The following is a 63,669-nucleotide window of genomic DNA, read 5'->3' as shown; positions in this document are numbered from 1 at the left end:
AATGCCCAAAGATAAATAAATATTAGGTGGGATTAGAGTTCAAAGTGGAAGTTAGATTTCAGCCAGGGGAGAATGAATTCCAAGCAAAGTGTGAATACATGAACAGAGATGAGAATGTCACAGATGTGTTTAAGGTATGGGAGTAATCCATTTGTGGACTGTGGAAAAATAGGTGAGTTGAGAGAGCGAGTGTATGGAGGAGGGGAAAGGGAGTGAAGAGGATTTATAGCTCCCTTGCGATTAATTTCTGCTGTTGTCCTTGAAATTCCTGCTTGGGTGGTGGTGTTACAAATGTCCGAAGTGTCCTTGCTCTGTAATGAGATGCTCAGCTGGAGGTACCTTGAGCTGAGGCTAATAAAACTTTGATAAAGAAGTGTCTGAGAAGGCGCTGGGTAGTGGTATCTGTGGGTTTCTAGACTAGACTCAACATTTTGGGAGGCTGTCAGACCTTTACTTACTTTGTCGAAAGGTGGGGTTGAAGAGAAGTTTGAACCTTCCTAGCGAGATACAAAAACAGTTATCTCTGAGGTAATATGTTGTGACCCTGCAGTGTGTTCACCAAGTAGGCGAAGCAACAGCCTTCTGTTTGGGGGTTGGGGTGGGGTCTTCCCTGGGGTCAGGGAAGAGTAATTCCTGTCCTGAAAGACTGGAGGTCTGGATTTCATTTTGTGTGGACCACGATATACTGTGCCCCACCTTCACCTGAAGGTATTAACAGCATGGCCTTGTGAAGAAACTGACTTTGGAGTGAGGCAGACAAATTCAAAGCCAGCTATGCCTTGTTCTTGCTGTATACCATTAGTAAAACTATAACCTGTCTGAGCCTTAGTTTCTTCCTCTCTAAAGTTGAGTTGATGATATCTACCTTGCAGAGTTGTTGTGAGCATTAACAAATAACAGTGTAAACCTCCTGGGTTTATAAGCAGAATCAGGATAGTTGTTATTCCATTTAGCGCCTAGTGAAGATTTTTGGGTGTTTCCTGTTAGCTGTGGATCTGAAAGGCCTGTTCTCTAATCTGTCTCATTTTCACTGACTGTAGCTAGATTTTGTTTTGGAGGTGGGAGAGAGAAGTTTCTTCTACCCTGTTTGCTCCCTGCATTCAGTTTCTATGGTGTAGGATGCAAGATTAATTGAGAGCATTGTGATTCAGATGGAGTTAGGTCCGAATCTGGCTTACCTGCTGGATGATTGAGTGCATTACTTAAACTTCCTCAGCCTTGCTTTCTCCTCTTTGATAAACAAGGGATCATAACAATACCTACCTTGGGGTTGTTAGGATTAAACAGATAGTGTTTGTAAAGCACTCAGCACGGGAACTGGCAATTAGTAGGTGCTTGATAAGCGATAGTGGCCATTGTTATTATTTTACTGAGTACCTTATTGCTTGTTTTCACTTTCATGTGAGTCCCTAACAGAGGGGCTGGAAGGACTTTTTTTTTTTTTTTTTTTTTTTTTCACGTAGCTGCTTGACTTGTGCTTGATCCATGAATGGAGGACCGGCAGGCCCCGTCTGCCTTCCCTGCTTTGCGGTCAGTTCCCAAGAGTTGAAGGGCTCCAGCCTGGAGCTCTCCAGCTCTCCCTGGGCCGGAGAGTTTCTCTTCTATCCATCTGTTTAAGCGTAAACATCTATGGTGCCAAATATGTGGAGGATATGGAAGGAGAAAGGGAGACCAAAATTCAATATTTAAAATTTTTCTAAGATTTAAAAAATTTTAAATTAGAGTATATTTGATTTGCAATGTTGTATTAGTCTTGGGCACACAGTAAACTGAATCCATTATGCACATACATTATCCATTCTCTTTCAGATTCTTCTCCCATATAGGCCACCTACAGAATATGGAGTATGGAGTAGAGTTCCTTGTGCTATATAGTAGGTCCTTAAGACTCTACACATGGACATCACCAGATGGTCAACAGCGAAATCACATTGATTATATTCTTTGCAGCCAAAGATGGAAAAGCTCTATACAGTCAGCAAAAACAAGACTGGGAGCTGACTGTGGCTCAGATCATGAACTCCTTATTGCCAAATTCAGACTTAAATTGAAGAAAGTAGGGAAAACCACTAGACCATTCAGGCATGACCTAAATCAAATTCCTTATGATTCTACAGTGGAAGTGAGAAATAGATTTAAGGGACTAGATCTGATAGATAGAGTGCCTGATGAACTATGGACGGAGGTTCACGACATTTTACAGGAGACAGGGATCAAGACCATCCCATGGAAAAGAAATGCAAAAAAGCAAAATGGCTGTCTGGGGAGGCCTTACAAATAGCTGTGAAAAGGAGAAAAGGAAAGATATAAGCATCTGAATGCAGAGTTCCAAAGAATAGCAAGAAGAGATAAGAAAGCCTTCCTCAGTGATCAATGCAAAGAAATAGAGGAAAACAACAGAATGGGAAAGACTAGAGATCTTTTCAAGAAAATTAGAGATACCAAGGGAACGTTTCATGCAAAGATGGGCTCGATAAAGGACAGAAATTGTATGGACCTAACAAAAGCAGAAGATATTAAGAAGAGGTGGCAAGGATACGCAGAAGAACTATACAAAAAAGATCTTCACACGACCAAGATAATCACGGTGGTGTGATCACTGACCTAGAGCCAGACATCCTGGAATGTGAAGTCAAGTGGGCCTTAGAAAGCATCACTATGAACAAAGCTAGTGGAGGTGATGGAATTCCAGTGGAGCTATTTCAAATCCTGAAAGATGATGCTGTGAAAGTGCTGCACTCAATATGCCAGCAAATTTGGAAAACTCAGCAGTGGCCACAGGACTGGAAAAGGTCAGTTTTCATTCCAAAGAAATGCCTAAAGAAAGGCAATGCCAAAGAATGGTCAAACTACCGCACAATTGCACTCATCTCACACACTAGTAAAGTAATGCTCAAAATTCTCCAAGCCAGGCTTCAGCAATACCTGAACCCTGAACTTCAAGATGTTCAAGCTGGTTTTAGAAAAGGCAGAGGAACCAAAGATCAAATTGCCAACATCTTCTGAATCATGGAAAAAGCAAGAGAGTTCCAGAAAAACATCTATTTCTGCTTTATTGACTATGCCAAAGCCTTTGACTGTGTGGATCACAATAATCTGTGGAAAATTCTGAAAGAGATGGGAATACCAGACCACCTGACCTGCCTCTTGAGAAATCTGTATGCAGGTCAGGAAGCAACAGTTAAACTGGACATGGAACAACAGACTGGTTCCAAATAGGAAAAGGAGTACGTCAAGGCTGTATATTGTCACCCTGTTTATTTAACTTATATGCAGAGTACATTATGAGAAATGCTGGGCTGGAAGAAGCACAAGCTGGAATCAAGATTGCCAGGAGAAATATCAATAACCTCAGATATGCAGATGACACCACCCTTATGGCAGAAAGTGAAGAACTAAAGAGCCTCTTGATGAAAGTGAAAGAGGAGAGTGAAAAGTTGGCTTAAAGCTCAACATTCAGAAAACGAAGATCATGGCATCCAGTCCATCATTTCATGGCAAATAGATGGGGAAACAGTGGAAACAGTGTCAGACTTTATTTTTTGGGGCTCCAAAATCACTGCAGATGGTGACTGCAGCCATGAAATTAAAAGACACTTACTCCTTGGAAGGAAAGTTATGACCAACCTAGATAGCATATTGAAAAGCAGAGACATTACTTTGCCAACAAAGGTCCATCTAGTCAAGGCTATGGTTTTTCCAGTGGTCATGTATGGATGTGAGAGTTGGACTGTGAAGAAGGCTGAGTGCTGAAGAATTGATGCTTTTGAAGTGTGTTGGAGAAGACTCTTGAGAGCCCCTTGGACTGCAAGGAGATCCAACCAGTTCATTCTGAAGGAGATCAGCCCTGGGATTTCTTTGGAAGGAATGATGCTAAAGCTGAAACTCCAGTACTTTGGCCACCTCATGTGAAGAGTTGACTCATTGGAAAAGACTCTGATGCTGGGAGGGGTTGGGGGCAGAAGGAGAAGGGGACGACAGAGAATGAGGTGGCTGGATGGCATCACTGACTCGATGGAGGTGAGTCTGAGTGAACTCCGGGAGTTGGTGATGGACAGGGAGGCCTGGCGTGCTGTGATTCATGGGGTCGCAAAGAGTCGGACACGACTGAGTGACTGAACTGAACTGAACTGATTATCTATTTTGTGTTTAGTAGTGTGTATATGTCAATTCCAATCTTCCAATTTATCCCTCCCCCGTCTAAGATTTTTTAATTATTATAAATCTATGCTTTGATTATTTAGCATCTCTGTGCTTCGTTTTTTCTTTTATACAATGGGGTTAAACTACACCTGCGACTTCCTTGGTGGTCCAACGGTTAGATTCTGTGTTTCTGCTGCAGGAGGCATGGGTTTGATTCCTAGTGGGGAGCTAAGATCCCACATACCTTGTGGTGCAGCCAAAAACAAAAGGGCAAACAAACAAAAAAAATACCCCTACTACCTACTTCATAGGGCTGTTTGAGGACTCAAAGAGCACATTTATACAAAGTAGAGTAATGCCCAGAAGATTACAAATGTCAAATAAATAGCACATTTTATTATAAAAATAATATGCTTCTAGTTTTAAGGAAAATCAACCATAAGAAAGGAAGAAAGTGAAAAGTAAAATTCCCCTTAAAACCTGGCCCATTCACTTGACTGTGCTTTTCTAAATATATCCACTATTCAGTGGTTGCTTATGTAAACGTCTAGACATTTTTAAGCATCTGTATGTGAGTCTGTCCTTTTTGTTTTAAACACAAACTGAAATATACTATATGAACAGTTTTTGACTTATTTTTAAATGAAATACTCTATTCAAATATCCCTTATCAGTATATGTAAATCTACTTCATTTCTCATGGTAGGATATTATTCCACCAAGTACTTCTCATTACCTTCTGATGGAAATGTAGGTTTTTCCAGCTTTTCAGTGTTACAAATGATACTGCAACGAACATCATCCTACAGAACATCTTTGTGCACTGATATCAATATACTCATAGCATAAATTCCTAGAAATGACACAATAAAACTGTACCTAGCAACATCCTCTTCTCCAACCTCCTCAATCAATTCTGGCTATTCTCGTCCCATAGTTTTTTTAAACCTGATTTTATTTTTTCATGGAAGAGCATTTCATTTTAAACATAGCAGTGTGTAATGTCAATCCCAAACTCATAGTCTTATCCCCCACTGCCAGTAACCATAAGCTAGTTCTCTATTTGTTTTGTAGATAAGTTCATTTGTATCTTTTTAAAGACTGCATATAAGCGATATTGTATGATATTTGTCTTTCTCTGTCGGACTTACTTTACTCAGTATGATAATCTCCAGGTCTACACATGTTGCTGCAAATGGCATTATTTCATTCTTTTTAATGGCGGAATAATATTCCATTGCATATATGCACTACATCTCCTTTATTTTCCTTCCTGTAGTTTTGGTCTTTGCCTCTGTGGTGTGGTGGATGAAAATGGCATGATGGCCAACACTGAATAAGAGTCCATGCCCTCAAGGAGCTTACTGTAGAGTGAAGAGGACAAATATGTAAATCAAGAGTTATCAGGCAGTGTGAAAAGTGCTTAATCACAAAGGACTATACCAAGGGCTGCTGGAATGCACAGGAAGGAGTGACTGGCCAACTGCCAACATAAATGAGGGAAGGTGAGATTTGGATGAAAGTTGCCAGGTGAAGTGGGGGCAGGGCATTTTAAATGTTGGGAGTTCAGACCTGGGTCCTGTGCCTAATATCCATACTCCATGATCTGGAATTTAGATCTCTAACCCAAACTTCTGTGTTCCAAATGCAGATAGCCAATTGCATCCTGTTACATCCCCCTATTGATGTCCCAGAGACCCATCAAACTCACCATGTCCCCAGTAGAACTCACACTTGCAGTGCTGCTTCAGGGCTCAGATGACTTGAGAAACTAACTCCTTCAATTAGACCCAGGCTTGCTCCAGCACTTGAGAGCATCATGTGCCAGCAACACTTAAGGAGGAATCCACTTCCAGGGCCAGGCTGCTTGTTTGCCTCACTCTAGTCCAGGGGTGCTGTTAGCATTCCTACAGAAGGCACCCTTCCTGGGGTCAGTGGGCAGGGACAAAGGGGGTCAGTGTGGGGCTGATGTGCCCAATGACTTGGCCCCAACACTTAGTCTGACAGTCGCTTATGAAAAGTCCCTAGAAGTGTCCCCAAGATACTTGAAGGGAAATTTGTAGGGGGAACAACAGGAACTTGGAATGATTAGTGTTCGTATGGCTTTGTTTGAGTTCACAGGGTTATGAGGCCTGTGTAATATTTGGATTATAATAATTTTTTATGCCTGTCCCCCTTGTGTGCAGGAACTATTTCTGTCTTTATATATAGACAGAGGCTGGAACAAAACAGGCATTTGCTAAACGTGTCTTGCTAAACTCTCTTTCTCCCCGTTGCTTTCACCACCAGCCTGCTTCTCCTCCCAAGTTCCCTGTCTTAGGGACTAGCACCCCCAAACTCACCACAAAGCCAGGAATCTGAGAGTCATCTTTAACTTCTCTCTATTGCCTCACTGCTCTATGCCCACCCTATGAAATCCATGCCTGAACCTTTTTGTTGTTTACTTCATAAATATTGCCTCTCTGTGTTTCTCTGTCTCCACTACCTGTGTCTCCATCTTAGGTGCCATAATACCTCACCTGAACTTCTGCAACCTCTGAACTGGTCCCCAACTTCTCCTTTTGCTCCTACCCCTCTTCTCTATTTCTCTACCCAGAAGCCAGCGTAGTGTTTTCCAGATGTAAATCTGATCATGTCTGTCTATCTCACACACATACAAACATCCTTAGTTAAACCTCTTCAGTGGCTTGCCACTGTCCTTAGAATAAAGACCAGAACCCTCACCACGTCTGATCCAGCCCTGCCTGCATGGTGAGCCCTGCCTGGCTTTCCTGCTTCATTTCATGCCATTCTTCTCCTCAGTTCCTGTGCTTGGCAACCCAGCTCTTTTTCAGTTCCTCAAGCAAGCCAGACTAAGGCCTCCCCCAGACTGCACACTTTCTGGTTCCTTTGCCTAAACTCCAAATATGTCTTTCCTCCCCTCAGTCAAGTTCCCCTGCCTCTGCCTCTTTTCATTGTTGTTGTTGTTTAGTCGCTAAGTTGTGTCCAATTCTTTGTGACCCCAAGGGCTATAGCCTGCCAGGCTCCTCTGTCCATAGGATTTCCTAGGCAAGAATACTGGAATGGGTTGCCATTTCCTTCTCCAGGAGATCTTCCTGACCCAGGGATTAAACCTGTGGCTCCTGCTTGGCAGGAGGATTCTTGACCCCTGAGCCACCAGGGAAGCTAATTCTTATCTATCCTTCAGACTTATGAAGAATGTCATTTCTTCAGAGAAGCCTTTCCAGATCCCCAGGGCCAATCAGGCTAGCTTTCACTGTTACATGTTCTCAGGGCTTCATTCCTAACACTTACCACATTTTAAATTTACTTCTTCATGTGATTGTTTGAGGAACATCTACCTCTGCCAGTTGAATGTAAGGCCTATTCAGGCAGGAGATTTATCTGTGGGGCTTACACTTATGTCCCCAGCAACCGGCACATACTGGATTGGCTGAGTTGGCTGATCAACAAAGAGTGGTTGGCTCAGTGACTAAAGAAATAGGAACAGCACATACAGAGATATGAAAGCATTACAAAGCTTGGCATGGGGCCCTGGCAAGTCACATGGTATGATCTAGACTGGGGTCTAGGGAGGTGCATGGAAAATAGCAGGAGATGTTGTAGGCCCCGAAGTTAGTCCATGTTTTGATGCTCAAGTAAGGAAATAGAAGGTTCATGGGGAGCATCAGGGTCAGAGCATCAAAGATGAAGAGCAGAGAAGAAAACCATTGGCTCACAAGCCATATTTGGCCTGTGCATATGTTTTAATTGGCTTGCCTAACTTAAAAATAGCAAATAGAAGGGGGAAAAGTAGAAGCAATGACAAATTTGATTTTCTTGGGCTCCAAAGCCACTGCGGACAGTGACTGCAGCTGTGAGATTAAAAGGCACTTGCTCCTTGAAAGGAAAGCTATGACAAACCTAGACAGTACATTAAGAGGCAGAGACATCAATTTGTCAGTGAAGGTTTGTATAGTCCAAGCTATGGTTTTCCAGTAGTCATATACAGATGTGAGACTTAGACCGTAAAGAAGGCTGAGAGCCCAAGAACTGATGCTTTCAAATTGTGGTGTTGGAGAAGACTCTCAAGAGTCCCTTGGACTGCAAGGTGATCAAACAAGTCAATTCTAAAAGAAATGAACCCTGAATATTCATTGGAAGGACTGATGCTAAAGCTCTAATACTTTGGCCATCTGATGCAAAGAGCTGAATCATTGGAAAAGACCCTGGTGCTGGGAAGGATTGAAGACAAAAGGAAAAGAAGACAGCATAGGATGAGATGGTTAGATAGCATCCTTGACTCAATGCACATGAATTTGAGCAAACTCCAGGAGATAGTGGAGGACAGAGAAGCCTGGCATGCTACAACCCATGGGGGTCACAAAGAGTCAGATGTGGCTTAAAGACTGAATGACAACAACTTAAAAAAATTTCTCAAAACATCAGCTGTTCTAGGAACAATGGGTTTGTACTCCTGCAAGCAGTAATTAGTTTCCACCTTTAAAGGGCATTGCCTCTAACTCCCTGGGCCTTTTCCTACCAGCCTGACTCTCTAAGCATTTAAGTTGTGACCCAGTTTTAGAGGGATCATTCCAGTAGGGGAATGGAAGAGGAGGGTGGAGAGTGGATAGGGGAGGGCAATGGCAGTGGGAGGAACCCAGGGAGTGGAGGGAGTTCATGTTAAACTTGGAGACACTGAAGCCAAAGGGACCCTACATCTGGACTCAGTCAGTTGAGCTCAGGCTTAGGGTTGGGGAGGAGAATAAGCTTTAGATGCTAGGGCTCTCCTTCCGCCATTAGAGGCTTTGTTTGGATTAAGTGTGCATTAGTGTTAGTCACTCCATCATGTCTGACTCTGTGATCCCATGAACAGTATCCTACCAGGCTTCTCTGTCCATGGAATTCTTCAGGCAAGAATACCGGAGGGGGTTGCCATTCCCTTCTCCAGGTAATCTTCCTAACCCAGGGATCAAACCCAGGTCTCTGCATTGCAGACAGGTTCTTTACCAACTGAGCCAGCAGGAAAGCCCTTTGTTTAGATTCAGTTTAGTTCAGTTCAGTTGCTCAGTCATGTCTGACTCTTTGCGACCCCATGGACGGCAGCACGTCAGGCTTCCCTGTCCATCACCAACTCCTGGAGCTTACTCAAATTCATGCCCACTGAGTCGGTGATGCCATCCAACCATCTCGCCCTCTGTTGTCCCCTTCTCCTCCCGCCTTCAATTATTCCTAGCATCAGGGTCTTTTCAAATGAGTTAGTTCTTCACATCAGGTGGCCAAAGTATTGGAGTTTCAGCTTCAGCATCCGTCCTTCCAATGAATATTCAGGACTGATCTCCTCTAGGATGGACTGGTTGGATCTCCTTGCTGCCCAAGGGACTCTCAAGGGTCTTCTCCAACACTTCAGTTCAAAAGCATCAATTCTTTGGCGCTCAGCTTTCTTTATAGTCCAACTCTCACATCCATACATGACTACTGGAAAAACCAAAGCTTTGACTAGACAAACCTTTGTTGGCAAATTAATGTCTCTGCTTTTTAATATGGTGTCTAGGTTGGTCATAACTTTTCTTCAAAGGAGCAAGTGTCTTTTAATTTCATGTCTGCAGTCACCATCTGCAGTGATTTTGGAGCCCCCCCCCAAATAAAGTCTGTCCCTGTTTCCATTGTTTCCCCATCTATTTGCCATGAAGTGATGGGACCAGATGCCATGATCTTAGTTTTCTGAATGTTGAGTTTTTTTTTTTTTTAACTTTTATTTTATTTTTAAACTTTACAATATTGTATTAGTTTTGCCAAATATCGAAATGAATCTGCCACAGGTATACCCGCGTTCCCCATCCTGAACCCTCCTCCCTCATCCCTCCCCTACCCTCTCTCTGGGTCGTCCCAGTGCACCAGCCCCAAGCATCCAGTACCGTGCATCGAACCTGGACTGGCGACTCGTTTCATACATGATATTATACATGTTTCAATGCTATTCTCCCAAATCTCCCTACCCTCTCCCTCTCCCACAGAGTCCATAAGACTGATCTATACATCGGTGTCTCTTTTGCTGTCTCGTACACAGGGTTATTGTTACCATCTTTCTAAATTCAACGTTTTATATTTATTGCTGGGTCTCAGACTGATAGTAGAAATATCATGGGCTGTATTGTAGTGTTTTTCTTTCTATAGACCCAGCTTGGTTCTTCTCCAATGTCTTCTCTCTCATTCGAATCCATTGAGGAAATTCTGCTTTTTTCTTGGCCAGGAATCGCTTGGTGTGAGAAGACATGGTTTTATACCATCTTTCTAAATCTCATTAGAACTGTATAATAGGTTTCAAATGTATTCTTTTTAATGGCTGAGTAATACTCCATTGTGTATATGTACCACAGCTTTCTTATCCATTCATCTGCTGATGGGCATCTAGGTTGCTTCCATGTCCTGGCTATTATAGACAGTGCTGCGATGAACATTGGGGTACACGTGTCTCTTTCCCTTCTGGTTTCCTCAGTGTGTATGCCCAGCAGTGGGATTGCTGGATCATAAGGCAGTTCTATTTCCAGTTTTTTTAAGGAATCTCCACACTGTTCTCCATAGTGGCTGTACTAGTTTGCATTCCCACCAACAGTGTAAGAGAGTTCCCTTTTCTCCACACCCTCTCCAGCATTTATTGCTTGTAGACTTTTGGATCGCAGCCATTCTGACTGGCGTGAAATGGTACCTCATAGTGGTTTTGGTTTGCATTTCTCTGATAATGAGTGATGTTGAGCATCTTTTCATGTGTTTGTTAGCCATCTGTATGTCTTCTTTGGAGAAATGTCTATTTAGTTCTTTGGCCCATTTTTTGATTGGGTCATTTATTTTTCTGGAGTTGAGCTGTAGGAGTTGCTTGTATGTTTTTGAGATTAGTTGTTTGTCCGTTGCTTCATTTGCTATTATTTTCTCCCATTCTGAAGGCTGCCTTTTCACCTTGCTAATAGTTTCCTTTGTTGTGCAGAAGCTTTTAAGTTGAATGTTGAGTTTTAAGCCAAACTTTTCACTGTCCTCTTTCACCTTCATCAAAAGGCTCTTTAGTTCCTGTTTGCTTTCTGCCAGAAGGGTGGTGCTATCTGCATATTTGAGGTTATTGGTGTTTCTCCTGGCAATCTTGATCCCAGCTTGTGCTTCATCCAGCCCAGCATTTCTCATGATGTACTTGGCAAATAAGTTAAATAAGCAGGGTGACAATACACAGCCTTGATGTATTCCTTTTCCTATTTGCAACCAGTTTGTTGTTCCATGTCCAGTTCTAACTGTTGCTTCTTGACCTGCACACAGGTTTCTCAGGAGGCAGGTTAGGTGGTCTGGTATTCCTATCTCTAAGAATTTCCCACAGTTTGTTGTGGTCCACACAGTCAAAGGCTTTGGATTAAAGAGAAAATAAAAGCAAAACAGGAAATCTGATGTGATCCTGGCTGATTTGAGAGTAAGTGAATGGATGAAAGTGAAAGTGAAGTTGCTCAGTCGTGTCTGACTCTTTGCGACCCCGTGGACTGTAGCCTACCAGGCTCCTCCGTCCGTGGGATTCCCTAGGCAAGAGTACTGGAGTGGGTTGCCATTTCCTTCTCCAGGGGATCTTCCCAACCCAGGGATCGAACCCAGGTCTCCCGCATTGGAGGCAGACGCTTTAACCTCTGAGCCACCAGGGAAGCCCAAGTGAATGGATACTGGAATTTTAACAAGATAAAAACTACCTTCTTCTGGCCTGTCCTTGCCCTCTCCACATCTCAGAGAGATACAAGATAGACAAGACCATGGTCCTTAGTACAGAGAAGATTGACAGTCTTGTTGGGGAAGAAGACATTTAAATAATTAAATGCTGCTGCTGCTAAGTCGCTTCAGTCGTGTCCGATCCTGTGCGACCCCATAGACGGCAGCCCATCAGGCTCCCCTGTCCCTGGAATTCTCAAGGCAAGAACACTGGAGTGGGTTGCCATTTCCTTTTCCAATGCATGAAAGTGAAAGTGAAGTCGCTCAGTCGTGTCCGACTCTTAGCAACCCCATGAACTGCAGCCTACCAGGATCCTCTGTCCATGGGATTTTCCAGGCAAGAGTACTGGAATGGGGTGCCATTTCCTTCTCCAAATAATTAAATAGTGCTAGGTAATAGAGAAGCATTCATTCATTCACCAAATACATTGTGAACCCCTACTGTGTGCCAGATACTGTGCTAGGTATTGGGAACACAGTCTTGAAGAAAACAGACATGGCCTCTGCCCTTATACAGTTTATACCTAGGTGGTTTGGGAGATCAGAGGATGATGGAATTAATTCTGAGGGATGCAACTCTTATAGGCAAACATTTGGGCTAGGCCTGGAAGGAATAATAAAATTTTACTGGGACTTGGGTTGGAGCACAGAAAGTCCATTCTAGTCAGAAAGAAGAACAGGAAGAGCTGGTGAGAATGCGTGAGATTTCTATGTTAAAATAGAGAAGTGTTAGGTTGGAGTGATTTTTATAAAAGAGAAGAAAGCAAACTGTTTAGAACACAAGTTGCTTTTTAATCTAAATATCACTGGGCTCTTTTGTAGAAACTGAATACTTTAAAATGGAACTACTTCAAAATAACTAAAACAAGAAACGAATCCAGAGGTGAAAACACTGTTATTCCATTGTATGAGGTTTCACTGTAAAATAATCATATTAAATCAGCATAACACTCTAGAAATTACCCATTGAAATCAGAGGCTTTTGATTCCTCTTTTCAAATTGCTTTCAGAGCCTAAAGCCTGTTCTTATTTTTTGGGCTCCAAAATCACTGCAGATGGTGATTGTAGCCATGAACTTAAAAGACACTTACTCCTTGGAAGGAAAGTTATGACCAACCTAGATAGTATATTGAAAAGCAGAGACATTACTTTGCCAACAAAGGTTCATCTAGTCAAGGCTATGGTTTTTCCTGTGGTCATGTATGGATGTGAGAGTTGAACTGTGAAGAAGGCTGAGTGCTGAAGAATTGATGCTTTTGAAGTGTGGTGTTGGAGAAGACTCTTGAGAGCCCCTTGGACTGCAAGGAGATCCAACCAGTCCATTCTGAAGGAGATCAGCCCTGGGATTTCTTTGGAAGGAATGATGCTAAAGCTGAAACTCCAGTACTTGGGCCACCTCACGTGAAGAGTTGGCTCATTGGAAAAGGCTCTGATGCTGGGAGGGATTGGGGGCAGGAGGAGAAGGGGACGACAGAGGATGAGATGGCTGGATGGCATCACTGACTTGATGGACATGAGTCTGGGTGAACTCTGGGAGTTGGTGATGGACAGGGAGGCCTGGCGTGCTGCGATTCATGGGGTCGCAGAGAGTTGGACACGACTGAGTGACTGAACTGAACTGAAGAAAATAAAGTTTGTTACTGTTGTTTCCCCATGTATTTGCCATGAAGAGATGGGACTGGATTTCATGATCTCAGTCTTTTGAATGTTGAATTTTAAGCCAACTTTTTCAGTCTCCTCTTTCACCTTCATCAAAAAGCTCTTTAGTTCCTGTTCGCTTTCTGCCAGAAGGGTGGTGCCATCTGCATTTCTGAGGTTATTGATGTTTCTCCTGGCAATCTTGATTCCAGCTTGTGCTTCATCCAGCCCAGCATTTCTCATGATGTACTCTGCATATAAGTTAAATAAGCAGGATGACAATATACAGCCTTGACGTTCTCCTTTGCCAATTTGGAACCAGTCTGTTGTTCCATGTCCAGTTCTAACTGTTGCTTCTTGACCTGCATACAGATTTCTCAGGAGTTAGGTCAGGTGGTCTGGTATTCCCATCTCTCTAAGAATTTCCCACAGTTGTGATCCACACAGTCAAAGGCTTTAGCATAATCAATGAAGCAGGTGTTTTTCTGGAATTCTCTTGTTTTTTCTATGATCCAGCGGATGTTGGCAATTTGATCTCTGGTTCCTCTGTCTTTTCTAAATCCAGCTTGAACATCTGGAAGTTTTCGGTTCACATACTGCTGAAGCCTGGCTTGGAGAATTTTGAGCATTACTTTGCTTGTGTGTGAAATGAGTGCAATTGTGTAGTAGTTTGAAGATTCTTTGGCATTGCCTTTATTTGGGATTCCCTGGTGGCTCAGAGGTTAAAGCTTCTGCCTGCAATGTGGGAGACCTGGGTTCAAGCCCTGGGTCGGGAAGATCCCCTGGAGAAGGAAATGGCAACCCACTCCAGTATTCTTGCCTGGAGAATCCCATGGATGGAGAGCTTGGTGGGCTACAGTCCAACAGGGTCATGAGTGACTTCACTTTCACTTTCACTTATTTGGGATTGGAATGAAAACTGACTTTTTCCAGTCCTGTGACCACAGCTGAGTTTTCCAAATTTGCTGGCACATCCCTAGTACTTATTTATCTTATAACCGGTAGTTTGTACCTTTTGACCACCTTCTCCAATTCCCCCTCCCCCAATTCCTTGCCTTTGTAACCACAAATATGATCTCTTTTTCTGTGAGTTTGTTTTTGAAATATAATTGACCTACAACACTATGTTAGTTACTGTTATACAACATAGTTATTTGATATTTCTGTATGTATATTTAAAAATGGTCATGTAGGTCTAGTTATGGTATGTCACCAGAGATACTACAGAGTTATTGACTATATTCCTCACATCGTACAGTTTATAACCATGACTCATTTATTTTGCAACTGAAAGTTTGTGCCTCTTAATCTTCCTTACTTTTTCTTTCCTCTGTCTTTTCCCCCTTCCCCTCTGGCAACCACCTATTCATTCTCTGTATCTCTAACTCATTTCTGTTTTGTTATGTTTGTTTGTTTTTTAGATTCCACATCTAAGTGAAATCATACAGTTTTTGTCTTTCTCTGGCTCATTTTACTTAGTATAATATCCTTTAGGTCAATCCATGTTGTCAAAATGGCAAGATTTCGTTTTTTATGGCTGAGTAATATTCCATTGTGGGGCTTCCCAAATAGCACTAGTGGTAAAGAACCCGCCTGCCATTGCAGGTGACATAAGAGATGTGGATTTGGTCCCTGGGTGGGGAGGATTCCCTAGAGGAGGGCCTGGCAAACCCACTCTGGTATTCTTGCCTGGAGAATCCCATGGACAAAGAAGCCTGGCAGGTTACAGTCCATAAGGTCACACAAAGTAGAACATGGCTGAAGCAACTTAGCAGGCACGCAATATTCCATTGTATATCTTCACCACATATTCTTTATCCATTCATCTATTGATGGGCACTTAGATTGCTTCCATATCTTGGCTATTGTAAATAATTGTGCAGTGAACATAAGGGGTACATAGTTCTTTTCTAATTAATATTTTTGTATTCTTCAGATAAATACAGGAGTGCAATCACTGGATCATATGGTAGTTCTTTTAGTTTTTATGAGGAATCTCCATACTGTTTCCATACTGATTGTACCAATTTATACTTTTTGATGTTGAGTTGTATGATTTCTTTGTGTATTTTGGCTATTAACCCCTTATCAGATATATCACTTGCAACTACCTTTTCCCATTCGGTAGGTGATCTTTTCATTTTGTTGATAGTTTCCTTTACTGTGCAAAAGCCTTTTAGTTTGATGTAGTCTCATTTGTTTATTTTTGCTGTAGTTTCCCTTACCTGAGGACACATAGCCAAAAAATTACTACTGAGAACAGTGTCAAACAACTTACTGCCTATGTTCTCTTCTAGAAGTTTTATGGTTTCATGTCTTACATTTAAGTCTTTAATCCATTTTGAATTTGTGCATGGTGTGAGAGAGTAGTCTTCTTTCACTGTTTTGCATATAGCGGTCCAGTTTGCCTAATACCATTGAAGAGGTTTCTTTTTCCCGTTGTATATCCTTTCCTCCCTTGTAATAGATTAACTGCTCATATAATTAATGTGTGGGTTTACTTCTGGGCTCTCTATTCTATTCCACTGATATATGTATGTGTTTTTGTGCCAGGATCATACTGTTTTTTATTACTGTAGCTTTGTAGTATAGTTTGAAGTCAGGGTCAATAAATAGTTCTTGAGCATCTCCTATGTGCCAGGAACTGTGCATGTTGCTAGGGACATAATAGTAACATGATGTGGGTTGCTGTCCTCAGGTTGCCAAAACAGTGGGGGACACGGACAAATAAACTGGCAGTTGCTTGTCAGTATAGTATCAGTAAATGCTAGAATGGGGTAAGGTACAAGGTGCTGTGAGAGTACAGAGGAGAGGGGCTGGTCTGAGGCGTTAAGAAATGCTTCTTGGAAGAGGTGTCATTTAAGCTGAATTTGAAGGGTCTCAAGAATTAGCCATGGGAAGGGTTGGAGAAGAACATCCCAGGGCTTGAGGGAGTGTAGAAGGGAGCAAATTATTGGTGAATTTGAGGACCCACAAGGAATTTAGAATCACTGGGTCTTAGAGGTATGCATCCTGTAAAAAAAAGAAATCGCCTTTAAGTTTTGTATTTTTTAAAATGTAAACCCTTTGAATTTGTATAGTAAAGACTTTCAAAGGTTTTTCAGCAGCAGGATGACATGGTTCAGGGGCCTGGCCAGCCCTCAACTGCTTCTCTCCCTAATATCCTCAAATCAGTCTTGATAATAATCTCTTGAGCTGTATTATATTCAGTGTTGAAAAACACAAAACACAAAGCACGTTGAACACCTCTGTTCTCCCCTAACTAGATGAAAAGGAACAGAGGAGGGAAAAAGCATTACTGTCTGAGTAATGGAAAAGACCTACCTTCAAAAGTGCCAGAGACCACTTAAATCCTACCATCTGTGAGGTCATGAGCCCAGGGGTGCAGTGTGGCAGAGACTTAGGGCCCACTTTTTTTATGGAAGCTTGACAAATCCAGCTTATTAAAGAACAGGGCCAGTCAGTTGATTCTGTGCTCCAATAAGCTGACTCATTAAATTTGTCCCTAACTTCTAGGGTAGTTGTACATAAAATGATTCCTTATTGTCACAGTCGGCTTGCATTTCTTGGGATAATGGTTCACTGCCTGTGTAATTAGACTTTTTTCTGAGACAAACTCAATAGGGCACTTTTCAGATACCTTTTCTGATAGGACATGCTCTTCTTTACTAGGGCCTAGGAACTTGGAATCACAGAAATAAGTAATAATAGCCAACATCTTCATTTGTTCAGTTTATTTAATTCTCACAATAGTCCTTATGACACTGGTACTCTTATTCCTATTTTGCTGTTGACAGGATAAAAGCACAGGAAGGTTAATCCCTTGCTCAAGGTCACCAGGGTGAACCTGGGTAGTCTGACTCAAGAGCCCAGATTATTTTAAAATTAATTAATTAATTTTTATTGAAGTATAGTTGAACAATATTATATAAGTTATAAGTATATAATATAGTGATTCACCATTTTTATTACTTATTTATTTATTTTGGCCATGCCACACAGCTTGTGGGATCTTAGTTCTCTGACCAGGAACTAAACCCATGCCCTTGGCAGTGAAAGTGTACAGTCCTAATCACTGGATCACCAGGGAATTTCCACAATTTTTATTTTTATTTTGTTTTTTCTTTTGAGCCGTGCCACACAGCTTGGGCGATTTTTAAAGGTTATGCTCCATTTATAGTTATGATAAAATGTCAGCTATATTCCTGGTGTTGTACAATATATTCTTGTAGCTTATTTGTTTTATACAGAGCAGTTCGTACCTCTTAATCCCCTACCCTTATCTTTCTCCTCCTCCCTTCCCTCTTCCCACTGGTAACCACCAGTTTATTCTCTATATCTGTGAGTCTGTTTCTGTTTTGTTATATTCATGTATTTTCTTTTTAAAACCATATATGAGTGAAAAAATACAGTATTTATCTTTCTCTGCCTGACTTATTTTATAAGTATAAAATCCTCAGGTCCATCCATGTAATTTAAAATGGCAAGATTTTGCTCTTTATGGCAGAGTAATATTCCATGTTCTATATATGTCTCACACATCTTCTTTATTCATTCATCTGTTGATGGACACTTAGATTACTTTCATATCTTACCAGCTGTAAATAATGCCACTATGACAAGTGGGGTACATGTATCTTTTTGAATTAGTGTTTTTATTTTTTACAGATATATACCCAGGGGTAGAATTCCTGGGTCACATGGTAGTTGTATTTTTAGTTTTTTGAGAAACTTCCATACTGTTTTCCATAGTGACTATACCAATTTACATTCCCATCAACAGTGCATGAGGGCTCCCTTTTCTCCACATCCTTGTCAACATTTGTTAGTGGTGGTCTCTTTGATGATAGGCCGTTCTGACAGGTTTGAGGTGATATCTCATTGTGATTTTAATTTGCATTTCCCTGATGATTGGCCATGTTGAGCGTTTTCTTGTGTGTCTATTGGCATCTGCATTTCATCTGTGGAATAAGGTCTGTTCAGGTCTTCTGCCTATTCTCTAGTCATTTGTTTTTTGATGTTGCTTTGTGTGAGCTGTTTATATATTTTGGATATTAATCCTTTAGCAGTCATATCATTTGCAAATATTTTCTTCCAGGTTGTCTTTTTGTTTTTTCAATGGTTTCCTTTTCTATGCAAAAGCTTTTCAGTTTAATTAAGTCCTATTTGTTTATTTTTGCTTTTATTTCCTTTATTTTTAGGAGACAGATTAAAAGAAAAGTATTGCTATGATTTATGTCAAAGAGGGTTCTGCCTATGTTTTCCTCCAGTTTTATGATTTCTGGTCTTATATTTAGGTCTTTAATCCATTTTGAGTTTATTTTTGTATATGGTGTTAGAGAATGTTCTAATTTCATTCTTATGTAGCTGTCCAGTTTTCCCAGCATCACTTTATTGAAGAAACTGTCTTTTTCCCATTGTATATTCTTGCCTCCTTTGTCATATTAATTAATAATTAATTATTAATTGACCATAAGTATGTAGGTTTATTTCTGGGCTCTCTATTCTTGTCCTCTGATTTGTGTGTTTGTTTTTGAGCCATACCATACTGTTGTAATCACTATAGATTGTAGTATTCTCTCAAGTTAGAGAGTGTGATTCCTCCAACTCTTTTCTTTTGAGAGCCCAGAATTCTAAGTACTGCACTATAAGTGTGACCAATTTAGGGATTTAAAGACCACGATACAATCGGTAAATTTTGACCTCTAGTTCTATAAATTGGATGTAATTATAAGCAGAGACATTACTTTACTGGCAAAGGTCCATATAGTCAAAGTTATGGTTTTTCCAGTAGTCAATGTATGGATGTGAGAGTTGGATCATAAAGAAAGCTGAGCACCAAAGGATTGATGCTTTTGAACTGTGGTGTTGGAGAAGACTCTTGAAAGTCCCTTGAACTGCAAGGAGATCAAATCAGTCAATCCTAAAGGAAATCAGTCCTGAATATACATTGGAAGGACTGATGCTGAAGCTTAAGCTCCGGTACTTGGTCCACCTGATGCGAAGAACTGACTCATTAGAAAAGACTCTGGTGGTGGGAAAGATTGAGGGCGGGAGGAGAAGGGGACCACAAAGGATGAGATGGTTGGATGGTATCACTGACTTGATGGACATGAGTTTGAGCAAGCTCTGGAAGTTGGTGATGGACAGGGAAGCCTGGTATGCTGCAATTCATGGGGTGACAAAGAGTTGGACACAACTGAGTGACTGAACTGAATACTGAATTTTGTGATTATCAAATCAGATCAGATCAGATCAGCCTCTCAGTCGTGTCCGACTCTTTGCGACCCCATGAATCGCAGCACGCCAGGCCTCCCTGTCCATCACCAACTTCCGGAGTTCACTCAGACTCACGTCCATCAAGTCAGTGATGCCATCCAGCCATCTCATCCTCTGTCGTCCCCTTCTCCACCTGCCCCCAATCCCTCCCAGCATCAGAGTATTTTCCAGTGAGTCAACTCTTCACATGAGGTGGCCAAAGTACTGGAGTTCCAGCTTTAGCATCATTCCTTCCAAAGAAATCCCAGGGCTGATCTCCTTCAGAATGGACTGGTTGGATCTCCTTGCAGTCCAAGGGGCTCTCAAGAGTCTTCTCCAACACCACACTTCAAAAGCATCAATTCTTCGGTGCTCAGCCTTCTTCACAGTCCAACTCTCACATCCATACATGACCACAGGAAAAACCATAGCCTTGACTAGACAAACCTTTGTTGGCAAAGTAATGTCTCTGCTTTTCAATATGCTATCTAGGTTGGTCATAACTTACCTTCCAAGGAGTAAGTGTCTTTTAATTTCATGGCTGCAGTCACCATCTGCAGTGATTTTGGAGCCCCAAAATAAAGTCTGACACTGTTTCCACTGTTTCCTCATCTATTTCCCATGAAGTGGTGGGATCAGATGCCATGATCTTCGTTTTCTGAATGTTGAGTTTTAAGCCAACTTTTTCACTCTCCACTTTCACTTTCATCAAGAGGCTTTTTAGTTCCTCTTCACTTTCTGCCATAAGGGTGGTGTCATCTGCATATCTGAGGTAATTGATATTTCTCCTGGCAATCTTGATTCCAGCTTGTGCTTCTTCCAGCCCAGCATTTCTCATGATGTACTCTGCATATAAGTTAAATAAGCAGGGTGACAATATACAGCCTTGACGAACTCCTTTTCCTATTTGGAACCAGTCTGTTGTTCCATGTCCAGTTCTAACTGGTGCTTCCTGACCTGCATATAGGTTTCTCAAGAGGCAGATCCGGTGGTCTGGTATTCCCATCTCTTTCAGAATTTTCCACAGTTTATTGTGATCCACACAGTCAAAGACTTTGGCATAGTCAATAAAGCAGAAATAGATGTTTTTCTGGAACTCTCTTGCTTTTTCTATGATCCAGCAGATGTTGGCAATTTGATCTCTGGTTCCTCTGCCTTTTCTAAAACCAGCTTGAGCATCAGGAAGTTCACGGTTCACATATTGCTGAAGCCTGCCTTGGAGAATTTTGAGCATTACTTTAGTAGTGTGTGAGATGAGTGCAATTGTGCGGTAGTTTGACCATTCTTTGGCATTGCCTTTCTTTGGGATTGGAATGAAAACTGACCTCTTCCAGTTCTGTGGCCACTGCTGAGTTTTCCAAATTTGCTGGCATGTTGAGTGCAGCACTTTCACAGCATCATCTTTCAGGATTTGGAATAGCTCAACTGGAATTCCGTCACCTCCACTAGCTTTGTTCATAGTGATGCTTTCTAAGGCCCACTTGACTTCACATTCCAGGATTGTCTGGCTCTAGGTCAGTGATCACACCATCAGTGGTATTAATATGATGCCTACCATTAAACATTTCTAAAGCATAAAAACAGAATTTCTTTGTATCATTAGGTTGGCCTAAATTGAATTAATTTATTCTCAAATTATATAATGTGTTATTATATAATAACATTCAGTTGCTACGATAAAGCTTGTTAAGCAATTGTGTTTGCTTTCTTAAAGTTTATCAGGTCTTTTGAAGGGGCAGGAGGAGGGGGAGAAAATGACTGAAGCATCTAAAAAGGCAATCTACAGGCAACTTAGATTGCTTTCCTCCTGGTAAATATTCCTATTACAAATCTCTCTTCTTAAATCTTTCATTCATCTTAGAGCCCAACGCCTATAATGCCTAGTATGTAAATACTACAAATCACAATTATTAACGTTTTTTAACGACTTAGTGTATGCCAGGCTCTGTATAAGCCTTTAAAGCCTAGGAGAAAGGACTATCGTTATGTTAGCTTTACACAAAGGAAGAACTGAGGCTCAGAGGGTTTAAGTAATTTTCCCAGATCACAGAAATAGTGAATTAGGTGTGGAGCTTAGGGTTGTCTTGAGTCCAAGCTCTTAAACTGTAAATAGTTGTAGAGCTTTGCTCCAAGAAATAGATACCTACTGAAATACTTGAGGATGGTTATTATAATGAGGATGCTTCTCCTACAGTTTTGAACAAGTCATACTCTTCTTTCATCCCAAACTGCTCCTTAGTTTAATCTGAGTTATCAGATCAAAATATGAGATTAGATGCATTTGGGGCCATTGTCTTTTTTCTTGACTTCAATACAGGGCCTACCTGACACTTTTTGATGTATTGTAGAGCATATCGCATTTTATGATGCCACATAATTATGTGGTTGTCATCAGCAATGGTTCTTAATAGGAGATCTAAAACATCCCTGTGAAATTGCTGATGTAGGCCTAGCAGACATGTTCTCCACTAGATGGGGTGAGGCAATGGGAGATGAGATATGAGTGAGGATCAGGCATTAAAGGCAAAAGCAAATATCTAAGGTAGGGTCTACATGTGTAACCTAAAAAGATCATTATGGAAGAAGAGTGTTTATATTTTCTTGGTTGTTTTGTTTGGTGATAAAAATACAAGGTGTTCTCAAATAACCAAAATACCCCTTTCTTAGAAAGATGGTAAAGGACTTCCCTGGCAGTCCAGTGGTTAAGACTCCCTCGCTTCCACTGCAGGGACACGGGTTTGATCCCTGTTCGGGGAACTAAGATCTACATGCCATATGGTGTGGCCAAAAAAGAAAAGAAAGATGGTAAAAACACCAGCAAAAAAATCTAATTCGGATGTCACACCTTACATATTAATAGATGTATACTAGTAAACCACAGGCAGGTGATTTCTGGGAATGCGATCTAGGAGGCAGCAACCTGCAAAGTCGGGGTAATGTCAAAGGATATGGTACATGCCCTAAGAAAGCAAGCAAGCAATATATGATGCCATCTTCTCCATGGCTGGAATACAAAGGTCCAGGGTGAAAGTGGGAGTGATCCTTCTAACATTTATACTTAATAATTCACTCTTAGAAACTTTGCTTTCTATCCCTGCAACTCTGGGTTCACTGGGTTTTGAGGTTCTGTTTCTCAAGAAATGCTTCCTCCAGATAACTCAGGAATTATTAATAAATTGGTTCTGTTAAATTGGAAGCTGACATTTCCCCCTGGTCATCATGTGTGAAAGTGTGAAAGTCACTCAGTCGTGTCCTACTCTTTGTGACCCCATGGACTGTACAGTCCATGGAATTCTCCAGGCCAGAATACTGGAGTGGGTAGCTTATCCCTTCTCCAGGGGATCTTCCCAATCCAGGGATCGAACCTAGGTCTCCTGCCTTGCACCAGCTCAGCCATAAGGGAAGCCCAAGAATACTGGAGTGGGTAGCCTATCCCTTCTCCAGGAATCGAACCGGGGTCTCCTGAATTGCAGACAGATTCTTTACCAACTGAGCTATCAGGGAAGTGGTCATCTTGGGCTCCTCATACCTTGGTAGGATGACCCAAACCTTCATTTCCATAAGATTCATGCCCTTCATGTTTCTGCCTTTATTGCTTTGCTGTGGTTTTACATTGATGGCTATTGGCTATGGGAATATTAAGAGGTAACCTGGTGAAGCCACTGGGAGCAGACAGAGTTCTCCTTACTGCTATTGGTATCAGCAACTTAATTTCCACTTGATAATCAGAATCAGTTGCCCTATCCAGTGTTGTAAGCCCCTTTCTGCTATTGACTCAAGAGTATGCACAGTCATAGGCTCCTGCAGCTTGGCGTGCAGGAAGAGAGAGTTCTTGGGGTTTCCTCCTGCTCTGTGCCACATTTTCTTATTTTCTGGGAGTGGCTGCTTCCTTCCAAGATATCAGCTCCTGTCAGCAACCCCTCTTCTATGGCTCAGGGTCTCACCAGTCCTGGGCTGCTCATACTATTGAGTCAATGGCAGAAAAGGGGCTTACAACATTAGACAAGGCAACTGATTCTGATTATCTAGTGGAAATTAGGTTGCTGATACTAATAGCAGTAAGGAGAACTCTGTCTGCTCCCAGTGGCTTCACCAGGTTACCTATTAATATTCCCATAGCCAATAGCCATCAAATCATAGCAAAACAATAAAAGCAGAACCACAAAGGGCATGAATCCTGTGGAAATGAAGGTTTGGATCATCCTACCAAGTAAAGAATCCCCTCCAGCCAAGGTGCTGGCAGGAGGTAAAGGGAACATGGAATAGATGGCTGAAGAAGGCAGCTATGAGCACCAGCTTACCCTCCTGACTGCCTACTGAAGCAAGGTCTTTAGCTATTGTATCTTATATCTTGATGATTTCTCCTTCTGCACTTTCCTACTGTCTGGCATGAAAAACACTAGTGGCTAACTGCAGTTTAGGCTCCAGATGGAAGGATAACTGAGCTGACATCACTCGGCAACAAGGTAGTTGGTAACTGGTGGACTGTGTGCCTCTCTGTGTTACCCACCCCCATCGATGGTGCTAATCTCCAGGAAGCTAATCTCCAAGGACTGTGTCATGCAGGCTCATCGCTCACTTGAGTCCCATCAGTGGAAGGCACTGGAAAGAGTGTGGCGTGCAGGAATGGAGAGCTCTCGGGGGTTTCCTCCTGCTCTGTGCCTCATTTTCTTATTTTCTGGGAGTGGCTGCATCCTTCCAAGATAATCAGCTCCTATCAGCAACCCCTCTTCTATGGTTCAGGGTCTCACCAGTCTCAGGAAACTCCCATTTCCTTCCCCTTGCCTTTTCAAGCAAGCATGGTAATAATTTCCTGCTATTGCTGGCCTCTGGCTACCTCAACCTCCCTTTTTGGTGCTCACACTGCTTGAATAGTCCCTTCATTAAAGTTTCTTGAATAATTTGGATTAGTTCAGTTTCCTCCTGAGGCTCTGACTGATAGCTGAATCATTTAAGGGTGAGATACAGAATTCTCAAAGTAAATCTGTTTATTATTTAAAAATAAATCAAGCCATAAATCATTTTTAAAAGGGTAGGAGATGAAAGTCGTTCTTTTTTAAAACATAATTCATTTTTAATTTTAATATTGGTTTCTTTTTTTTAAAACATTTATTTATTTGGCTGCACCAGATCTTAGTTGTAGCCTGTGGGATCTAGTTCCCTGACCAGGGATGGAACCTAGGCTGCCTGCAATGGGAGTACAAAGTCTCAGCCATTGGACCATCAGGGAAGTCCCTTGTTTCTTTTCTACAATTTTATTCATTTATTTATTTTTATTTTTGGCTGTGCTGGGTCTTTGCTGCTGCTTGGGCTTTTCTCTAGTTGCGGCAAGCGGGGATACTCTCTAGTTGCCGTGTCCAGGCTTCTCATTGTGCTGGCTTCTCTTGTGGAGCATAGTCTCTAGGGCACACAGGTTCAGTAGTTGTGGCGTATGAGCTTAGTTGCTTTGAGGTATGTGGGATCATCCTGAATCACGGATCAAACCAGTGTCTCCTGCATTGGCAGGTGGATTCTTTACTACTGAGCCACCAGGGAAGCCCCTAAAGATAAGTTATTATTAAATGAAGAAGTCATAAAACAAAATGAAGTGGGATAGATATCAAAGATAAATTTAAAAAGGCGTTTTCATCAAATACTCTCCCTAAGGTTAGAAATGGGAAGCATATCAAATGAGAAGGTACTTATTCTTTTTCAAAGCTCTGTAATTTCAAAAGAAAACTTTTCTCTTAAAATACAAATCATCCTTATTACATAAAAGACATAATTTAAGAGTCTGAGAAAAGAGACTTCTTAACTCATAAGTAAGTGGTATTTCCCAGTCACTTTTAGGAATGTTTGTCTTTAATCAGTGGGTTTAAAAATCATCTCTTCCAGCTTGCAAACCAACATGAATCCACCACTAATCTATGACATTTGATCCATGTCTTCACATGTTTCCTTTTCTGTAACTTTCAGAAAATCAGATTTGGAGAAAAAGGATTTAAGAGAACTACAGGTGGGTCCCTAGTGAATAACCTAACAAAACAGAATCTGCTTTTCCATTCACATGACACATCCACAGTTGCTCCCTTCTACTTACCTCAATTATGTATTTTGTATTAAAAAAAATCTCAATGTGCATCTCAACACAGGGTCATATTAAAAAACCCTATTCTCTCCCCGACGTCTCTCCAGCCATACTGCCCATGACATTGTCCTGAGCTCATCAAAGGTCAATTGGGTCAGAGCAAAACCTTGGGAATTCTCTTACCACAGTTTAAAAATTACATTTACCACTTGTCTTAAATGACAAGATTATTAAGTCAGAGGGAAAACCCCCATTTTTATCAATAAATGCTGTGTAATGTACTCTTCCAAATGCATAAGGCATTTGCTGCTCTGCATGATGACAGGAGACTATGGGGTCCTGGAGTGCCCCCTCGAGTGGTCCCCCTGCTAAGCTTCACACTGGCAAACTTGGGACCACGGAGCCGATCACAGGCTCCACAGAAGGGATGTTTTCAATCAGGTGCATGATGAACTGCTGCTGCTAAGTCGTGTCAGTCGTGTCTGACTCTGAGACCCCATAGACGGCAGCCCACCAGGCTCTGCCATCCCTGGGATTCTCCAGGCAAGAATACTGGAGTGGGTTGCCATTTCCTTCTCCAATGCATGAAAGTGAAAAGTGAAAGTGAAGTCGCTCAGTCATGTCCAACTCTTTGCAACCCCATGCGCTGTAGACTACCAGGCTCCTGCGCCCATGGGATTTCCTAGGCAAGAGTACTGGAGTGGGTTGCCATTGCCTTCTCCCAGCATGATGAGCTAAACACTATCAAATCTGAGGAAGACAGCAAACCATTTAGCCCTCCAGGCTTCTGATGACTTTAAATGACACTGATTATCACCACACCTGCCCTCCTCATAACAAAAGTCCCTGCTGTGGCTCCAGGGTACTCACAGAGCTCTCAATTCAGCTTTCAGGACAGAGGGAAGCCATAAGCAGAAATCCAGTGATCTAGCAGGAGTCCGAGCTTCCAGGACTCTGCAAGCCCCAAACAGCTGACATCATTTGGATGCCTCCAAAGGAAATACCCACAGTTTGGTTCCTCTGATATCAGAAGAGCAAAAGCTATCTGCCACTTTCTTTACTCGAAGTCCACAGGGACGCATATGTATGACTGAGTCCCTTTGCTGTTCACCTGAAACTACGACAGCAGTGTTAGTTGGCTCTACCTCAATCCAAAACAAAAAGTTTAAAGTTTGAAAAAAAAAAAAATCCACAAGGATTGGCAGGAGGAAGAAGTAAGGGCTGGCTGAGGCAGGGTGGGATGGGGTGTGAAGCAGGATGGGCAAGTGGCTGAAGGCCAGCAGCAGCCTGGCTTCTGTGGCCTCCTGGCCTGGCCCAGCCTGTGTCCCTGCCTCTGTGGCCCCATCACCTGAATTCACAAAGTTTCTTCTGTTCACACTCAACGCCATGACTGTTGCCCTAAAACGAACACGTAAATGCATACACACGGTCATCACAGCACCCAGGCTTTGGTGTTTGACTTGTGACATCATTCACTTGGGTTGGGGGCAGGGGTGAAAATGTTCTGGTTTTTTTTTTTTTTTTTTTGCTTAGACCTCAGGCCATCTGAGTTAAATTCACCCATTCCAGTTCATTTTAGTTTGCTGATTCCTACAATGTCGACGTTCACTCTTGCCATCTCCTGTTTGACTACTTCCAATTTGCCTTGATTCATGGACCTAACATTCCAGGTTCCTATGCAATATTGCTCTTTATAGCATCGGATCTTGCTTCTATCACCAGTCACATCCACAACTGGGTATTGTTTTTGCTTTGGCTCCATCCCTTCATTCTTTCTGGAGTTATTTCTCCACTGATCTCCAGTAGGATATTGGGCATCTACTGACCTGGGGAGTTCCTCTTTCAGTATCCTATCATTTTGCCTTTTCATACTGTTCATGGGGTTCTCAAGGCAAGAATACTGAAGTGGTTTGCCATTCCCTTCTCCAGTGGACCACATTCTGTCAGATCTCTCCACCGTGACCCACCCGTCTTGGGTGGCTCCACGCGGCATGGCTTAGTTTCATTGAGTTAGACAAGGCTGTGGTCCGTGTGATTAGATTGACTAGTTTTCTGTGATTATGGTTTGTGTGTTTGCCCTCTGATGCCTCTTGCACCATCTACCATCTTACTTGGGTTTCTCTTACCTTGGATGTAGGGTATCTATTCAGGGCTGCTCTAGCAAAGCGCGGCTGCTGCTCCTTACCTTGGAAGAGGGGTATCTCCTCACTGCCGCCCCTCCTGACCTTGAACATAGTTCAAGAGTAGCTCTTGAACTACTACTCTTGGAGTAGCTCCTCTCGGCCCTCTTGCACCCGCATAGCTACCGCTCCTTGGACGTGGGGTAGCTCCTCCCGGCGCTGCTGCCCCTGGCCTCGGGCATGGGGTAGCTCCTCTCGGTCGCCGCCCCTGACCTCGGATGTGGGGTAGCTCCTCTCCGCCGCCACCCCTGGCCTCGGACGTGGACTGGCTCCTCCCGGCCGCTGCCCCTGGCCTCGGACGTGGGGTAGCTCCTCTCGGCCGCCGCCCCAGATCTTGGGCGAGGGGTAACTCCTCTCGGTCACGCTTCTGTGCGGTCTGTCGCAGGAATCCCTTAGAAGAAATGGAGTATCCATCATGGTCAACAAAAGAGTCCAAAATGCAGTCAGATCAGATCAGATCAGATCAGTCGCTCAGTCGTGTCCGACTCTTTGCGACCCCATGAATCGCAGCACGCCAGGCCTCCCTGTCCATCACCAACTCCCGGAGTTCACTCAGACTCAAGTCCATCGAGTCAGTGATGCCATCCAGCCATCTCATCCTCTGTCGTCCCCTTCTCCTCCTGCCCCCAATCCCTCCCAGCATCAGAGTCTTTTCCAATGAGTCAACTCTTCGCATGAGGTGGCCAAAGTACTGGAGTTTCAGCTTTAGCATCATTCCTTCCAAAGAAATCCCAGGGCTGATCTCCTTCAGAATGGACTCTTGGATGCAATCTCAAAAATGACAGAATGATCTCTGTTCGTTTCAAAGGCAAACCATTCAATATCACAGTAATCCAAGTCTATGCCCCAACCAGTAACGCTGAAGAAGCTGAAGTTGAATGGTTCTATGAAGACCTACAAGACTTTAACACCCAAAAAAGATGTCGTTTTCATTATAGGGGACTGGAATGCAAAAGTAGGAAGTCAAGAAACACCTGGGGTAACAGGCAAATTTGGCCTTGGAATACAGAATGAAGCAGGGCAAAGGCTAATAGAGTTTTGCCAAGAGAACACACTGATCATAGCAAACACTCTCTTCCAACAACACAAGAGAAGACTCTACACATGGACATCACCAGATGGTCAACACCGAAATCAGATTGATTATATTCTTTGCAGCCAAAGATGGAGAAGCTCTATACAGTCAGCAAAAACAAGACCAGGAGCTGACTGTGGCTCAGATCATGAACTCCTTATTGCCAAATTCAGACTTAAATTGAATAAAGTAGGGAAAACCACTAGACTATTCAGGTATGACCTAAATCAAATCCCTTATGATTCTACAGTGGAAGTGAGAAATAGATTTAAGGGACTAGATCTGATAGATAGAGTGCCTGATGAACTATGGACGGAGGTTCGTGACATTGTACAGGAGACAGGGATCAAGACCATCCCCGTGGAAAAGAAATGCAAAAGAGCAAAACGGCTGTTTGGGGAGGCCTTACAAATAGCTGTGAAAAGAAGAGAAGCAAAGAGCAAAGGAGAAAAGGAAAGATATAAGCATCTGAATGCGGAGTTCCAAAGAATAGCAAGAAGAGATAAGAAAGCCTTCCTCAGTGATCAATGCAAAGAAATAGAGGAAAACAACAGAATGGGAAAGACTAGAGATCTCTTCAAGAAAATTAGAGATACCAAGGGAACATTTCATGCAAAGATGGGCTTGATAAAGGACAGAAATGGTATGGCCCTAACAGAAGAAGAAGTTATTAAGAAGAGGTGGCAAGAATACACAGAAGAACTGTACAAAAAAGATCTTCACGACCTAGATAATCACAGTGGTGTGATCACTTACCTAGAGCCAGACATCCTGGAATGTGAAGTCAAGTGGACCTTAGGAGGCATCACTACGAACAAAGCTAGTGGAGGTGATGCAATTCCAGTGGAGCTATTTCAAATCCTGAAAGATAATGCTGTGAAAGTGCTGCACTCAATATGCCAGCAAATTTGGAAAACTCAGCAGTGGCCACAGGACTGGAAGAGGTCAGTTTTCATTCCAATCCCAAAGAAAGGCAATGCCAAAGAATGGTCAAACTACCGCACAATTGCACTCATCTCACACACTAGTAAAGTAATGCTCAAAATTCTCCAAGGCAGGCTTCAGCAATACATGAACTGTGAACTTCCTGATGTTCAACCTTGTTTTAGAAAAGGCAGAGGAACCAGAGATCAAATTGCCAACATCTGCTGGATCATAGAAAAAGCAAGAGAGTTCCAGAAAAACATCTATTTCTGCTTTATTGACTATGCCAAAGCCTTTGACTGTGTGGATCACAATAAACTGTGGGAAATTCTGAAAGAGATGAGAATACCAGACCACCTGACCTGCCTCTTGAGAAACCTATATGCAGGTCAGGAAGCAACAGTTAGAACTGGACATGGAACACAGACTGGTTCCAAATAGGAAAAGGAGTACATCAAGTCTGTATATTGTCACCCTGCTTATTTAACTTATATGCAGAGTACATCATGAAAAAAGCTGGGCTGGAAGAAGCACAAACTGGAATAAAGATTGCTGGGAGAAATATCAATAACCTCAGATATGCAGATGACACCACCCTTATGGCAGAAAATGAAGAGGAACTAAAAAGCCTCTTGATGAAAGTGAAAGAGGAGAGTGAAAAGTTGGCTTAAAGCTCAACATTCAGAAATCTAAGATCATGGCATCTGGTCCCATCACTTCATGGGAAATAGATGAGGAAACAGTGGAAACAGTGTCAGACTTTATCTTTTTGGGCTCCAAAATCACTGCAGATGGTGACTGCAGCCGTGAAATTAAAAGACGCTTACTGCTTGGCAGGAAAGTTATGGCCAACCTAGATAGCATATTGAAAAGCAGAGACATTACTTTGCCAACAAAGGTCCGTCTAGTCAAGGCTATGGTTTTTCCAGTGGTCATGTATGGATGTGAGAGTTGGACTGTGAAGAAAGCTGAGCACTGAAGAATTGATGCTTTTGAAGTGTGGTGTTGGAGAAGACTCTTGAGAGTCCCTTGGACTACAAGGAAATCCAGCCAGTCCATTCTAAAGGAGATCAGTCCTGGGTGTTCTTTGGGAGGACTGATGCTAAAGCTGAAACTCCAATACTTTGGCCACCTCATGCGAAGAGTTGACTCATTGGAAAAGACTCTGATGCTGGGAGGGATTGGGGGCAGGAGGAGAAGGGGACGACAGAGGATGAGATGGCTGGATGGCATCACCGACTCGATGGACATGAGTTTGGGTGAACTCCGGGAGCTGGTGATGGACAGGGCGGCCTGGCGTGCTGCAATTCATGGGGTCGCAAGGAGTCGGACACGACTTAGCGACTGAACTGAACTGAAACCTCAGGCACCATCAGAATTCCTCTGCAGTGTTGACTCAGTCACTGGAAAGTACATTCACCCTGATGAACTAGATTATCAGAAACATTTGTGTCCACCTCCTCCCAGGAGGCATCAAGTTCTAGGTGTGGCTGAAAGCTCCCAGTGTGAGTAAAATCCTCCTCATGGACTCCCCAGAAAGTGTTTTCCCTAAGGATTTTTTCAAAATGCTGTTTTTCTCCAAAGGGGCCTGTGCTATGTTTTGCCTTATGAGAAAATTAGGGAAGTATTTGGAAACCCCAAAATACATATCTGGAGAGTTACACAAGCCTGTGGAGATGTTACCAGATGCCAAGAGTTCAGGACATGACACCAGAGCCCGAGCTTGGAACCCACCTGTGGAAGGAGCCGAAACCAAACTGTTGCCTCCAAACTCAACCACCAGCTGACCTGACCCCACTGTGAACAGGGTGAGCGTTTCCTTTTTCTCTTTCTTGAAAGGCATCTTATATTGTGGTTTGGAGTTTTTCAATATCACAAAAAAGATTTAGAGGATTCCAGAGGTTTGGGTTAACAGGAAATACAAATGGAAATTAAAAAAACAAAAACAAACCTTAATGGAACTCAGCTCTCCACAGACAGAATCTACTTGGGTGTCACAGCTCACTGTGTGAGCACCACTTTTGTAGAAGTGAAGACACCAGAGGCTGAAATTTCTTCAAGCTCACTTTTTCCATCTCAGATAATTTTTCTGCTCTTTCTCTGACAAACTGACCGATGGAAAAAGAGCTCTCTCCTTCTCCCTATTTCAAAGTGTGGCCATTTTCCTTTTGCTTTAGCTATTTTTGTATTTTTTGGTCATGAGGCTTAGGGCTTCCCTAATAGCTCAGACAGTAAAGCATATGCCTGCAATGCAGGAGACCCAGGTTCGAACCCTGGATTGGGAAGATCCCCTGAAGAAGGGAACAGCTACCCACTCCAGTATTCTGGCCTAGAGAATTCCATGGTCTGTATAGTCCATGGGGTAGCAAAGAGTTGGACATGACTGAGCGACTAACACACCTTGGGGGAAGCTATGTTAATAGCAAACTAGAAAATACATTCCTTTAAAAAATAATTGGAAAAATTATAAAAACCAAATTCCCTCAATAATTAGAAGCTATTGTGATATGTTGTTATTTCTCAGGCTGGGCTTAGGGGTGAGAAAGAACTGCAACCCACTCCAGTATTCTTGCCTGGAGAATCCCCATGGACAGAGGAGCCTGGTGGGCTGCAGTCCATGGGGTCGCAAAGAGCTGGACTTGATTGAGTGACTAACACACACTTTCTGTGTTAGACTCTTCTAGGGCTGGAATGATACCCGAGGGCAGCCTTGCCCAACCCTACTTGGACCAGAAAGCTGGCTGGCCTCTCAGTGTGCTCGAATCAGCTCTCTTCCAACAGGTAAACACCGCCCAGAAACTCCCTGACTTCGAGCTCCATGCTGGACAGGTGCCTCCTCAGGGTGTTGTGGTAGTTGTCATCCAGGGTGGTGGTGTAGAACGCCTTGGGGTACTTGAGATAGAGGATGGTGGTACTGAGGCAGCGGGCAGGCTTGTGGTGGGGCTGGAAGTGCACCTTCGCCTTGTAGATGTGCCATGTGCAACTGGGAATCCAGGAGATGATCTGGCTGCAGGAGGCCACCGCCAAGCCCTGGGACAGGCGGACGTCGTTGATGAAGAGCCAGTCTGAGCTGTACTTGATAGAGGATGTGTACTTTACTTCCATTGGTGGTAAGGGGTCAAACACCACTCCTTTGCCAAAGGCCAGGGGTCATAACCTTGGCGAGCAGCTGGAGACTGGGGGGTTGGAGAGAGAGAAGCTGGATTCAGGGCCATGGGGGGATCCTGCATTGGGCCAGAGCCCTGGGGGCTGGTTCAAGCTCCTCGCTGCCCTGGGCCCCGAGAGAGACCAGTGGCTGGGGCTAGGGAGAAGCCTTGAGTCTGGACTGTCCAGGATGCTGTTGCTCTTCTCCATGTCCATGTGCTCTGGCACATCCTGCAGGCCAAACCGGCTCACCAGGGTGGTTGGTGCCCATGGCTGGGCCCAGGCCACTGCAGCCTGCCCCCTGCCCCAGTTAAGTCATTCTTCACTAAACATGTGTTGAATCCTTACTATGTACAAAATAGGTGTTGGGAATATAAAAAAGGAAGTCAGTTACTGCTCTAGTATAAATCTAGCTGGGAGGCAGAGGTGTATACAAACTGTACAGTGTGATAGGCACTGTCGAATTGCCATGGAACAAATTTGAATTTTATTCATTTATTTCACGACTTGGATTTATTTTAATCCCTTTCCCCATGGCCTAGAAAATGGTCATTTTGGGGGACATGTAAAATCTCAGAGAAACACAATCATTTTTAAAAGTTTAATTTATATACTGTCTTAGTAGAGGCTCTTAATTTCTAATGCAACAGAAAAGGATCTTGAGGGATACCCACCAAAGTGTTCCCAGTTGTTATCTCTGAGAAATAAAACTAAGAGGAAAAATTTAATCGTCACTTTATACTGTATCATTTTCAGGTACTTTCTCTGTGTGTGTGGGCTCTTAGTTCGCCATCCACAGATTGAACCCACCACGGCAGTGAAAGCCCCAAGTCCTAACCACTGGACCATCAAGGAACTCCAGTTGTTTTCAGTTTTTAATTTAAAAAGTGGTTAAAACTTAATGCAATTAAATAAGTAGTTTAAATGAAAGAAAGGAAATAATATTTATGGAAGATATCAGCAAGGAGACTATTAACTTGGGCCTTAACAGCAAGGAGAATATCGACTTGGGCCTTAATGAGTAGGAGGAATTCATGGAGTGGAGAAGGGATGTTGGATAAAACATAATCACAGAATATCTGATCAGTGTTTCAGATTGGTGTAGTATCTCCTTCACACCTGCCCTGTAAATTAATTTGTTGATAGAATCTTGTCAGAAAACAAATATGTATTGAGTTCCTGCTCTATGCCAGTATAATAGATACCAAGGCAGTATAAGTCAGAGTTCTTGCTCTTAAAGCATTTACAGTCTCAACAGGGAGTTAAGACATTCTCAGAACAGTTACAGACAGCCCATGGTTAAGTGCCAACGAGTTTGGCCCATGAAAGAGCAGGAAAAGCTGAGTACACTGCCAAGGTTTCAGCCTGGGAGCCTTGGAACAGTGGTGCCATTTATAAAAATGGAAAGTTGGGAAAGGAGAGCTGTTTTGAAAGCAGATATACCTATAGTAAAATATCACAGTCTATGTAAATTACTATTTGGCTATGCAAATGAGTAGGAATGCATAAGTAATGCTTAGACTGGAAGGTGCCAGGAACTATAATAATCTCTACCTTTTATTGAATGTAGACTGGGTGCCAGGCACTGTGCAGAGTTATTTGCATACATTATCATTTAATCTTCACAACAAATCTATGAGGCCATTATGATGGCCATTTTTCAGATGAGGAAGTCTAGGAGAGGTTGGTCTTGCAACCAGTGGGAAAGTGACATGTTAGGATGAGAACACGTCTATCCAACTCCAAATTGCTATGACACTATGCTGTGTCATCCAAGTGGATGTACAAGATACCAACTCTGCCCTGTGGTGTGAGTTGAAGGCACAGGCAGGTGTCCCAGTAGGCATCAACCAACTCCGCAAACAGGCAGAGCTCTATTGCAAGGACCACACCAACATCATCAGAGAAACTCAGAGAAGATGATAACTACACCCTGGAGTGGGCAGGGAAGGCCTCCGGGAGGAGTGGAGGTTTGCGCTAGAATGGATCGAATTTTAATACAGCAGGAAATGGCACTCCAGACCGGGGAGGCTGCAGATGCAAAGGAGAGAAAATAGACACAGAGAAGGCGTGCATGTGGTGGAGAATCTAGGTTGGGGCCTGAAGGAAAGTCAAATGTAGAAAATCAGATATGAAAGCCCTTGAGTGCCTTTGGAGGAAGGAAACAGCCTTAATAGAATTTTGAGTGGAGATGAAAGAGTGGTGAAAAGAGACTATCTGGTATGATTAAAGTGATCTTTTCAGGTCAGCTGTAATACTCAGGATAGATTGGAATTAGCCACTTAAACTAGATAAGATCTGGGTTGGTATTGGTTTTTGAATGGCAAGAGGAAAGATGGAAAAGAAGGAGGTACATGTGAGAAGTGTTTTGAGGGAAAAATAGAGATGCTTGGCAACTGAATGGATTCAGAAAGACAGGAAAGGAAACAGAAAAGAATCTAGGATTTGACTTGTGGTTGCTGGAAGAATAATGATACCTTTGAGATCAGGATCAAGGATAGACTGAGCTTGCTTTGTTGACTGTGTTGTGGCCTTTCTCAGGGGGAGAGAAGGTAGAATGTGGAAAGCAAAGGACAGAAGAATAAGGAGTAAGCTAAGGAGGATGAAGAGCCTGGGAAGAAAGAGAGAGAGAAGTATCAGGGGATCAGAGTCAAGAAAACCAAGGGGGCAGGCAGGAGGTCTCAAAAAATTCAGTAGTGACCACCAGGGTCAAATAGTATAGAGATGGCTAGAAGACTCAACAGGAAAGAGACCACTGGCTTTGATAAAATCCATATGCAGGCTTCCCTTGTAGCTCAGTTGGTAAAGAATCTGCCTTCAATGCAGGAGGCCTGGGTTCAATTCCTGGATTGGGAAGATCCCCTGGAGAAGGAAATGGCAACCAACTCCAGTATTCTTGCCTGGGGAATCCCATGGACAGAGGAGCCTAGAAGGCTCCATGGGGTCACAAGAGTTGGACACGACTTAGCGACTAAACCACCACATGCAGGCTTTTGTCTTTCAGTAAAAACTACCAAACAAACCAGATAGAGGATGCTGGAAAGAGGGTGATGATCCTGTACCCATGCAGGTAACGTTCCCTGAGCACCTATGTGCTCAGTCTCAGGTGATGGCTGAGCTCTATCCATCCCATTGACAAGGCTGTATTAGTCATGCTTTCTTACAGAGGGAGACTGAAGCTCAAAGAAGTGAATTAATTCTCCCAAGGCCTTGAAAGTGAAAGTGAAAGTCATTCGGTTGTGTCAACCCAATGGACTGTAGCCCACCAGGCTCTTCTGTCCATGGAATCTTCCAGGTAAGAATACTGGAATGGGTTGCCATTCCCTTCTCTAGGGGATCTTCCTGACCCAGGGATCGAATTTAGGTCTCCTGCATTGCAGGCAGATTCTTTACCATCTGAGTCACCTATGGAGGGAGACTGAAGCTCAAAGAAGTGAATTAACTCTCCCAAGGCCTTACATTGGAAGTAATGGAACTAGATATCCAACCAGGTCTGCGTGTTTCTAAAGGCCTTCCCACTTTCCACCTCAGCAGTGTTGGTGCTGGAATGTGTGATGATATGATGCTACCATAATAATAATATGAACACCTAGCATTTAGTGAGCGCTTTCTGGCACTATGATAGTTTATGTATATTAATTTTATTTTGTGACACCCTTTAAAGTAGGTGTTATTAACCCTATTTTACAGCTGGGGAAATTGGAGCTCAAAGAGGTTAAGCAGCATGACCAGAGTCACACAGCTAGAAAGTGGTTGAAATGGCCTATGTGTGGAGCTGTGGTCTTCTGTTGCCTCTCAAAAATGTCTTTCTTTTGGCTGCATCACCTGGCATGTGGGATCTTAGTTCCCCAACCAGGGACTGAACCCTGCCGTGGAGGCGAGGAGTCTTAACCACTGGACCCCCAGGGAAGTCTCTTGAGAATTTCTTAAAGGAGGACTTCCCTGGTGGTCCAGTGGTTAAGAACCCGCCTGCCTTTGCAGGGGACCTGGGTTCAGTCCCTGGTCTGGGAAGATTCCACATGCTGTGGAGCAACTAAGCCTGTGTGCCACAACTACTGAACTGAGCTCTAGAGCTTGTGCTCTGCAACAAGAGAAGCCACTGCAATGAGAAGCCTGTGTACCACAGTGAAGAGTAGGCCCTGCTCACTGCAGCTAGAGAAAGCCCGAGCAAAGCAATGAAGACCCACAGTGAAAGTGAAAGTCCCTCAGTCATGTCCAACTCTGCGACCCCGTGGACACAGTCCATAGAACTCTCCAGGCCAGGATACTGGAGTGGGTAGAGTTTCCCTTCTCTAGGGGATCTTCCCAACCCAGGGATCGAACCCAGGTCTCTCACATTGCAGGCAGATTCTTTACCAGCTGAGCCACCAGGGAAGCCCAAGAATACTAGAGTGGGTAGCCTATCCCTTCTCCAGCGGATCTTCCAGACCCAGGAACCGAACCAGGGTCTCCTGCATTGCAGGTGGATTCTTTACCAACTGAGCTATCAGGGAAGCCCAGTGAAGACCCAGCAAAGCCATAAATAAATAAATAAAATAAAATAAAAAGGAATTTCCTAAAGGAAACTTCTACTTGGGCTCCAATAGGTGACTAGCTAGTGCTCCTAGACTTTATGTTGTTCATTGTATCATATGCTGTATCACATACTTCCTGGGTGATTTTCAGTGACTCAAATGCTGAGCTTCTGGTGGCAGACTCCCTGCATAGCATCACTTCAAGACTGCTGTCCTGAGCTACAGTGCTTTCTCTTTATTATATTCCTTGCTTCACTGCAGGGGTTGAGAACACTGTGTGGCTTTTGAATCTGCTTTTCCTCAGGGATGGAGGAAGCCTTGAGAGTTCATCCTTTGCCTTAATTGTTAGAAGTGTCTGGGCAGAATTGGGCACCTGTGGCTGGCCAGTGGCGCTCCCTGGCAGTCCCAGTGGCCAGCATCACTTTTCCTGTCTGAGCTTGGTGGGTAGAGGCTGGCTGGATTGATAGAGGTGTCCACCCGGCCATTGGCGCCTGTGAGACAGCTCTAATTCTCTCCCAGAGCCTTCACTCTGGCCTGGGCAAAACCCAGTGAAAGCACCATCTTAGTGACAGCAGCCTTGGTGGGGAGGAGGCAGACTTGGAAATTTCCCTGCGGGGTTCTGGGCGGAAAGAAAGCCAGCAATGGGCTGACACTGTGATTGGTGGGCCTGAGCAAGGAGGGGCAGTAGGCCAAGGATGTCTCTTCCCGTTAGTCGTTAGCGAGGGCCTCAGGGAAAATGTCAGCCTTCCTGATCTGGTATCATCTGGAGCCCCTGCTGTATAACTGAGTGATTCTCTCCGCACATGGTCAGCAGCAGATTTTTCTCAAGGTGAAAGCAATTAGGCCTTGGTCTCCTCCTCCCCTGCTGTCGGAAAGAAAAGGAAGATGGAAAGGGAGGGCCGTCCCTGCTCCTGCTGAGGTCAGCCAGGCTGCCCTGGCCAGTTCCGGTAATTGGCTCCCTCACCTGCTCATACTTCTCACAGTTTGCCCTGGTCTTGGATGTTTCAGCGTCGCTCAAGGCTGAGGCTCTGAAGAGGGCAGCAGTTGTTCCCTTTCCACGTATCTCTAGAATGAAGAAAGAGGGCATCTCACCCTGCTCGGGGCAGAGAATTAGCTGGAATACCACGAGCAGGGCCTGAGCAGCACACCCAGGTGGGGCTGGGTTGTATGTGCTTCCTCTCTCTGGAAGATCCAAAGCAAGGTTGGAGAAAAACTCTTTGGGAGGTGGAAGAATTTATTCATTCGGTTAACAGCTATGCCAAGCACTCTCCTAGGAGTTCCTGGTGTCTGTCAGTTTGGAGCTGGGAAGAGTACAGTGGATGCAGGAGGTAGAGGAGTGGGAGAGGTTGGGAGAGGAATTACAAAGGTCTGAATGTCACAACAGAGGAGGCCAGGACACCCTGGGACCTGATGGACTGCAGCAGTCAGGGAAGGCTGCTTGGAGGAAGAGGCTTTTGAAAAAGGGATAAAATATCTTGATAAAATGCTTGAAGGTAAAAAGGATAAGAACTGAAAATAAAAGCTTCTGAATATTCCCTACCACTATCCCTAGTCGTAACAGCTGTTGATACAGTGTTATGTAGTTTTGTAGGAATTTTCCATGTGTAGCCAGTTGTAAATACATCTTCAGAACTCCTTTTTAAAAAACGAGACTCTACTAAGCGTCTATTGTGCTGGTTACTTTTTCTTCACAATATATCCTGAGCCTTTCCCCAAGTCTATAGAGATTTGGCTCATTCCTTTTGAAGGCTGTGTGTGGTATGAGGAAGTAATTTTTGAAAGGTAAGAGCTGAAGAATGTGTGAGGTTAGGAAGGCAAAGGGGTGGTACCCTAAGGAACAGAATCTGGGAAAACAAAAACAACGTAGATCTCCTTAACTATACTTCCTAACATCTCCTTCCTCCTGTTTTCAGACCTCCCTCCCTTGCCCTGCTGCCGCGTTTTCCCCACTCTAATTTGCAAAGCAATTCAGCTCCTTTGTCTTGCCTAGCCCCGGGGAGTTTCATTCTTCATGCCAAAGCAACTTATTAAGTATTTTCTAAACAAAGATCCTGTATACCCAGAGAAAAATTATGCCACTCCCCTAACAGACAAAAGTAGCTGCAGGCAGTTGTGGTTTTAAATAGCAATTAAGGTGGGGCGGGGTGTGGCGTGAAATCTGTTACATAAAGCACCTGGCAGTTCATAAATGGTGGTTGTTTGTTACTACTATTATTTTACATGTGCTGATGGATAAGTTGGCTGCTGCAAGAACCCTTCATCCTGGAGCACTCACCTCTTGGTTGGCAGCTTTTTAAGTGTGCAGGGATGGTGTTTTATTTGTCTTCATATTCCCATCTCTCAGCTCAGGGCCTGGCACAGAGCAGACATGCCAGAAATAAGTGTTGAGCTGAACACTCAGGGGCTGGAGTGCGCTGCTCTGAGCAGACGCCGAGTCCTGGATGCTGCGGGCCTGATACAGGTGCTTTGGAACACTGGAGATCAGAATCAAAGACTTCTGACCCTGGGGGATCTCATCATCAAGCTGAGTCTTAGGAAACATCATCTCATATCACAAACTGTAAAATATCAATAGTCCCCAGATCAGTGCTATCATCGTTTCTTTTGTATTTTGGAGGTGGGGCTAAGCTTCCCTCCTGGTTTTTTAGGCATGAAATAGAAACAGTAATGTGCACAAATCTCTTTTTAAAAAACTTTTCATGGTGTACGGCAGAAACCAACACACTACTGTAATTATCCTTCAATTTAAAAAATAAATTAAAAAACTTTAAAGTATTTATTTTAATTGAAGTATAATTTTTTATTTTTTGGCCACGCCACACGGCATGTGGGATCTTAGTTCCCCCACCAGGAATCAAACCTGTACCCCCGCTGCACTGGAGGCACAGAGCCTTAACCCCTGGACTACCAGGGAAGTCCCTGGAGCATAGTTATAGTGTGATATTATATAAATTACAGGTGTACAATATAGTGATTCACAATTTTAAAGGTTATACTCCATTTAGAGTTATTATAAAATATTAGCTATGCTTTCCGTGTTGTACAAATGCACAGATCTTAAAAATCTTAAATAAACAGCTGGATAAATGTTTATACTGTAAATGCCTTTATAATCACCATCCAGATCAAGATACAAACCATTTTCAGCACCCCAGCAAGCCTCCTGTAGCCGCCTTTCAGGTACATCCCCTTCCACAGGAGAAGCTACACCTTATGACCTCCATCACCATTAACTAGTTATATCTGGTTTTGAGCTTTTTATAAATAAAATCACACAGTCTGGCTTCTGTCACTCAACATAACTGTTAAGATTCATCTGCATCAGTACTAAGTTCTCGCTTGTGTGTGGTGTAGTATTGTATTGAATAAACATATAACAAAGGACATTTGGTTTGTTCTTCTGAATAAAGCTGTTAAAAACATTCTCTTACAAATCTCTTGATGGCCTTAAGCACTTATTTCTCTTGGCTATATATATGTGAGTAGAATTGTTAGGTCAAAGCAGATACATGTGTTTTGCTTTCATAAATTACTGTCAGTTTTCCAAAACGGTCGTGCCAGTTTACAGTCCCATTGGCAGTTCTATTTGTTCGGCTTTCTTGCTGATACTTTCAGTCCTTTTAATTCCATCCATTTTGGTAGGTGTGTAATGGTATCTCATTGTTCTCATGTGTTTTCTCTAATAAGTAATGATGTTTTCATATGCTGATTTCATGTGCTTATTGGCCATTTGGATGTCCTTTTCTTTCTTTTTCGGAGAAGGCAATGGCACCCCACTCCAGTACTCTTGCCTGGAAAATCCCATGGACGGAGGAGCCTGGTGGGCTGCAGTCCATGGGGTCGCGAAGAGTCGGACACGACTGAGCGACTTCACTTTCACTTTTTCACTTTCATGCATTGGAGAAGGAAATGGCAACCCACTCCAGTGTTCTTGCCTGGAGAATCCCAGGGACAGCGGAGCCTGGTGGTCTGCTGTCTATAGGGTCGCACAGAGTCGGACACGACTGAAGTGACTTAGCAGTTCTTTCTTTTTTATTTTTGGCTACACTTTTAAAATTTAAAAAAATATATATTGTTTTTGACTGCGCTGGGTCTTCATTGCAGTGTGTGGGCTTTCTTTAGTTATGGTGAGTGGGGGCTACGCTAATTACAATTCTCGGGTTTCTCTTGTTGGGGAGCACAGGCTTAGTTGCTTCTCGGCGTGTGGAATCTTAGTTTCTGAACCAGGGATTGCACCCACGTCCTCTGCATTGGCAGGCAGAGTCTTAACCACTGGGCCACCAGGGAAGTCTGTCATTGACCGTTTCAACGAGCCTGTTCAACCTTGATCTTCTCAGCCAGAAATGTCTCACCCACACTTCAATGACCATCCTGGAGCTGCCTCCAGAGATTCTGCTCCTAAACCCTGCATTCACATGTCCAAACCGACTCTTTGATATCTCTAACAGGATGACCCTCATGCTCCTCAAAAATAACATCCCAAACTGAAATCTTCAACTCCTCTCAGGCCCAAATCAATTTGCCTTCCTTTGTGCTCCGGCCAAGTTCATGATCCAGGCAATCTTCACTTACACTGTTCCTCTTAATGCTCAGACCACAGTTTCCCACGGGCTTCCCAAGTGGCGCTAGCAGTAAAGAACCTGCCTGCCAGTGCAGGAGATGTAAGAGACGCAGGTTTAGTACCTGGGTCCAAAAGATCTGCTGGAGGACGGCATTACAATCCACTCCAGTATTCTTGCCTGGAGAATCCCATGGACAGAGGAGCCTGGCGGTCCATAGGGTCACAAAGAGTTGAACACGACTGAAGTGACTTTAACAAACAACACACAGTTTCACATATCTCAAGAAACCTTCACAACCCGTTTCCTTCTTACCCTTTCCATGCCCCTCCTTATCCTGAGACCTCCTCAGGTCTCAGCTTACAGTTACTTCCTCTGGGTTAGGTGTTTCCTATGTGCTCCTCCAGCCACTTCCTTCCACATGCCATTTATCACACGCTGTTGTAATCACCAGGATCATTGCCTGAATCCCTGGATCAGCAGTCTGTTGTTCTTGCCTACTCAGCATTCATTCCCCACTTCTTAGTTAGCACTCCAGTTTTCCCTGGGAGCCATCCCTCTTTCCTCAATCTGTGTGGTCTGGGTAGGGCTGCACGGAAGGGTGTGTCTGTCCCTCAGGCCTGGCTAATTGTCATATTCCATCCTTAAGCCCCATAACTGGGTCAGTGTTAGGCATAAAATCAAGGTAGTTGATCAGAGCCAATCTTAGAATTTTCCCTGGAACAAATGGGAAAGAAAGATTCTTTTTCAGGGGCGGGGATTAGAAGAGGGATGGCATTGACAGGCTAAGAAGAAAACCTAGAGCCAGGGACAGCCATCACGACACCACCAGAAGGAGAAAAGCTGCCTAAGAATGGAGGAAACTCAGAGGAGAGCAGGATCAAGGCAGGAAGAGATTGACTCCCACTGAAAAAATGTCATTATTTTTGGCTGTGCTGGGTCTTTGTTGCTGCACGGGCTTTTCTGAAGCTGCGGCAAGTGGGGCTACTCTTCAGTTGTGTGTGTGGACTTCTCATCGCTGTGGCTTCTCTTGCTGCTGAGCACGGGCTCTGGGATGCAAGGGCTTCAGTACTTGCAGCACGTGGGCTCAGTCATTGCAGCTCCTAGGCTCTAGAGCACAGGCTCAACAGTTGTGGCCCACAGGCTTATTTGCTCCATACCATATGTGGTCTTCCCGGATCAGGGATTGAATCCGTGTCTCCTGCATTGGCAGGCAGACTCTTTACTACTGAGTCACCAGGGAAGCCTCTACTGACATTTTCCAGCCCATGGATCAACCAGCCTGAGGTTCACCCTTTAATCAACTTTTCAGTCAAGTGAGCCAACAAATTCCCCTTTGCTTAAGCCAGTGTGAGTTGGTTTCTGTCACTTGCAACCAAAAATGTACTAATACATTCTTCCATTAGACTGCAAACTCTGTGAAGGCAGCAGTGCCTGGCATAGAATAGGGATTTAGCAAACAGGTTTAAGGAAGGAAAAGAAGGGCGCCTCTTCTTCACTTTGCTAGTCCTTCCTCCCAACTTCTCCCACCAGATGATGTTCTAGCACCATCCTCAAGTTTCCCCTTGCAGGTTCAGGGGTCACTCACTCACCCTCCACCACGGCTGTCTGTTCCCTGATTGCTCTCTAAGCTTACCTGCCTGTCCCATAGACACTCTGATGGCTGTTCCTCAGCTCTCTGTTCTCCACATTACCTTTGCTGATCAATCCAACCAGCCACGCATTCTAAGTGGACGATCTCTCCTCTGTATTACTGGAGCACGTAGATTCTACAATCCTGCATAGCATGTTTTTCATTTTTAGTGCTTTGATGGATTTTCTCATAATCTTCATTTAGCTTTATTGTCAAACTACAGAGTAGCAGTCATTAAATGCCTAAGTTCAGAAGGCTGGCTCAACGAGTCGAATCCCAGCTCTATCCCTTGCCAGCTGTGTGACTCTGAGGAAGTGACTTAACCTTTCTGAGCTTCAGATGCCCCATCTAAAAAATGGAGATGATAACATGACTTACTTTATAGTGTTTTTTGTGAGAAGTTAATGAATTGATTACTGTGAAAAGACTTGTTTACACTCTGGGAAAATTACCACATGAGACATTTCACAAAGGAAGTGAAAACAAGGCCAATTTTCCAAGTGGCTAAAGATGGTTTGTTGGTAGTGGGAAATGGGGCAGGCTAATAGCGTAAGCGTCTTACCAGTAACTCCTAGTGGGTTCTTTTGTTTTCTGTATTTCATCTGTAATGTGTTCTGACATCACTAATGAAATTATCTTCAAGTGTTTGGCTTCTCATTAGGGTTTGAGAGCTGGAGGGGTGACCAAGTGGATTTAACCACAAAGGGGCGCTGGTGGTGTTTGCTGCAAAAACTTGGGGAATAGTGTTGCTTACTCTATATGTACATAAGTTAGGGTCACTGACTGTGATTCCAGCACATGTACATACATGTTAGAGAGAAAATTCAGGAACTCCTCCAGCCACTACCTAACTCGGAGATTTCACAGCTGGGCTGCAGTAAAACATTTCAGTTGTAAGAGCCTGGGCTTCACAACCGGTCGTCCCTGGCTTTAGGCGTCATCTCTGCCTGTTGCTTACTTGTGTGATCTGAAACTAGTAATTTAATCCTCTCCGAGTCTCAGTTTTCTCCTCTGTAGAAATGAATAAAGTAATTGCTTCTAAGGTGCCAATCTGAGGGGTGCCAGTTCACAACATAGTCTATATTATTGATAGCACCTATTTCACAAGGTGGTCGTGAGGATTAAGTGAAATGGTTTCCACAAGGCAATGAGCTCAGTGGTGTGCACATTGCTATTATTAGTTATTGTACATGTATAAGTTCTTCTGTTATCATCATTGTTATAGCAGGAGAATGTAGAGTCAGGCGAGTTAATGAGGAAGCCTTTCTGAAGAGACTCTAAGGCTTAAACTGGATTTGAAAGGTAGGGAGGAAACTATTTTGGCTGAAAAGATCAGGGTGAGTTGTTTTGTAAAGGAAGAAGAGGGAACAGGTGTCTGTGTGGCCAAAACAAGATACTTGGATGCAGCTCAGCCCTGTCCTCAGGGCCCTCTTGGGCCCCGGCCAGTCTTGGGGAATCCCAGAAGCTTCTCTGGCTTGGCTGCAGAAGGAAGCAGACATCTCCTATGGAGAGAAAGGGAAGTCACCAAGCTGCTGCCTGTGGTGCCCGAGATTGGGGCCAAACCGGCTGGCAGACAGATTTCCATGGGGTCAAAGGAGCTGGCGGGGTGAGGACCTGAGGGTCCAGGGCTCTGGCCACGTGGTCCACTGGCCTGGCAGCTTCTTTCTCTCTGCAAGGTTAGCATCTTCTTCCCAGATGCTCAGAATTCCTATCTCTTCTTCCCAGATGCTCAGAATTCCTATCTCCTGTGTGCCAACCTGGGGGTCTTCTCCAGGGAAGGGAGGTGAGCACTGTACAGGGAACTATGAGAGAACTAAAACTCAGCTTCCAAAGTTCTTCATGGGACTTTATCTGAGAGACCGCCAGATGAGGCTTTGGGGCCATCTCCTGTCTGCCTCTCTGTATCCATCTCCCATCCTGCCTTGGGTCTGCCTGGTTTTGCTACACCTACAGACTTTTTGCCTTCTGGCTTCTTGCTAGGCCTGTTCATTGAGGAGCCTGTGGATGACAGGCAAGAGGAGAGAGAGGTATTTACACCCCTGGCTCCCTCCACAAGCTGGCGGTACTCTGTGATGGACAGCCACTGCTCTTCTACCAAAGGCCCTCCTCTGGGTCCAGGTGACTGTTTTCTCCTCTGTTCTTCAGGCCTAGATGTAGTGATAACTCCTCAGTTATTACTAGTCCCAGGTCACCATGCTTCCCATTGAGGTTCTCTTACACTGAGCTTCCCTGGTGGCTCAAATGGTAAAGAATCTGTGTGCAAAGCAGGAGACCCAGGTTCAATCCCTGGGTCAGGAAGATCCCTGGAGAAGGGAATGGCTACCCACTCCAGTATTCTTGCTTGGAAAATTCCATGGACAGAGGAGACTGGCGGGTTATAGTCCATGGGGTCGCAAAGAGTCAGACACGACTGAGTGACTAACACTCATTTCCACTTTACAGTGTCTATACCATAGTAAATAAACCCTCTTCCAATGATTCTAATTTGAGTGTGCCATCTGCTTTCAGCTGGGACCCTGACTGATGCATTTGCCAAGTAAGGATTTTTTGGTTGTCTTAAGGCGGAGAGAGAGAGAATGTGAATTCTTGTCTCATTATTGCTTCAAGTACCTGAAGCTTGAGGTACAGACTTTAGACGTGTCTGCTCAAGTGTTTAGGCAAGAGCTCAGAGTTTGCAGGTTTCAGTCTCTTTCTGTTCTTCAGCTCTGATTCCTTTGGATTTGCATGGCACTCAGGCATTCTCTCTACCTGGCAACCCCCAGCAAATCCAAACTTATAGCCTCCCAGTGTCACGTCCAAAGCCAGGTTCATATCTTTCCCGATGGATTCAACAAAGATCCAGCATTCTTGTTGGCTCTGCATGGGTCACAAGATCACTCTTTAAAAACAATTTTTTAAAAAAAGTTATTTGGTGGTGCCAGGTGTTGGTTTTGGTACACAGGATCTACTGTCTCTGATGTGGCATGTGGGATTTTTTTTTTTTTTCAGTTGTGGCATTTGAACTCTTAGTTATGGCATTGTGGGATCTAGTTCCCTGACCAGGAATTGAACCCAGGGCCCCTGCATTGGGAATGTGGAATCTTAGCCACTGGACCACCAGGGAAGTGCCACAAGTTCACCCTTGAACCAACTGCTGTGACCAGGAAGATGGGATAAGCAAATGGCCAGATCTGAGTCACACACCCTCACTGAAAGCTTGAAATAGAGGTGTCAACTCCACCCAAATCACAAGGCCTAAGGGTGGGGGAGGGTGGTTCTCCAAAGAGCGAAGGTACTCTAACCAAAAGAGGAGGTATGGATACTGAGCAAGATAAAACCACAGGAGTCTATTCTACTTGGCTGTGTGAATTTGGATAAGTAACCTAACCTCTGGAACTTTTGTGTCCTCTCCTCCAAGAGTACTAGGAATATCTAGTGATTCTTGAGCAGCTACCGTGTGCCAGGCCCTACCCTAAGTGTTTTAGATGAATCTTTGTTTAGTAATGACCATTATTTCCTCCTCTTTACAGTAAGATAAAACAGCTTTCCCGGGGTTCCAAAAGCCTAGATGTGGCAGAGATGGAACGTGAGCCCAGATTTGTCCGATCCAAGAGCATGTGCTATTACACCCTGGTAGCTCAGTCGGTAAAGAATCTGCCTGCAATGCAGGAGACTTGGGTTTGATCCTTGAGTTGGGAAGATCCCCTGGAAGAGGGGGACCTTCTCCAGTATTCTTGCCTGGAGATTCCCCACGGACAGAAGAACCTGGCGTGCTGCTGTCCATGGGGTCGCAAAGAGTCTGACATGACTGAGCAACTAAGCACAGCGTAGCCTCTTATTTTATCTTTATTTTTGGCTGCACTGGGTCTTCATTGCGGTGTGTGAGATCTTCATTGCAACGTGTGAGATCTTCATTGCAGAGCATGTGGGCTCAGTAGTCGCTGCGTGAGGGTTTAGTTGCCCCATGGCGTGTGGGATCTTAGTTCCCTGACCAGCGATCAAACCTGCATCCCTTGCATTGGAAGGCAAATTCTTAACCACTGGATTGCCAGGGAAGTCCCTGCCTCTTAGTTTAGAGCCCAGCTTGTAAAGTTGTGAGGACTAAGCTTGCAAGGTTGTTGTGAGGATTAAAAGAGATGCAATAAAAATGATACAACCAACATTTATTATGCTCTTACTATATGCGAGACCCTGGGCCCAATGCTCTAATGTGAGTTCATATTTAATCCTTGCAACAACTTTCTCAGCCATGAGAACACCTAGCACAACCCCTGCCCAGTATGAATTCAGTGATACCTTCTCTCCCCTTATGCTCCTGACTTTCCTCTTCGTTTTGGTTCAAGCACCTCTGCCATGTGCTAGGGGTCTTCAGTGTTGTTCAGAGTCTCTGAGCTATTTACCCTGCTGCCTAGAAGCTTAGAAAAACCAGGTTTGGGGCTCACAGGAGATTGGAGAAGTCCTCATGGGGAGACAGGGCTCAATCAGAGGAAAGGGAAAATAGGCCTGAGGGAAGTGATGTGATTAGTGTTATTGCATCTGTGTTTTTCCCCTGAGCACCTTTGGTCACTTTTAAACATCTCACGGGAACTGGGGTTTACCGTTTGGGGAAGTGAGAGAGATAGAGAGTTGATGAGTCCAAAGCTTCCCAGCAAGCTGATGTCAGGACCACATATAAATTCTGGTTTTCCCTCCAGTTCTCCGGACTGTTTCATCCTGGGGTTAGTTGTCCATTATCTTTGCTTTTTGGAAGATTTAAACATTTGTTTATTTATTTGGCTGCACCAGGTCTTAGTTGCAGCCTGAGGGATCTTTGATCTTGCTTGTGACATGCAGGACCTTTTTAGTTGTGGCATGTTGGGATCTAGTTCTCTGACCAAGGATCAAACCCAGGCCCCCTGCACTGGGAGCATGGATGGAGTCTTAGACACTGGACAACCAGGGAAGTCCCTATTGTCCATCATATTTGACTCTTCCTTTCTTCTCTTTATTCTCTTAGGTGCCAGGACCTGACGTTTCTCCCAAATGATTATTGTTACCTTAAAGATTGTTGAAAACTTTGACCAAGTTTTCTCCATTGGGATTGAGGGCAGGGACTGTATCTTTCATTGTTTGTGTTTCCAGCAACTAAATGCATGTTTAATTGAACTTAATAATAGCGATAATTTATTCAGAGCCTCCTGTGAACCAGTTACTTCACAGATCATCACATTTGATTCTCACAACAACTGTGTGTTAGAGCTACTGTTTTTATCCTTGTTTTACAGAAGAGGAGTATGTAGCTCTAAGATAGGTGACTTGTCTAAGGTCATGAGGCTAGCAAGTGGCTAAACGGTAAGCCAATGAGTAGCTTGGACGTCTCTTTTGAACTCCAGACTCGCGTATCCCACTATCTATTTAACGTATCCTCTTGAATGTCCAATGGGCATCTGAAAACTAACATGCCCAGGATTGAGTTCCTGGTCCATTCCCCCTAACCTCTGATCAATTAATTGCAACTGCATCTTTTAGTTATTCAGGACATCAACCTTGAAATATCCTTAATTTCTCTCTCTCACACACCCTAGCTCCAGGCTATCAGCACACTTGGTCGGCTCTACCTTCAAAATAACTCCAGAGTTGACCCTTTCTCATTCTCTCCACTGCTCCTTTTCTGGTCCAAGCCATCATCATTATCACTGTAACAGCCTCCTAGTTGATTTTCTTGCTTTTGCCTTTGCCCTCTGTAATCTATTCTCAACAGATTTAAATGTCACCTCTCTGCTCGAAAACCTTCAGCGGTTAAAGTCATGAGTAAAAGCCAAAGTCTGTACTCTGAGCCACAAGGCATTATCTGAGCTGGCTTCCTGAGACTTCTCAGACCTCATGTTTCAGGCTCCTCCTCCCCATTACTTCAGAGCCTTTGCATATGCTGTTTGCTCCACCTGGAAAATCTCTTCCCCCAAATATACACATGACTAGCTTCTGGATCTCTTTCAGGTCTTTGTTCCAATGCCATCTTGTGAGGCTTTTCCTGGACATTCTACCTAAAATTTCACACCCTCTCCTGATATTTCCTATTCATCTTTCCTATGTTATTTTTTTCTCCTTAGGACTTAACACCATCTAAGATAATATATGAATATACTCTGGTTTATTATCAGTCTTCTCACTAAAATGTATGCTCCTTTATAGCAGGAGTTAGGTTACTATTCTTTCAAACTGACTGTCTAGCTCCTTTAGCAATGCCTGGCACATATGAGGGGCTGATGCTGTAGAGACATAGATATAGAGAAGCATGCAGAATGCCTCCTGGAAATCCAGGAGGAAAGGAGTGTGCAGAACTACATGTAACAGTTCTTTATCCCGAACTCAGATCTATTGAGTTATTTCTCTGCTTTAGGGGAAGAATGAGTTGGAGGCAGAGAGAAGACAGGATTATTGTATCAATGAATGCCTTGCCCATGGAAGGAAAACATCAGGAGGAAATTATGGGTGTTTCCCATTTAATAATCACAAAGTCCTTTTTAAAAAAATAATAGCTTTATTGCCATATATTAGGTGGGTGCAAAATAATTGCGGTTTTGTACCGTTGAACTTTGCCATTTGATATTGGAATATGTTCTTTAATGTGGTTATGTTATGTATCATTTTAATGCTCATTTCTCACTTTATGTTTTTTTTTTTAATATTTATTTATTTATGTATTATTATTAGCTGAGTTGGGTCATTGTTTAAGAACACACGCTTAGTTGCACTGTGGCATGTGGGATCTGACCAAGGATTGAACCTGCGTCCTGACCAGGGATCAAACTTGCGCCCCCTGCACCAAAAGCATGGAGTCTTAACCACTGGACCACCAGGGAAGTCCGTCACTTCATGTTTTTTTGCTAATGACTTATTATGCGGGCTTCCCTGGGGGCTCAGGTGATAAAAGCGTCAGCCTGCAGTATGGGAGACCCAGGTTCGATCCCTGGGTCAGGAAGATCCTCTGGAGAAGAAAATGGCAACCCACTCCAATACTCTTGCCTGGAAAATTCCATGGATGGGGGAGCCTGGTGGACTACAGTCCATGGGGTCGCAAAGAGTCGGACACAACAGAGTGTCTTCACTTATTATATATATTTTATATTTATTTTAGACTATGGAAATGATGTTAGACAAAAAGTAAATTTGAGCGATTTTCTTATTTGAGTTCAAAATGGGTGATAAAGCAGCAAAGACAACTCACAACATCAACAACACTTTTGGCCCAGAAACTGCTAATGAACGTACAGGGCAGTGGGGGTTCAAGAAGTTTTACAAAGGAGACAAGAGCCTTGAGATGAGGAGTATATAGTGGCAGACCATCAGAATTTGACAAGGACCAATTGAGAGCAATCATAGAAGCTGATCCTCTTACAACTACAGGAGAAGTTGCTGAGGAACTCAACGTTGACCATTCTCTGGTCATTTGGCATTTGAAGCAAATTGGAAAAGTGAAAAAACTCGATAAATGGGTGCCTCATGAGCTGACTGCAAATCAAATAAATCGTCGTTTTGAAGTGTCATCTTCTCTTATCCTTTGCAACAACAACGAATCATTTTTTTATTGGATTGTGGTGTTCGAGGAAAAGTGGATTTTAAGAGATAACTGGCGACAACCAGCTCAGTGGCTGGACAGAGAAGATGCTCCAAAGCACTTTCCAAAGCCAAACTTGCACCAAAAAAGGTCATGGTCACTGTTTGGTGGTCTGCTGCTGGTCTGATCCACTACAGCCTTCTGAATCCCAGTGAAACCATTACATCTGAGAAGTATGCTCAACATATTGATGGGATGTGCTGAAAATTGCAATGCCTGCAGCCAGCACTGGTCAACAGAATGGGCCCAGTTCTTCTCCATGATTCCGCCCGACCGCACATTGCATAACCAATGCTTCAAAAGTTAAAAGAATCGGGCTACGAAATTTTACCCATCTGCCATATTCACCTGACCTCTCACCAACAGACTACCACTTCTTCAAGCAACTTTTTGCAGGGAAAATGCTTCCACAACCAACAGGAAGCAGAAAATGCTTTACAAGAGTTTGTCAAATCCCGAAGCACAGATTTTTACACTACAGGAATAAACAAACTTATTTATTATTGGCAAAAATGTGCTGATTGCAATGGTTCCTACTTTGATTAATAAAGATGTGTTTGAGCCTAGTTATAATTATTTAAAACTCATAGTCCAAAACCACAATTATGTTTGCACCAATCTCATAATTCACATACAACATGGTTCACTTTTAAGTGTAAAGCTCAGTGATTTTTAGTATCTTCACACAATTGTGCTATCATCACCACACTCTAATTCCAGAAGATTTTCACTGCTCCATTATCCTTTGAAGCAAAAGATTTTCAATATTTACAAAGCCCCGTTTATCTATTTCTTTATTTTGCTGCTTGTCCTTTTGGTGTCATATCTAGGAAACTATTGCCTAATACAATGTCACAAAGATTTGCTGTTGTATCTTCTTCTAAGAGTTTTGTGGTTTTAGCTTTAACATTTAGGTCTATAATATAGTTTGAATTAAATTGTTTATATGGCATGAGTAGGGATTCAGCTTTGTCCTTTTGCCTATGGATATCCAATTGTTTCCTTTGCACTCTTGTCTAAAATTAATTGAGCATAAATGTAGAGGTTTATTTCGAGACTCTCATTTCTATTTCATTCCCTGATACTGGGAAAGACTGAAGGCAGGAGCGAAAAGGGACGACAGAGGATACGATGGTTGGATGGCATCACTGACTCGATGGACATGAGTTTTGAGCAAACTCCAGGAATTGGTGATGGACAGAGAAGCCTGGTGTGCTGCAGTCCATGGGGTCGCAAAGAGTCAGACACGACTGAGCAACTGAACTGAAGTGAATCTTATTTTTTAAAAAAACATGTATTTATTTGGCTGCACTGGGTCTTAGTTGCAGTGCTAGAGATCTTTAATCTTTGTTGTGGTGTCTTTAGCTGTGGTATGTGGGATCTAGTTCTCTGATCAGGGATCAAACCTGGACCCCCTGCATTGAGAGTGCAGAGTCTTAGCCACTGGACACCAGGGAAGTCTCATCTTATTTTTTATTCTTGTGCCAGTATCACACATTGATTATTTTAGCTATGTTAAGAAGCTTGAAATTTCCCCCCTAAGATTGTTTTGACTATTCTGTGTCATTTGCATTTCCATATAAATTTTAGCATCAGCTTGTCAATTTTTGCAAAAAAAAAGCCAGCTGAGATTTTGATAGGCCTTGCATTGAAACTGTAGATTAGTTCGGGGATGTTATCATCTTACTCCCCAGAAACCCATCTGTTCATTCCAATCCATGAACAGATTTCTTTCCATTTAAGTCTTAGGTATCTTTTGAGTCTTCTTTTAATCTCTTCTTTTTCCAACAATCTTTTGTAGTTTTCAGTGTATGAATCTTGTACTCCTTTTGTTAAATTTATTCCTAAGTATATTATTCTTATTGATGCTATTGTGAATAAATTTATTTTCTCAGTTTCATTTTCAGATAGTTCATTGCTAGTTATTATGGGCTGAATATTTGTGTCCCCACAAAGTTCATTCATTGAAGTTCTAATCCCCAGTGTGATGATGGCCTTGGGAGATGATATGATCATGAGCGTGAATCCAATGAATGGAATTAGAGCCCTTATAAAAGGGACCCCAGAGAAGACAGCTGTCTGCAACCCAGAAGAGGATCTCACCAGAACCTGACCGTGCTGACACCCTGGTCTCAGACTTCCAGCTTCCAGAGCTGTGAAAAATAAATTTTTGTTGTTTTTAAGGCACCCAATCTATGGTATTCTATGATAGCAGCCGAATGGACTAAGACATAGTGTATAGAAATTCAACTTATTTTTGTGTATATCCTATAACCTAGCCAAACTCATTTACTAGTTTTAACAGTTTTTTTTTTTTGTATGTGTGTGTGTATGTATGGATTCCTTATATGCAGAGTACATCATGCAAAATGCTGGCCTGGATGAAGAACAAGCTGGAATCAAGGTTGCTGGGAGAAATATCAATAACCTCAGATACACAGATGGCACCATCCTTATGGCAGAAAGCGAAGAAGAACTAAAGAGCCTCTTGATGAAGGTGAAAGAGGAGAGTGAAAATGTTGGCTTAAAACTCAACATTCAGAAAACTAAGATCATGGCATCTGGTCCCATCACTTCAAATAGATGGGGAAACAGGGAAACAGTGGAAACAGTGGCAGACTTTATTCTTTTGGGCTCTCAAATCACTGCAGATGGTGACTGCAACCATGAAATTAAAAGACACTTACTCCTTGGGAGAAAAGTTATGACCAACCTAGACAGCATATTAAAAAGCAGAGACATTACTTTACCAACAAAGGTCCGTCTAGTCAAGACTATGGCTTTTCCACTGGTCATGTATGGATGTGAGAGTTGGACTGTGAAGAAAGCTGAGCTCCGAAGAATTGATGCTTTTGAACTGTGGTGTTGGAGAAGACTCTTGAGAGTCCTTTGGGCAAGGAGATCCAACCAGTCCACCCTAAAGGAAATCAGTCCTGAATACTCATTGGAAGGACTGATGGTGAAGCTGAAAATTCAATACTTTGGCCACCTGATATGAAGAGCTGACTCATTTGAAAAGACCCTGATGCTGGGAAAGATTAAAAGCAGGAGGAAAAGTGGATGACAGAGGATGAGGTGGTTGGATGGCATCACTGACTCAATGGACATGGGTTTGAGTAAGCTCCAGGAGTTGGTAATGGACAGGGAGGCCTGGTGTGCTGCAGTCCATGGGGTCGCAAAGAGTCAGACACGACTGGGTGACTGAACTGAACTGAACTGAGATTAGTTCTCTTTTCTTTTTGCCATCTCCAGAGATAGTCATTATTATTATTAATTCCTAGTGTTTCCTTCCAATGTATTCTATACATATCTAAATAGAAATGTGTACTGTTACACAGATCCTTATTTAAGACACAACACATTTACACTTATTGACAGTTACATATCGTGCTTGGTTTTTTTTTTTTAACTTAACAATGAATCTTGGACATCATTTCAGAGTGGCACATATAGATCCACCTCATTCTTTTTAACAGCTGCATACTATTCCATTTTGTCCAAATGCCCCCATACTGAGTGCTATTTAGATTGCAGTTTTGTGCTTTGCCAACAATTCTGCAACAAATATCCTTGTGTGAATTTATTTGTGCATATCAAGCTGCTTTGACAAATACTTGAAAAGTAATTAGAAGCATACAAGAACACAAGCTTTATTTATTTACTTTGGCCACACCACATGGCATGTGAGATCTGAGTTCCCCAGCCAGCATGGAACCTTCACCCTCTGCAGTGGAAGCTCGGAGTCTTAACCCCTGGGTCCTAAGAGCTTTTATAATTGGGATGATTGTATTTATCTTCTTTCAACCCTGCCTTCTACTTTCTGGAACCTGAACTCCAAACCATCAGTGCTCTTTAGCGAGCAGGAAAGTTTTTCATCACTTACTCAGTACCCCACCCTCAAACAGGCTATGACCTGGGCTAAGGGAGGCTAAGGGTATGACTGCAAACCCATCAGGACAGTGCTGTCCACGCCAAGCCAGAGGTTCCCAGGAGACGTTCTATTCCACCTGCTAGAGCAAGTGGTGGTGTGCAGCACGCTGATGACTGCAAGGGTAGGTGACCTTGGCCAATCACGATGTGACTGGTGTGCTGTTTAGCACATCAGAACTGCCCTGTTCTGACCAGAAGAGGGCAGTAGTGAGCTGCCTAGCGTTTCTGCCAGGCTCATGGAAGGTTCCCCTCCCTGAACAAGGAGCTTCTGTCTGGAGCAGCTCCACAGAACCGGGCAGCCAGGTACGTCTCCCTGTGCATGAAGAAGGAAGGCATATTAGAGGTAATCTGGTAGAATATGTATTGAGGACAATAGAGGAGAAAATAAAGTCAAGGTAACTCCCTTATGAAAATAGCTTCATTTTTTCTCATAAATATAAACATAATGTATATACATTATGTACATTTCAAACCATACATGACAGTACAAAGAAGAAAAAGACACCTGAAATCCCATGGCCTGGGATAACCATTGTTCACATTGTCCGCAATATTTTTGTAAGCTGCTTTTTTTTTAAGCTCAGAAAATGATGTGAACATCCATCTTTGTCGATACCTCAAATGTTAGAGGCCTCAGGACTTGAACTTACATAAATGCTTCTTCAGTTTTCACACCCTAGTTACCCCAAAGGCAGAGAAGATGAATGTATAGCTGGGCGAGTGGTGTGTGAGACAGTGTGTGTGATGCTGGGATGAGAAGGAGAAACTTCTTTGAAATATTGTGCTTTAACCTTAAATGTTCACATTTTGCGTTTTACATTATAATATTTGGCAAACTACTCCATGTTTATTTTAATTTAAAAAGATTGTCTTTTGTTCTTCTAGTCTTTATAATATTCTGTTGTATATATGTACTATCATCTATTAAACGAAACACAGTGTTGAACATGTCAGTCATTTCCAATTTTTTTCCAATATAAACACTACTGCAATGAGCATTCTTATGCAAATGTATTTTTTGTCTGAATTATATCCTTGGAATGAGTTCCAGAATAGGCATTTATATACCCTTTTTTTAAAAAATTATTAATTTCACTCTGTCAGGCCTTAGTTGCAGCACGCAGGAGCTTCCATTGCAGCATTTGGACTCTCTACTTGTGGCGTGCTCGGTACTTGTGACATGTGGGCTTAGTTGCTCCTCAGCACGTGGCATCTTAATTCCCTGACCAGGGATTAAACTCAAGTCCCCTGAATTGCAAGGCAGATTCTTAACCACTGGACCACCAAGGAAGTCCCCAGAACTGGCATTTTTAAAAATAAAGACACTCTTTGCCTCCTCAATGCTTTTGAAAATCGGGTGCACATGATGAAAAGGGTGCTGATGGGGAGAAGGCTTGTTCCCTTAGACTTCCTCGTGTAGCTGTTGTTCTTCGGTTGCTAAGCCGAGTCTGACCCTTTGTGACCTGCGGACTGCAGCCTGCCCCCTGTCTTTCACTACTTCATGTGCACTGAGTTGGTGATGCTGTCTAACCATCTCATCCTCTGCTACCCACTTCTGCTTTTGCCTTCGATCTTTCCCAGCATCAGGGTCTTTTCCAATGAGTTGGCTCTTCGCATCAGGTGGCCAAAGTATTGGAGCTTCAGCATCAGTCCTTCCAACAAATATTCAGCATTGATTTCCTTTAGGATAGACTGGTTTGATCTCCTCACAGTCCAAGGAACTCTCAAAAGTCTTCTCCAACTGGCACCTTTTAGTGGCCTGGTTCTGGACTTGGACTCAACCCCTCTTTTGCATTTGGCACAAAATGATTACATGGCTTCTTGGTGCCCAGCACTGTGCTAAGTAAAATCTTTCCACCTTATCTCATTCACTCTTAACTACCTGGTAGGGTGGGCATTATTATTCCTGTTTTATAGAGGAGGAAGCCAGTTCAGTGAATCCATGTGTTCTGGCCAAGGTTACACAGCTAATAACTGAATGTGTAGGTGTCTTGATTAGGAAGCCTAGCAAAGGGACTTCATCAACCTTGTAAACAGGACACCTTGACTGCAGACTTGTTTCTAAGATAGTTGTCTAAAAAACATTTTAGATATAAGGAAAAACAACCCCCCCACACACAAACCTCTAAAGCTATTTTAAGTTTTCAAAAAAGCAGGGAGTGTAATGGTAGAAGAGAGAATTATATGAACACAGAGAAATCTCTTGGAGCCTAAAAGGAGAAGTAATTTGCCTCATGAGAAAAGAGGAAGCAACTCTTCTCTCTCTCTCTCTGTTTGCTCTCTATTTCTCAGAGAGGTCACGGCCTCTCTTCCCATGTGAGTCAACCTCATTCTTCTTGAATAGATCAGTTTCTAAGGTCCCCCATGAATGTGACTTTCTCCCAGCTCCCAACTTTCTATCCCCTCAGTTTAAGCATGTAGTTCAGACAGAACTAGGATCTCTTCAGTCCTAAACCCAAATCCCCAGGAGAGAGAATCTGATCTGATTACGCTGCAATACACATCTACTTCTGGTCCAACCAGTTGTATAGTTGGAGGGCAGGGTTCAGTACTAACATGGCTGTTAGTCTAGTTTGTGGGTAGGCACCAGTTCTTACAGAAAGATCACTGTGGCTGGGCACATTCCTATAAAGATATATGTTTATGTCTACTATGACTGCCTTTCTATAGAATCCAAATATTAATCTGCTCTCCTTTGGATGCGTGACTAGCACTCAACTCAAGGTGACTTGAAAAAAAAATAATTTATTGTCTCTAAGACAACAGTCAAGGGCTTGGATTTAGGCACAAATAGATACGCTTGCTCAAAAGATACCATTAGGAACCTGTCTCTTTCTGTTTCTCAGGCCTTTTTCTGTGTCTGCTTCCTTTCTAGGCAAGCTTTCTCCTCTTTGTGGTAATGCGGCCACTAGCAGCTCTAGCCTTGTATTCTCATGACTTAGCTTCCTCTGAGGAAAGTGAATTTTTTCTTCCCAATCCTTACAGCTCTGATTGGCTTTGATTGACTTACAAGCCCATCTTGAACCAATCACTGTGGCCAGGGGGTAGTTTTCTCTAATTGGCTAGTCTTGGGCCACATGACTATTCCTAGAGTTCAGATGGGGAAGCCACCTTGAGTGGGGGAAGGACAGTTTCCCAAAGGAAAAATGGGGAGCTCTTAACAGAGATTCCAGAACCTACTATTTTAAAACAGCAGATTGAATTTGCACCAATAACCTCCTAAGTATGTTAAAGAATCCTGGGAGAGGGGGAAGAGATGCCTTTCATTCTTTTATTCGATATATGTTTATTGAGGGTTCCATATATGCTCAACATATATGTAAAAAACTAGGCTCAGGGGATCCAATAGTTAATGAGATGGACAAGGTCCTTGCTGTCATGGAGCTTAAATTCCAGCAGTGCACCAACAAATACATGTATCTTGAGCACCCACTATGTACAAAATAGTTTCAACTACTTTCTTTCCCCTCTCATTCATATAAAGAGAGAGAGAACGTGGCCTTTCCCTCTAAGAGGAGTTTACAATATACCAAGGCTGATGAAATAGTGATAAGTAGTAAGAGGGGCTCAAGATGGGGAACACATGTACACCCATGGCTGATTCATGTCAATGTATGGCAAAACCCACTACAATATTGTAAAGTAATTAGCCTCCAATTAAAATAAATAAATTTTTTTTAAAAAGTAATAAGAACAAATGGTAAGTGCCCAGAGAGTTACACAAACAAGAAAGGGCTCTGAGACAGGGCTGTGCTGAGGAAGAATGCTACGACATGGCAATAATAAAAATAACAATAATGGGTAACATTCATTCAGTGTGTACTGGATGCCAGGCACTGTGCTAAGAGCTTTCTGAGCTCTATCTCCTTTAACCCCAATAACAACCCTATGAAGAAAGTACCCTGTCTTACAAAGGAAGGAATTGGGGCTCAGAGGGGTGAAGTCAATTTCCCGAGAGCACGCAGCCAGAGGTCGCAGAGTCAGCACTTGAACCCAGGTCTCTCTGACTTCAGAGCCCATCACTTTAACTATCACACAGTTCTGGGCCTAGAAAGAAGGGCAGGAGGGCCGAGAAAGAAGGCCAGGAAATGTGGGTCTGTAGTGTTCCTGGGGTGGGGGTGGAGGCAGAGGGCAAGGAGCCAGCAGGAGCAGGCTTTGTTCTTCCGGCTACACTGAGGGCTTCTCTGAGTCTCCATACATGGCAGAAAGTGGCCGTCCCCAGCTTTGGGGCCGGTGTCTGACTCCCTGGTGCTGATTACAAACTGGCAGCCCTGTAGGTCAAATATGATGCACAAGATATTCTTAGTCGGTGGCATTAAAAAATGAATTAGTGCCCAATATTTGAAAACTGGGAAATTTCACATGAAAGTATGGAAAATCACAATATCTGACAAGTCTGGACCTACATTCCCATGGCAACCATCTGCTAGAGCAGAGTAACAGCTGCTGTCATAGACAAGGCCCACAGTCTCCATGTGCCACCGTCGCCCATTCCCTGTTGTCTCTCCTTGGGCTGTTCCACCCATTGTCGTTACTGATGCGACCCCTGGGGTGGTGCTTGGACTATGGTCACTATGCCCCAGTTTCAGAGTCCCAGAAGACAGAATACAGCTCAGCTTGGGTCAAATGTACACCTCTGGTTCAAGCACTGTGAGGATTGCAGGGCAGGCTTTGGTGAGATCGTGAGTCTAAGGGCACCTCTCTGTGAGGTCTGTGGGCAACAGTGGTCCTCAAGAAAAGAACTGCAGCTGGACAGACACTCCCAGACAAATCCAGTACAAAGGGGGAAGAAATTAAGACTGAGAGCCTACTTGCGAGACGTGTAGTAATTTAGGCTGCAGGTCATGATGAAGACCTGAAGTGGAGCAGAAACAATGGGAATGGAGGAGAAAGGAGGCGATCGATGAGATGCTAAGGGTATGGTGATTTGTGGGCAGGGCAGGAAGATGGCAAAGACAATGTTTGAGCCTCTGGCTTGGGTAAAGGGTAAAAGGTGGTGTCATTCGTCAAGATGGGGAACCCAGGAGGAGGAGCAGGTTAGGGAGGAAGTAAAAAGTTGGGTTTAGGGTGTGTTGAGCCTGCTGTGCCTGGGGTCATGCAAATAGAGCTGCTTGGTGGCATTTGGTAGAAGATCTAGGCTGGAGATATGATCTGGGAAGGTGTTAGTTGCTCAGTCGTGTCCGACTCTTTGGGACCCCATGGACTGTAGCCTGCCAGGCTTCTCTGTCCATGGACTTTTCCAGGCAAGAATACTGGAGTGGGTTGCCATTTCCTTCTCCAGGGTATCTTCCTGACCCACGGATCGAACCCTGGTCTTCCACATTGCAGGCAGATTCTTTACCATGTGAGCCACCAGGGAAGTGACCAGCGAAGAGGTGGAAGTTAAAGACCTGGGAACAGATTAAACCTGGGAAGGGGCTTGAAGATAAGGAAGGGAAGACAGCTAAGAGCAGAGTCATGAGGACAGGGAGAGCAGCCAGTACCCAGAGTGCTGGTCTCAGGGGGAGGAGAACCAGGGGGCTGTGGTCTGACAGAAGCCCCAGGAGGGAGAGTTTAAAGAAGGGGGTCGTCAGAGTGTTTGAATGTTTGCAGAGGGCAAGAAGGAATGGCCTGGAGACAGTGTTTGGGATTTGGCAACTAAGAAGCCACTGATGACTGTGATGGCCGTGGAGTGGTTGGGCCGAAGGCAAGGTGCAGGGGCTGAGAAATGATCGGGCAGGGAGGATGGGAGGCAGGGTGTCAACTCTCCCTGGGACTGGGGCGTGGCAGCAAGGAAGAGAGTTTGTCCCACAGCGAAGAGTTTGTGTAAAACAAGATTTCATGGGAAGGCCTGGCGGCAGGCTAGAGACCCAGGTGTAGCTCATGTCTTATTCTGAGAGCAGAAGGGAATGGAAAGGTCTCAGATGCCCCGTGCTGTCTTGTTTATGGAGCCTGAATGAAAGCCCCTCCTAGGGGCCAGCAGAGGGAAGTTGCCCTGAGAGGAGGCCCTGGTTTTGAGGTTGGGTTTTGCTGGGTTTCCCCCATTCTGCATCTAGTTTCCTTGATCCACTGATTATCTCGGGCCGGTTTTGCTGAATGACTCAGGAGTTTAAGCAAGCTTTGCTTACTCGGTTTCACAGTTCTGGGGGAGGGGCAGTCGGATGCTTTCCTGATAACTGGGAAACAGTCATTAGATACTGAAAGGAGGACAATTAGGCCTCAGCTTCAGGGGCACAGAGAGAGAGGGAGGGAGAAGAGGGCAGGGGAGAGGAAAAGAAAAAAAAAGGGGAAGGCTCTCTAAGCAGGAAAGAATTTCAGTGCCTGGACCTGGAAGCAAACAGCTGATTTTGGGCTCCATTGCCTCTCTGCCTCCTGCTGTGTCTTAATAAAAATAACAATATGCAACAGGTAGTGAGCGCTTTCGCCCTCACCAGACTCTGTTCTAAGGGCCTAGGGGCTTTATCTCTGAAGTCTATTACTCTGATGATTCTGTTTGACACGAGGAAGTTGAGAGTTAGGGAGGTGAAGTCACTTGCCTGGGGCACCCAGCCAGTAACTGGAAGTTCTGCGACATGACTGCCAAAAACCTGTGTTCTCTACCCCGTGTGACTCCGCACTTCTGAGGTTGTGGCTAGGTGACCCACAAGGTGGTGGGCTTGGCCAGGGGCCTCCGCGATGAAGCTCTCAGCAAATGCCTGGAAACAAGCTTCTCTCCGGCTCGGGTTTCTACTGGGAAGGAAGGGACAGGATCCTCTCAGCTTCTTCTGAGGCTCCTTGTCACCTGAGACACCCTTCCAGAGCTCCCTCCCCCGAGCGTCTAAGCCCAGGAATAAAGGGCCTATTCACTGGGCCTCTCCTAGCTGGTCTGGAAGTGGCCAGGCAGCAGCCTGCGGTCAGTCCCCCTCCTCCAGCCTGGCCCCTCCTCTGGACTCGACACCTGGTATCTCTTTCTTGTGTCCCTGAGCCCAGGGCACCTGAGGCCCACACGCGGTATCGCTTTTTTGTCTAAACTGTCCCCCAAGAAGACACAGTTTTGTGTGCTGCCTGCCCTCGTCAGTGCTCTGTTCCAAGGGTTCCTGTGGAATCCAGGCTCCGGTAAACACCCAAAGAGGAGGAAGTGGGCCAAGCCATGAGCCTGCGATTGCATCAGGACTGACGCACTCCCTGCCTTTTCCCCCACCTCGGTCTCCAGAGGAGCCCTTGGGGCTCAGCCCAGGCCCTTTCCACCTTCATTCAGCCCAGGAGAGAGGCTCAGGCCAAGGTGAAGAAGGGGTTGCTGGGGAGGGATGCAGCTTAAACTGCCCTCTCCTTAGCTTGGGAGAGAAACAGCCAACACATATGAAAGATAGAGGCGATGCAAAGGTGAAGTGGTCAGAGGACAGGGTCCAAAGAGGCTGGGAAAGTAACGTCTACGGAGTTTCTACTGAGTGCCACATAATAATGACAACAGTAATATCTGACTTAGGGACACATCAGGCACTAGATCAGGGGATTCTGTAATAAGTAACTAGCACGTTTTGTCTGGGGCTGCTATATGGTTCACCTGTCTCATCCCATCTAATTCTCACATCACTGTGTGTTGTATGATTATCATTATACATTCTTTTTTTTTTTTAATAGGAGGATAATTGCTTTTCTATGTTGTGTTGGTTTCTGCTATACAACAACGTGAATCAGCTAGAAGTATAAATACGTCCCCTCCCTCTTGAGCCTCCCTGAAACCCACCCCATCCCATCCCTCTAGGTCATCGCAAAGCACCCAGCTGAGCTCCCTGTGTTATACAGCAACTTCCCACTAATTATCTGTTTTACACATGGTAGTGTCAGAGAAGGCAGTGGTACCCCACTCCAGTGTTCTTGCCTGGAGAATCCCAGGGATGGGGGAGCCTGGTGGGCTGCCGTCTCTGGGGTCGCACAGAGTCGAACACGACTGACGCGACTCAGCAGCAGCAGCAGCAGCAGCAGTGTATATCTATGTCTGTGCTACTCTCTCAATTTGTCCCATGTTCTCCTCCCCCACTGTGTTCACAGGTCCGTTCTCTATGTCTGCGTCTCGATTCCTGCCCTGCAAGTAAGTTCATTGGCACCATTTTTCTAGATTCCATATATATGTGTTAATATACAATATTTTTCTCTTTTTGACTTACTTCACTCTGTATTTCAGAGTCTAGATTCATAGGATGATTCTTTTACATGTGAGGGAAGTGAGACTCAGAGGGTTTAAAGTCCAGAATTACGTCACAGTTGGGCACTGGAGCAACAGGCTTTGGATCCGGTTCTGTCTGTTCTTTGAATCATCATTCTATAGTAATTAATGTAATTTTTGTCAGCAG

General features: G+C 43.7%; 1 long non-coding RNA gene and 1 pseudogene across 1 annotated transcript; one reads left to right on the top strand and one right to left on the bottom strand.

Annotated features, from left to right (window-relative positions):
- Positions 1 to 23,885: 23,885 nt before the first annotated feature.
- LOC138991215 (uncharacterized) lies at positions 23,886 to 56,291 on the top strand. The gene is made up of 3 exons (XR_011467175.1): positions 23,886 to 31,809; positions 32,676 to 32,782; positions 53,782 to 56,291. It is a non-coding gene; the product is annotated as an uncharacterized lncRNA (long non-coding RNA).
- Positions 32,789 to 38,746, bottom strand: LOC102274699 (refilin-B pseudogene; annotated as a pseudogene).
- Positions 56,292 to 63,669: the final 7,378 nt, after the last annotated feature.

The sequence above is a fragment of the Bos mutus genome, chromosome 2 (assembly GCF_027580195.1).
Source record: "Bos mutus isolate GX-2022 chromosome 2, NWIPB_WYAK_1.1, whole genome shotgun sequence".
In the NCBI taxonomy this organism is placed as follows: domain Eukaryota; kingdom Metazoa; phylum Chordata; class Mammalia; order Artiodactyla; family Bovidae; genus Bos; species Bos mutus.
Note: the sequence above shows the minus strand (reverse complement) of the source record. Positions and strands in the feature narration are given on the sequence as shown.